This window comes from Berghia stephanieae, chromosome 4 (genome assembly GCF_034508935.2).
Source record: "Berghia stephanieae isolate SIO BIC M18660-M18661 chromosome 4, UCSD_Bste_1.3, whole genome shotgun sequence".
Lineage (NCBI taxonomy): Eukaryota > Metazoa > Mollusca > Gastropoda > Nudibranchia > Aeolidiidae > Berghia > Berghia stephanieae.
The window spans coordinates 20,526,658-20,584,157 of record NC_088363.1 but is presented as its reverse complement, the minus strand read 5'-3'; the positions used below and the strand labels follow the sequence as shown (position 1 = coordinate 20,584,157).

The following is a 57,500-nucleotide window of genomic DNA, read 5'->3' as shown; positions in this document are numbered from 1 at the left end:
ATCATGTATTCTATCATGATTATTATCATCATTATAATTATAATAATAGTAATAATTATTATTATAAGTATTACTATTATTATTATTATTATTATTATTATTATTATTATTATTATTATTATTATTATTATTATTATTATTATTATAATTTTAATTATTATTATTATTATTTTTATTATTATTATTATTATTATTATTATTATTATTATTATTATTATTACTATTATTATTATTATTATTATTATTATTATTATTATTATCATCATCATTGTTGTTATTATTATTATTATTATTATTATTATTATTATTATTATCATTATTATCGTCTTCATCATCATCATAATTATTGTTATTATTATTTACCTTTATAAGGTATTTAGGAATATCAAAAAGTTGATTCATTTTTCTAGGCAGTAAATATAGATCTCATCATTATAGGCGTTTGCTAAAAACTATCGTAAATTATTCTTCTTCCTCTTCATTTTTCCTCCCCCTCTTCCTCATCTTCTCCTTCTCTTCCTTCTATTCCTCATCACCCTTCTCCTCCTCCATCTTCTTTCCATAAGCACATAATTTATCTAGTCTCCACACCCTCACAGCCACCCCAACGCCCAACCCCCCCCCCCCCCCCCCCAACCCCTTTATCACTTTGAATTTTGAACTCAGTCCAGTCAATCAGAGTTCAATGTATTGGGCTGATGTTTGTCTAAATATAATTCATTCCGATTCCGTTTCCTAGTGGATCATTGGCAACAGAAATGTGTGACCGATCGTCTCAAAACGGGTATAAGGCTAGGGTGAATCAATCCGATGCCTAAAATTTATTCTTAAGCTTTGCTTATGTTAAAAGAAATACATTCATTGCCAATGGTGAGTTGTGTTTCTTCAACTTTAAAAACGTTCCGTTTTTTAAAAATATAAAAATAAAATAAAATTCACTTTATTCATCCCATAGGGGAATTTTTTTTTTCTTCTATTCCAAGGGAAGACTGGAATAACCCAGGCGTCAGCCGCAGTGCAGCACAGCAAATTGAGCTAGGACGATGTGACTTGCTCAAAGCCACTCGGCGCAGCGGCGGGTGATCGAACTCGGTACCTTCCGGGTACGAAGCAAAGATCGTACCGCTGAGCCACGCTGCCCCTTTATCTCATTATTTTGACCTAAAACCTAGTTGTTTTTTAAAATATCAAATTCATTCCGACAAAATGCCATTTTGACGTGATTGTACACATTATTCTGTAATAACAATTTTGTCTGCTTTATCTGGTAACAAACAGCATTTTACTTAACTTTTCAGATTTTTATTCTTTATGTTAGTACAGAGTACAGTGTAACTTTAGTATAGTGGACAAAGAACGCAATGCATTTTTAAAATCTTGCGAATATTGTGTTTTATGCAGTCATTACATAGACCAAAAGATAGTAGCCCTTATTTGCATATGTGTATTATAGTGTACTTGAATCCAGCGACAAGGAAAGTAATTAGGGCTAATTTACTGAAAGCAAAACACCCCCCCCCCCCCAATTAAAAAAAAAAAGAAATAAAGAAATGCTTTTATAGAAATGTGAGAGAGAAATAATACATAGCTTTATTTAACTCGTCTTTTTATTTTGTTTTGTCCTCTGCAGATTTTAAACGTCAGAAGCAACAGGATGTGGAATTGCCTTCAACTGAACAAATTTCACAAATCAATATAATCCCAATGTTTTTGTTCGCCTTTGTTCTCAAGAAAATCATTAATCTGAACTAAAAGAAGAGTATTTAAAACAAAAGAGTTTCCATCTGCCTTTAAGTGTTCTACAAAGGGACGAGAATACAAACACAAGAACCACTTATGTCGCCATCTCTCTCCGTCATGCCTTTCTCCACATCACAACAGTCGCCCTTGACCTTACGCCGGTGCACGACGATCAACAGACCCGATCACCGGCAAGGTATTGTCATCGAATACACATTAATCAATCCCCCTGGAACTGTGACTCCTCCTCCTTCCAACGAAAGACAGCAATCAACACCTTCCTCTTTGAGTTATTACGATACCAAATTACCGCCACTCAGAGGTATCGAATCACAAAATGGCACCAACGATACCTTAAATAGTAGCAGAAGACAGCGACCTTGGCTGGGTCTGCCTCATTCGTCAACTCCAACGACCCCAACAACATCCACCGACAAAAAAAGACGTCTAGAACGTATGAATCTTAGAAGTGAAAATCGATCATTTGGTCAGAACAACAGAGCTTCCATTTATTCCCATCGGACAAATTCATCGTGCAAGCGGTCCGATTCCGCTACAAATGACTCACAAAAATCAGTTCAAACTGGAAATTCTTTAGATGACCGATTGAGTGAGGATAGACTCAAACAAATTTCACAAAATTTCGATTTAATTGAAAAGGACGAAGAGCTTACCGAAGAAAAACTTGAACAGCGGAGAAATTTTGAAAAATGTATGAACTGGATAGAGGATCTGCCGACAAAGTTTTCGGGTATGCACATAGCACAGGAAAGAGCACCTGTGACAAATGATTGAAATTGAAATCACAAGTTCATAATGTGACATTACGCATGACAATATAAAACATTTACTTGATCTTATGAGTTGCCTAACCTATTTCTACTTGTTTGTATTATGCAAAGACGCCAGTTAAAAATGTGCCACTACCAGGGCACTCACACCGGGCAGATTCACCCGCTCGCCACAGCCGAGTGTGTAGGCCATTGCTTTGCACGGCCCACACGCAGCTACACATCAAATTTACAAGCATGGATCACCGTAATCCCGGCATTGTGCAACTGCATTAATTAATTATGGTCTGTGTGTTGGGGTTGGGGGGGGGGGTGGTCTATAAGAGAGTGTACAATGTCTTTGTATTTACTTTCGCAACGTATTATGTTAAGAATATCAAGTCTTCAAAGAGAAGTAAAGTAAAAGAGAGGTGAGGAATATAGATAGATGAAAGAGATCGAGGCAGACGTACAGACACGCACACACACACACACACACACACACACACACACACACACACGTGCGCACAGATAGATAGACAAAGAAAGAGAGAGAGAGAGATGATGATGATGTCGTGGTGGTTGTAGTAGTAGTGGTAATGATGATGATGTGGTGGTGGCGGTTGTAGTAGTAGTGGTAACGATGATGATGTGGTGGTTGTTGGTTGTAGTGGCAGTGGTAGTAATGATGATGTGGTGGTTGTAGTATTAGTAGTAGTTGTAATGATGATGACATGGTGGTGGTGTAGTTGTGGTAGTGATAATGATGTGGTGTTGGTGGTTGTAGTAGTAGTGGTAGTGATGAAGATGTGATGGTGGTGGTTATAGTAGTAGTGGTAACGATGATGATGTGGTGGTGGTTGTAGTAGTTGTGGTCATGATGATGATGTGGTGGTGGTGGTTGTAGTAGCAGTGGTAGTGATGATGATGTGGTGGTGATGGGTAGTAGTAGTGGTAGTGATGATGAGGTGATGATGGTGCTTGTAGTAGTAGTAGTGATGATGATGATGATGTGGTGGTGGTTGTAGTAGTGGTGGTAGTGATGATGATGTGGTGGCGATGATAGTAGTAGTAGTAGTAGTAGTAGTAGTAGTAGTAGTAGTAGTAGTAGTAGTAGTAGTAGTAGTAGTAGTAGTAGTAGTAGTAGCAGCAGTAGTAGTAGTAGTAGTAGTAGTAGTAGTAGTAGTAGTAGTAGTAGTAGTAGTAGTAGTAGTAATAGTAATAGTAGTCGCAGTAGAAGTGCTGGTATGATGTGGTGGTGGTTGTAGTTGTAGTAGTGATAGTGGTGATGATGTGGTGGTAGTGGCTGCAGTAGAAGTGGTAATGATGCTGTCGTGGTGGTGGTTGTATTAGTAGTGGTAGTAATGATGATGATGTGGAGGTTGTGGTGGCGCTTGTAGTTGTGGTGGTAGTGATGATGTGGTGGTTGTAGTAGTAGTGGTGACGATGATGTGGTGGTGGTGTTGGTGGTTGTAGTAGTAGTGTTGATGATGTAGTGGTGGTGGTTGTAGTAGTAGTAGTAGTAGTAGTAGTAGTAGTAGTAGTAGTAGTAGTAGTAGTAGTAGTAGTAGTAGTAGTAGTAGTTGTAGTGATGATAATATGGTGGTGGTGTAGTAGTTGTGGTAGTGATAATGATGTGGTGTTGGTGGTTGTAGTCGTAGTGGTAGTGATGAAGATGTGATGGTGGTGGCTATAGTAGTAGTGGTAACGATGATGATGTGGTGGTGGTGGTTGTAGAAGTTGTGGTCGTGATGATGATGTGAAGGTGGTTGTAGTAGTAGTGGTAGTGATGATGATGTACTGGCGGTGTTTGTAGAAGTTGTGATAATTATGATAATGTGGTGGTGGTGATTGTAGTAGCAGTGGTAGTGATGATGATGTGGTGGTGATGGGTAGTAGTAGTGGTAGTGATGATGAGGTGATGATGGTGCTTGTAGTAGTAGTAGCGATGGTGATGATGTGGTGGTGGTTGTAGTAGTGGTGGTAGTGATGATGATGTGGTGGCGATGGTAGTATTAGTAGTAGTAGTAGTAGTAGTAGTAGTAGTAGTAGTAGTAGTAGTAGTAGTAGTAGTAGTAGTAGTAGTAATGCTGGTATGATGTGGTGGTGGTTGTAGTTGTAGTAGTGATAGTGATGATGATGTGGTGGTAGTGGCTGCAGTAGAAGTGGTAATGATGATGTCGTGGTGGTGGTTGTATTAGTAGTGGTAGTAATGATGATGATGTGGAGGTTGTGGTGGCGCTTGTAGTAGTGGTGGTAGTGATGATGTAGTGGTTGTAGTAGTAGTGGTGACGATGATAAAGGTGGTGGTGTTCGTGGTTGTAGTAGTAGTGATGATGATGTAGTGGTGGTGGTTGTAGTATTAGTAGTAGTAGTAGTAGTAGTAGTAGTAGTAGTAGTAGTAGTAGTAGTAGTAGTAGTAGTAGTAGTAGTAGTAGTAGTAGTAGTGGTGGTGGTAGTTGTAGTGATGATGATATGGTGGTGGTGGTGTAGTTGTGGTAGTGATAATGATGTGGTGTTGGTGACTCTAGTAGTAGTGGTTGTGATGATGAGGTGGTGGTGGTTGTAGAAGTAGAGGTAGTGATGATGATGTGGTGGTAGTGGTTGCAGTAGTGGTGGTGGTTGTTGTAATAGTGGTGGTAGTGGTGGCTGTAGTAGTACTGGTAGTGATGATAATGCGGTGGTGGTGTAGTTGTAGTGGTAGTGATAATAATGTGGTTTTGGTGGTTGTAGTAGTAGAGGTAGTGATGATGATGTAGTGATGGTGGTTGTAGTAGTAGTGGCAGCGATGATGATGAGGTGGTCGGAAAGGAGGGGGGGGGGTATCCTTGGAACAAATTGACCTCACCGGAATTTGAGGGGGTTGCCCGTAACCCGGAATTTTTTGCTCCAGACCGAAGTTTTGGCAACACTGAATATGTCTAAGCATGCCACCCCCCCCCCCCCCCTTCTCTCTCTATCTCTCTTCCTCTCTCACCTTCCTTCTCTTCGTGTACTACTAGCTAAGTATAATCTGCGCTTGAATCCGGCACTCAGTACATTTCAATGAAAGAATGTATTAAACAATGATCCGCAAGCTGTTAAGATATTGTAATATCTTATACTATTATATTACTTCTATCACTAGATATCATCCCCAAGTCTGGATAAGGATATAGATGAGGATAAAGTAAAGAAATATATCTGAATAGCCATGACTTGAAAAGTAGATTTGTTATTATTAATTATTTTTAACTTTTTAAAAACAAATAATTCGATGTATGTCCAATAATTTATACGAGAGAACCAATTTAAAACTAAAACAAAGCAACACACTGGTCAATCAAATCTTGAACCGACACATAATCACAAGCACCACGCCATTACTGTTCATAAAGAATGCCTTGGCCTAGTGAAACAAGCAAACGAATCACAATGCCATTATTCCTGTTTACAATTAATAAATAAATCGAACAAAGTATTAATGTAGAAATAATCCGAAGTGGTTTGAAGACTTGTACTTGAACACAATATTATAATCCACATCTATGATGGTAATCCATGAATTAAACTTTAATTGTTTAAAACAAACAGACGCAACACGATAAGCATGGAACTGTTGAATGAATAGCATATTGAATCTCGCGCTACACACACACATACAGCCACGTAATGAACACGCAATACCGGATGGCCTATACCGCAGTCACAATACGCGAGGGAAGCTGCCTGAGTGTGTGGTAGCCTTGGCCACTACGCAAGACATTGAGGATAAGAATAAATCAATGTAAAAACGTGCATTGCATGCAACCATTCACATCTCGTTTTCAAATAATATACCAATAAAAACAAATTATATTGACACAGTGTTTTAAGTATATTAAATTAAAATCAATAAAAACCAATGCATAATATCATATCCAATCAATTAACCAGTTAACTGCCGTACTCTGTAAAGACAGGTATTAGAAAATTTGGCCAGGAAACTTGTCCTTGAAATATGGACCGATTTAAATTACCCTTATCTCGGGGGAAAAAACCCTCTTAAACCTGGGACTTCGCGAAGTCACAGGTTTGTTGGTTTTTTTTTTTTTTTTTGTTTTTTTTTGGACAGTTTTTGTAAAGATGAGGATCATTTAAATAGATCGATATTTGGAGAACGAGTTTTCTAGCCAAATTTTTCAATACGTCTTTCCAGAGTATGGCAGTGAATTGGTTAAGTATCAAATTCAACACATTTCGCAAGGTCAAAAATCTTGGAGCATTCTTAGATTCAGAACTGTCGATGGACCATCAAGTTAAGACAATTATCCCATCATTGATGTGTCATTTGAAAAAAAGTGGATCTATTCGACAGTTCCTTTCTGAGGATGTTACCAGGAAACTTGTCGTTTCTCTTTTATTTTCAAAGCTGGAGTACTGTAATGCTCTGTTGTTTGGTGTCTCGGAAAATAAGCTCAAGAGGTTGCAGACGGTCCAAAATAATGCTGCCAGATTGGTCTTTCGAAGGCGGAGGTTTGACTTTGCCACACCTCTCCTTCGAAGATTACACTGGCTGCCTGTTGAGAAAGGGGTCAAATTCAAAGCATGTGTCCTAGTTTATCGTTGTCTGGATAACATTGCCCCTCCCTACCTCACAGAGTTCCTAAAGACATATTCGACAACCCGACCTTTGCGTTCCTCCAATGACACCACCTGTAAGGATATCCCACGCATTCGTACAAGAAATCCTTGAAAACATTTCTTTTTTTATGTCGTGTACTTTAAATATTGTTTTTTGTTAGTTGATGTAACTTAAAGCGCCAAGCGCCTCGTTGTTGAGGATACCGTGCGATCTATAAGAGTCTATTATTATTATTATTATTATTATTATTATTATTATTATTATTATTATTATTATTATTATTATTATTATTATTATTATTATTATTATTATTAACAAACACCATAAGCCTTATCTCATATTGAGTATCGCACAATAGTGTATTAAATAGATGCATCCTTTGCGGCTATGTGTCTTGTGGTATGGCACTCGCCCTCAGATCAGAGGGTCCTGAGTTCGAGTCCCGCTCTGAGCGGCGCTTAGTAGTTGAGTCCTTGGATTGGAACGGCTATTTATTCACATTCTCTCAGATGTAAAATGAAAACAGCGTTGTCTCTGTCGGAAGAAAAAATGGGGATTTGCCTCACAGGCACGTCTTGTCTTAAATGTTAAATGTTGCTGTTGGCTATGACCCGTTGTAAAGCCCTTTGAGTACGCTTATTCGATATAAAGTGGCTATATAAAAGCTCGCGGTTTGTTTGTTTGTTGTTGTTTTTGTTTTTTGTTTTTTTTTTTGGTTTTTTTTTTTTTTTTTTTTTTTTTTTGTAGATTTTGTTTTGTTTTGTTTGTTAGTTTGTTGTTTTTGTTTTGGGGGATTTATTTTCGACGTGAACCAGCGTCACTAAGATAGAGCACGACATGCTATGGTCACAAAGCATTTCCTATATATATATTCTAAATAGATGATCAATGACGAACAGCACCTATGCCCTTAAACTACTCTAACGTCTCCCTTTTAATTTTAACCAATTTACTTTCGTACTCTTGAAATACACTTATTTATACATGTGACAAGAAAACTCGTCCTTAAATGTCCATGATTTAAATGATCCTCGTCTTCGCAAAAACTCTCAAACCTGGAACCTCGCAAGAACGAGTTTTCTGGCCAAAATTTTAAATACGTGACTTTCCAGAGTACGACAGTTGACAGGTTTACTGAGCATATCCCGTCCTAAGATTTTCCTCTCACCTGCATGCTCAAGTCGTGAAAGGATCAGTACAATGTTACACAATTAGCTGCGGGAATAAGAATAGTAAGAGGATTCTGAGTGGCCAAATCGATCGCATAGAGCGCAGACGAAGAGATCATTTTGTTGTCAAGTATGAATGAGATCCGATACATGAAATAACTTGGATATCTGGCTGTGTAGTACAGCGTCTGTCGCTCAATAGATGCTGAATATATTTGTTTGTTTAAAAAAAAATAAAGATAGGTAATCGTGTTACAAATCAAACTATTTTGAAAATAATTTTCTAAAGTTATATTTAAGAACCCCTCACTGTGTGGCTTCTTTGTGATGAATCACTTTTCACCAATAGCACAAAACCATGAAATAGCGGATAATAATTTCCTCCATATTTATTGATTCAAACGTGCAGGTGGTGGGAACGAGAAAAGAGTCGTAGATTGTAATTTTAAACTTTCTTTTCAACACGTCTTTGTCTAATAAGAGGTCAGAAAAAGAGAACGTAAAAAATTGTAAGTGACAAGTCAAATGTTTGTCAATTCCCCAAGGATCGATTAGATAGTGGGGTGCATATCATAGAGGACTAAATGTGAGATAAAAACAAAAATATTGAAGATGACACAGTTCAGTTCGTAACATCCAATACTACATAGCCATATGCTACGTCTCAAAATAAAAATATGGGGACGATTTTAAATGTTTTACTTTTTTTATGACCGTGACTGAAGTCTCTATTTCAATCATTATACTAAAATGCTTTCATACAATTAATCGTAGTTTAGCTAGACTCTAAGCAAGCTCACATGATGGCAGGAGTCAAAGAAACTCATGATCAAGTCTCGAGAATGGGGTGTCAGATACTTGTTGCCCAAAATAGTCATTCACTTTACCGGCCACAAACTGGTTCTAGAACATCTAGGCCAGTGTCTGGTCTGGAAACATTGTTTGTTGTTTTTTGTTAATGTTTTTTTTTAAGGGTTTTACGGATCTTGCAACACATTTAGGTCATATCAGTATCAGCGCCAGTAAAGTGGACGGAAATGAATGGGAGGATTGTAAAAAAAGTTATAGAAATACATTAAAGCACCAAAGAAAAAGTAAGACAAAGGGGAACCGGTTCAATAAGAGAACATGTATAGATTGGAAAAAGCAAAGTAATCTCATTCTAAAACAAAGACAGAAAGCATGTTGGAAAACAGATACAGGGGGATAGAAGACACAGTAAGTGACCCCCTGCCCATTATGGGAAGTCAAGAATCCAACACAGACAGTACATTTGACTGTCCCCCTCTCAGCTAAGGATCCCCGCCAGAAGCATGAGGGAAACCAAGCAATCTCAATCCAGAGCAATGGAAACAGATATAGGGGATGGAAGACACGGCAAATGACATATCTGCCCACCTTGGGAGGTCAGAAAACCCCACCCAGCGGCAGCCATCCGTTTCCCTCTCACTCCGTGTGAAACATGTTTTGTTTTTAAAGGTTTTACGGCGCTTGCTGCTTTGTCTTTTAAACGGCGCTTGAGACACTTTTAGGTCATTTCAGCGCACAGTCAATAAACTTGGTTTGAGATCGTTTTTGTCTTTTTTAAGAGCTACACGGCGCTCGCGACACAGTTTTTTTTTGTTTGTTTGTTTGACTTTTTTGTATTTAATGGTTTTACGGCGCTTGCAACACATTTAGGTTATATCAGTGCCAATAAAAAGGAATAAAATGGGATAGTAAAAAGTTCTAGAATTACAATTAAAGAACCCGAGAAAAGGTAAGACAAAGGGTAATTGGTTCAAATCGGGAACAGATGTAGATTCCAAGAGCACACTATCAAATTACTTAGTTTGAGATCACCTAAAAGTCTCATTCAGACACAAGCAAAGGTCCCCACTAAGAGGGATATACTCAAATGTTTACAAATCATAAAATATAATATGTAAACAAAAAATAATACAGTGCATAACAGAGATATGATTGAGGAAACAAATATCATCTCCACAAAACTGACTAGACATTTGACTATTTCCCTCTCAGCCAAGGTGTCAGGTCAGAGTCTGGACAAAACAAAGTAATCTCAATCCAAGACAAAGACAGACAGTCTCAGACAGCATGTTGGAAAACACATATATAGGGGGATAGAATACACAATAAGTGCCTCCCTGCCCACAATGGGGAGTCAGGAATCCCACCCAGTGCGACACATTTAGGTCATTTCATCGCCAGTAAAAAGGAAGAAAATAGGATAGTCAAAAAAATCATAGATTTACAATTGAAAGCACACGAGAAAAAGTAAAACAAAGAGGAAGGGTTCAAATAGGATACAGATTTAGATTCCAAAAGCAAACTATCAGTTTTCTTAGTTTGAGATCACTTAAAAGTCTCGTCTCGAAAAATGTAAAATAATTTGTTTACTAACAATAAAAACACCAAATAGTATCCATGCGTAACCCCGATCTGACATACATCAAAGCAACGTGCCATAAGCACGACGGGTGTCCCGATCTGTGGACTTAGAACTGTTTCTTGAATGGAAATCCCTAATTTGTATTAAATAAAGCTCATAACTTACTGGGATGGATTTAATATTCAATTTCTTATTTAATCATTTCAACCCAAACTTAAAAGCTTTTTGCTCATTTCGGTTGTCGCCTCGTTTCATGGTTTGAAATACAGTGTTCGAAATCATCAGTACACGCGTGAGTTTATATCAAATGCCTTTTAAAAACAAATCGGATCGGAAAGAAAGACGTTTTTACATAAAATATTAGAACTTTATATCTATAATAAATGACTTACCTTATTATTTTGAGGCCCAGTTATTTCAAAATCCTGTTTTTTACCTGTCCAAAAATGATGATGAATGTTTTAAATTTTAAAAAAAAAAAGTTAATTACACTGCTTGTGTGCTACACTCGTATTTTCAACGAAAATATGAAGATATTTTGGAATTGCAACAATTATGTTAGACTTTTGATGGAGGTTCCCATCGAGGAACGCGATTCTAAAAATAGATTTTTTTAAAAACCGTTCTAGAATTACATTTAAGGCAGAGGAAGGGAAGACAAAGGGGAATTGGTTCAAATAAGAAACATATAGATTCCAAGAACACACTATCAAAGTACTTAGTTTGAGATCACCTGAAAGTCTCATCCAGACACAAGCACAGGTCCCGACTTAGAGGAATACACTCAAATGTATACAAATCATATATAATACTAATACCTAAACAGAACATAATATAGTGCATAACAGAGAGATGATTTACAAGGGGGAAAAATATCATCTCCCAAAGTTAACTATACATTCGACTGTTTCCCTCCAATCCAAGGACAAAACCTAGTGTGTTTCTTTTGTTTGTTTTTAAGGGTTTTGCGGCGCTTGCAACACATTTAGGTCATATCAGCGCCAGTAATAATGAAGAAAATTGGATAGGAAAGACATTCTTGATGTACAATTAAAAGGTCTTGAAGAAAAAGTAAGACAAAGGGGAATCGGTTCAAATAGGGAATAGATTTAGATTCCAAGAGAACACTATCAGTGTACTTAGTATATATAACACCTGAACAAGCAGGTTTCAGGCCTGGACGTGACACAACTGAACAGGTACTAGCGCTCACATCATTTATCGAAAGCGGATATGAACGAAAAGTTAAAACTGGGGCAGTGTCCATCGACCTATGATACAGTTTGGCATGACGGTTTGATGTATAAACTAGCAAAACATATCAACTGCAAAAAAACATTAACACTCCTTATCAAAATGTCAGGAAAAAGAACATATCATGTTTGCCTAGGAGACAAGACCAGCAGGAAAAGAACAATAATAAATGGAGTACCTCAGGGCTCTGTTCTAGCACCAACTCTATTCAACGTCTACATAAGCGACATTCCCGAAACTAAAGCTTTCAAATTTGGTTATGCTGACGACATCGCAATTGCATGGCAATCAAACGACCTTAAACAAATTGAAAAAACGCTTACAGACGACACCAACATTCTGCCATCACTCTTCAATAAATGGTACCTTCGAATGAATACCACAAAAACTTCAGTACTCTGTTCCATCTAGATAACCATCAAGCTGACCAACAAATACATGTCACAACTAATAACTCTACGTTACCATACGACCAAAACCCAAAATATCTCGGCGTAATCCTGGACCGGTCCCTCACATATAGGAAACACCTAGAAAATACTGCACATAAACTCCAGAAAAGGAACGGTATCGTTAGAAAACTTGCTGGAAGTTCCTGGGGTGCCTCCACATCAGTCCTCAGAACATCCTCTATAGCACTCTGTTACAGTGTAGCAGAATACTGTGCCCCTGTCTGGGCAAGGTCCACTCACACCAAAATAGTAGACTCCGCTCTCAATAACACCATGAGTACAATTTCTGGCACATTGAAATCAACTCCCACCTCGTGGTTACCAATAATGAGCGCAATTGCCCCTCCCCATCTCGGAAGAGAAGAGGCGACACAAAAACAAGATCACCGACTGGAGAAAACAACATCAAATACTCCACTCAGAATAATCACCCAATCAGCCCCCCACAACATCACGCCTAAAATCTCGCAAACCGTTCTACAAATCCAAAAAAGAACATTTCGACCTCTCTGATAGCTGGAAAACTGAATGGGAGAAAAACAAACCAAAAAAAACAGTGATCTAATCGAAGACCCTACAGCAACACCACTCCCAGGTTTCTACACACTAAACAGAAAACAGTGGTCCTCCTGTAACAGACTACGATCTAAACACGGTTGAACAGCATCTAATCTCCACAAATGGGGCTATATAACAACACCAACATGCCAAGCCTGTAACGCTCCAAATCAGGACATGTGGTACTTCACTGTCCATCAACATCCATAGAGGGTGGCTATCCTGCTATCCACAAAGCTGATGACGACTACATCAAATGGCTGAATGAGTCGCACTTGGAGGTGTGAAGACCATACGACACTACTACTAGTGTACTTAGTTCGAGATCACCTAAAAGTCTCAACCAGACACCAGCACAGGTCCCCACTAATAGGAATACACTCAAAATGTTTACAAATCATATGTTTAAAAAAAAAACAAAAACAGTACAGTACATAACAGATAGATGATTTACAAGGAAAAAATTATCTCCCAAAACTTTAACTACAGATTTGACTGTTTCCCTCCCAGCCAAGGACAGGACAAAACCAAGTAATCTCATTCCAAGACAAATACAGAAAGCAATTGGAAAACAGACACAGGGGGGTAGAAGACACAGCAAGTACCTCCCTGCCCACTGTGGGAGAACAGGATCCCCACCCAGACAAAACCTAGTAACCTCATTCCAAGACAGAAAGCAAGTTGGAAAACATATACAGGGGGGATAGAAGAACCAGTATGTGTGTATCTCCCTTCCCACTATGTGTATTTAGTTTGAGATCACCTAAAAGTCTCATCTAGACACAAGCACAGGTCCCCACTAAGAGCAATACACTCAAATGTTTACAAATCATATATGTTTTGTTTGTTTTTAAGGGTTTTACGGCGCTTGCAACACATTAAGGTCATATCAGCGCCAGTAAAAAGGAAAAAAAATGGATAGTAAAAAGTTCTAGAATTACAATAAAGCCCCAAGAAAAGTAAGACATAGGGAACTGGGAACAAATAGGGATCAGATGTAGATTCCAAGAGCATACCACCAATGCACTTAGTTTGAGATCACCTATAAGTCTCATCCAGACACAAGCACAAAATCAACAAAGAGGAATACACTCAAATGCTTGCATTATACATTAAAAACAACAAAAAATAACATAAACAGGATGATTTACAGGAAAAAAATATCATCTCCCAAAACAATAACTATGATTTGACTGTTTCCTCCAGCAGGCAGGACAAAACCAAGTAATCTCATTCCAAGACAAAGACAGAAGCAGATATAGGGGATAGAAGACACAGTATGTACCTCCTGCCCCTATGAGTCAGATCCCACCCGACAATCAATATAATATGTAAACAAAATATACAGTACACAACAGAGAGATAATTTACAAGGAAAAAAATAGCATCTCCCAAAACTAACTATACATTTGACTGTTTCCCTCTCAGCCAGGGTATCCGGACAAAACCAAGAAATCTCATTCAAAGACAGGAAGCATGTTGGAAAACATACATAGGGGAATGTTTTTATGTTTTTATGTTTTTAAGGGTTTTACGGCGCTTGCAACACATTAAGGTCATATCAGCGCCAGTAAAAAGGAAGAAAATGGGATAGTAAAAAGTTCTAGAATTACAATAAAGCATCCAAAAAAGGAAACAAAAGGGAATGATTCAAATAAGAAACAGTGTAGATTCCAAAGCACTATCAAAGTACTTAGTTTGAGATCACTAAAAGTCTCATCCAGACACAAGCACAGGTCCCCGCTAAGAGGAACACACTCAAATGTTTTACAAATCATATAATATAAAGAAAGCATAATACAGTGCATAACAGAGAGATGATTTACAATGAAAAAAATATCATCTCTTAAAACTATACATTCGACTGTTTCCCTCTCAGCCAGGACCAGGACAAAACCAAGTAATCTCATTCCAAGACAAAGACAGAAAGCATGTTGGAAAACAGATATAAGGGGAGGTCAGGAACCCCACCCAGCACTGCATAACAGAGAGATTATTTACAAGACAAAAAAATATCATCTCCAAAAACTATACTATACCTTTGACTGATTCCCTCTCAGCTAGGGTTTCCGGCCAGGACCAGGACAAAACCAAGTAATCTCACTCCAAGACAAGGTTTTGGTTTTAAGGGTTTTACGGCGCTTGGAACACATTAAGGTCATATCAGCGCCAGTAAAAAGGAAGAAAATTGGAAAGTAAAAAGTTCTAGAATTACAATTAAAGCACCCAAGAAAAGGGTAAGACAAAGGGGAATTGGTTCAAATAGGAAACAGATGTAGATTCCAAGAGCACACATCAGTGTACTAAGTTTGAGATCACCTAAAAGTCTCACCCATACACAGAACAAGATCCCACTAAGAGGAATACACTCAAATGCTTACATTATACATTCAAAACAACAAACATAATAATACATAAGAGAGATGTTTGTTTGTTGCTTTAGGTCTCTTCCAACACAATTGAGGTTATATGAGAGACCGCTGAAACAAAAAAAACAAGCAATCTAACAAAATAGTACAAATGTAAATCAAAATCATAACCTAAGATATCATAAGCTAAATTAAATAACCAAGAACAAACAGGCAGAAGATTACAGAAAAAAAATACCCTGTCAAAATACAATCACAAACAAAGATGCAGATAGGCTAGTAAAGAGAAGAAGAAACGACATCACTATCGGATCGTACACCATGCGAACATCATAGTATATGATTCAGGTGATGCTCCATCCAACCACCCGCATAAGAGAGATGATTACAAGGAAAATATCTCCCAACAAGAACTATGCATTGCCGTTCCCTCCAGCCAAGCACTGTGGCCAGGGCAAAACAAAGTAACCTCATTCCAAGACAAAGACAGAAAGCAAGTTGGAAAACAGACATAGGGGGATAGAAGACACAGTATGTACCTCCCTGCCCACTATGGGAGGTCAGGAACCCCACCCAGTTGCAACACATTAAGGTCATATCAGGCCAGTAAAAAGGAAGAAAATGAGATTGTAAAAAGTTCTAGAATTACAATTAAAGCACCCAAGAAACTAAGACAAAGGGGAATGGGTTCAAATAGGAAACAGGAGGTCTCCACTTAGAGGAATACACTCAAATGTTTACAAATATATAATACGTAAACAAAACATAATACATGACATAACAGATAATTTACAAGGAAAAAATATCTCCCAAAACTAACTATACATTTGACTGTCTCCCTCCCAGCTAGAGTATCCGTCCAGGGCCTGGACAAAACCAATTAATCTCATTCCAAGACAAAGCCAGACAGCATGTTGGAAAACAGATATAGTATAGGGATAGAAGGGGATAGAAGACGGGGAAGTACCTCCTGGCTCACTATGGGAGTCATTAAAGGAACACAACATGGAAAAGTAAATCGAACATAGGGGGATAGAAGTCACAGCAAGCTGACCTTCATACCCACCATGGGAGGCTAAAGACTCCACCCCAAAATGGTGAATTCCATCCACACTATATTTTTAAACGGTAGAAATAATGCAATAGCATAACAAGACAATTTCTTGAAAGAACGCCTTTATTCTTTTCCTTTGCATACAACTGTAACATAAAGATAATTTTTTTTTAAAGAAATGGCCAATTATCTGGAAAAAAATATACAATATAATAAAATATGAATACTTGTGTATAGTACCCCACAAGAAGAAACCTATGCAGCTCTTGGTGGAAGAATAATGCTGGGTGGGATTTAGGCTATTCTTTAAAAATACCGCATGGAATGATGAACCTGCGAGCTAGTATAGGATTAATCATATTGAATCTATACTAAGCTTTTAATGTCATTCTTTAACATTATACATACCACGTTTTCTGCAAACAAAAATCAGCAAAAATCTCCGGAATAAAAATTAACACAAAATTCGTGGGGAAAAATCGTGAGAATAAGGGTGTTCCACCCAAGAAAAAAAGGAAACGACAAATAAATATCAAATTGAAAATATTCCAAGATACCGATAGATCAAAATAAATAACAAACGATAAAATCTCGTCAGGTCCAATCGTAACCCCAGCTAAAACTAGATAAATAGGCAGAGTACCTTGGTGGGAGAATTTCATTTTCTTGCTTTACTAATAATAACTACTTTTACATGCAACGATGTTAAATCAATTATTTTCAAATGGAAATGATTATCTTCAGTACACACTATCATACTATAAGACAAAAAATTAACAATGGTCAAAATGCAAAAATGCAGTTGGAGAAAAAAAAAATAAAAACAAAAACCATAAGTACTGTACATGTTAATAGTTTAAAAAATAATGTGTATATATGTATATATATATAAATTTCTTTTAAATCTAATTAAGGTTAAGGGAAGAAACTAGACAATAAAATTGAGCAAGTTTGTAAATATGAAAATATTGCATTCTAAGAAAGAACAAAACCAAAACTATAGACCACCGATCTGACTGACTCCCTGATAAAATTCCTAAAGGAATGAGGAGCATTATCACTGTGGTTACTTATTTTAAGCTGACCAAAACATTTGTTCATTTTTATTTTTTAAAAGAGGGTTGGGGGAGAAAAATGCTCAAAGTAAATTTATTCTATATACAACCTATCAGAGCCAAAAGAGGCTTGTCTTCAAATGAAAAAAATAACTATAATGTATATATCTTTTAAAGGGCTAAAAAAAAGATCTTCGGATTAAAACTTGAGTAAATCCCATTCATTTTATTCCAAACTCATATAATTTTAAGTTTGAAGTTATGAGATGGCGTTGTCATCTGGCAATTAAGGTTACATATCGATGGCGTTGTGCTCTAAGCTCTAACCGTAAATCTGTTTAAACGAATATTTTATTTCAGAAAACTTATTTCATGTAAAAAAACAAATAACCACTTTAGACCTTATCATTAAACAGTTTAAGAGAAAAAAATACATTTGACATTTAAAAATAAGGAAAAACCGCTGCTTTTATGTTTTGTCTCCTGAACAAAAAAAGGCCATAACAGCAGTAGCACGAATAAAGATTAAATCACGATATTGATATAGAGCACATCACCGTCAGTATGTTGACAAGACAGTTTTTTCACAACTGAAATCGTTGTTTCAAAATTATCTTCATGTTAAATGCAGACCAAAAAAAATTGCATATGAAAATGATAAACTGAACCAAATTTGTGAGATCTGCTACACGAGTAGTAGAGGCGAAGCCTCAACGTATCTATAATAATCATTCTTTAAAATAAAATAAAAAAATAAATATAACGAAAAGCACTCATATGTGGTGTCAACTTCTGAAATATCTATAAGTTAGTAAAGGAATACTTGTAATTTCAGAAAATAATAAATTTGGCAACACTTCCAGTAGTATTCCAACCACTAAACATTACGATGAATTTCCCTTTAAATCATTAGTAAGTGGGGGCCTTTTTATTCCATCATCATAAAAGCAATGGTTTTATGTAAAATATACTAATGAACAGCCACACAATATCTGCCTGTCTTGCCACTTTACCACTCTATTAGGATGTTATAAGCATATTCAACCTGACATAATGGGATTAATTGCACACACAAACGCATGTAAAACGTTCATACACATAAGCCCACACGCACACCCATACACACACAACGCTCACCCTATATTAATCATGAACAATCATTTGATTCATCAGATTCAGTAAAAATGACAAAATATTTCGATATGGAAAATTAACGTTAGAATAAAAGAAAATAAGGTTTAATTTAACAAACATCAGAAGTAGATCCATGAGTAAGATACTGTAGCCTGAAACCACCAGTTTCCCACTGCCATGCTAGGAGATCTCAGGGACGAACTCAAATATTAAAACAAGCATCATATCAAAGACCTAACATTGACACAACTAATAGGTAATGAACAGGTGATTTACATGGGGGGAAAATATCATCTCACATTTTTAAAAAAGATAAATTCCATTTACTGTTCTTACTCTCAGCAAATTACTCCAAACAGAAACCAAACGCGTCTCATTCTAGAACAATAACAAAAATCCACATGGAAAAGATATAGGGGGATAGAAGTTAAAGCAAGGCTATGGACCACTGTGAACTGAAAAATCAATCAGCGAGGCGGATAACAAACCCTTGAACTAAAGGACATTCTGCCTTCTGAAATTACTGGGGTGTTTTTATTCTTAAAATAATACACATGTAAACAGGAATATAGTGTGACCTTCAAAAATTATGTATAAGATATATAAATAGAGTCATCCATTTGGAAGAAAAAAAAGTTTTTTTTTTTGCTTTTTTTAATCACCACCCGGTCACACTTAAGACAATATTCTGATTGTATACTAAATCTACTTTTTTTTTTCCCCCATAAGAAACTGAATCCAATGTTTGTTTTGTTTTTAGGGGTTTTTACGGCGCTTGCAACACACTTAGGTCATATCAGCGCCAGTAAAAAGGGAGAAAATGGGATAGTAAAAAGTTCTAGAATTAAAATTAAAGTACACACAAGAAAAGGTAAGACAAAGGGGAATTGGTTGAAATAGGGAATAGGTGTTGATTCCAAAAGCATCTATCAAGGTACTTAGCTTGAGATCACCTAAAAGTCTCATCCAGACACAAGCACAGGTGTTAGTTCGACTGTTTCCCCCTTCCAGCAAGGGCCAGGACAAAATCAAGTAATCACACTCCAAAACAGACAAGAGAGCAAATCACAAAACAGGTAAAGGGGGATAGTAGACACCTCCCCACCATGGAAGGTCAAAATACTCCACCCATTTCCAAAGCCAGTCTTAATCAATTCTAACGAGTAAAAAATGGGAATTAAGGATTTGATCTTATGACAGCATTTTGGGACCCTTTTAAGCATAGGGAGAAGGAAGATGTCAGACAAGCAGCTAAGAAAAGGTAAGACAAAAAAGTTTATTTTTCTAGGGAATTTAGTTTTTGATACCACTTTAATAAAAAGAAAGCTGAGATAGCTGATATTCAACACTGGCAAATTATGATATAAAGAGATAGAAGAGGCTGTGGACTGGTGAAAAATTCACCAGATCAAGACATCCAATATTCCCCTTTCCTCAGGAAATTACTAGCGCAAAATAAAAAGAAAATTGGAAAGTAAAAACATTCTATATGTACAATTAAAAGGACTTCTTAAAAGGAAAAAGACAATGGAAAATGGTTCAAAACTGGAACCGATGTAGGTTCCAAGAGCACACTATCGGTGTACTTTGATATCACCTCAAAGTCTCAACCAGATACAAGTCCACACTAATACACTCAAATATTTATAAATCATATTTTGAGAACAGTATATAAGAGACATGATTTACAAGGAAAAAATATCTGTTTCCCTCCCTGCTAAGGACTCCAACCAGGATCAGGATAATACTAAGTAATCTCATTCCAAGACAAAGACGGAAAGCAATTGGAAAACAGGGGGATAGAAGACTCAGCAAGTACCTCCCTGCCACCTATGGGAGGCAGGAAACCCCACCCACCAACGGGGAGGGGGAGAGAGAGAGAGAGAGAGAGAGAGAGAGAAGAGAGAGAGAGAGAGAGAGAGAGAGAGAGAGAGAGAGAGAGAGAGAGAGAGAGAAATGTTTGTTTTGTTTGTTTTTAAGGGTTTTACGGCGCTTGCAACACATTTAGGTTATATCAGCGCCAGTAAAAAGGAAGAAAATGGGATAGTAAAAAGTTCTAGAATTACAATTAAAGCACCCAAGAAAAAGTAAGACAAAGGGGAACTGAGAACAAATAGGGATCAGATGTAGATTCCAAGAGCATACCACCAATGTACTTAGTTTGAGATCACCTATAAGTCTCATCCGGACACACGCACAAAATCCAACAAAGAGGAATACACTCAAATGCTTGCATTATACATTAAAAATAACAAACATAATAATACATAACAGAGAGATGATTTACAAGGAAAAAAATATCATCTCCCAAAACAATAACTATGCATTTGACTGTTTCCCTCCCAGTCAAGGACTCCGGCCAGGGTCGGGACAAAACCGAGCAATCTCACACCAAGACAAAGACAGAAAGCATGTTGGAAAACAGGTATACGGGGATAGAAGACACGGTAAGAGAGAGAGAGAGAAAGAGAGAGAGAAAGAGAGAGAGAGAGTGATAGATTTCAAAACCCTCTTACAATATGACGATTCCTAAAAGTACTTAATAATTTTGAAATATATGTGTATAAGATAAAATGTGTCGTATATACAAAAACAAAAAAAAAACCATTTCTTTCAGCATAAATTATTCATCCCACAAGTAAATCACTCTACAACATTCTTAAGCATTTTAACTCTTTGGTTGTTTTAAAAGGTGAATCAATGTTTTTATATATATCACTGAAACCATCAATTTAAACCCTCAGGACCAGGATTTGAGATTTGATTAATGAAACACAAATCAAGATAAAATGGCCCTGTACATTCATAAGCCAATAATAACTATAAATAAGACTAGTAGACTTAAAGAGAGGGATATTTCTTAATAAGCTTTCCAGAGGAGCCTTTTTTTAAAACTAAAAATGGCGATTGAAAAAATATAATTTGACTGAAAATAATGAGCATAACTCAGCACAGCAGCTAATGAACCTGGACATTATTTAAATGGATGGTTAAAGACATGTTACATGAATATACAAATTATTTTTTTTTCTCATTTTCAACACGCCAACAAACGGACGCATACATACACACACATACCCGCACACCTACACAAAAATACACATCACACATCGAAGCAGGATTATTCATGAAAAGATCAGAGATGGCAAGAAACCTTATAAGAATGTAATCTTTCATACTTCTTGGCAAGTCAAAATCACAACCAGCAATTGACATAATTGTAAAATTCCAAACTACAATAAAAACACATTACACAACACAAATTTATCATAATCCTGAATAAATATGGTATGGGTATCAAGTCATTAAATTCTCAGACGCAAATTCCTTTAAATTATAATATACTTCTTAACATGGATTCTGTGCTTAAATCTTTATCGGGTTTGAGTATTTTAGACCCCTAGCATGACAGCTAATCTTTCACTTATATAAGTGACCTTGAAAGATCATGTAAACCATGGCATTGTATAAAAGTCATGACTTGGAAAAGTTTTGATCCCCCAAAATTCCACTTTAGCATTTTCTATTTGAAGAAGTCCATTTTATTTTACAACAGATATTAAGTTCCTTATAGGCAAATCAGATGGTTTGTTTGAGTACAATTTACTAAGCAAGCCCTGAACCAGAGCTGCCAACCCATAATGCCAGTAACTTTTAAAATCTATGGTTATATTTTTTTTTAAATTAGAACTTTTCCTGAGGGACTTGCGAAATTGAACAATTGCAGTTGTGAAAACAAACAGGCCCTGCATCATTTCCTGTGGATCCAGTTGTCATAACTAGCAGGAAGTTTCCTGTAACTTGCAATAATTGCAACAGAGTATTAAAGATGAGTTTTAATTCTGAGCTCCATTGCGCACGTACACACAAAAATGTATGGTTATGATGACAGTTTGAGTTAAAGAAAAAGTGAAAGACCCTAAAAATGACAATATCCTAATGACAGAAATGCAGTTTTACAAACTAATGATAATATCAATTAATCATAAGCAAATGAACAATGTCCAAACCCAAGAATTAAACATTATGACAAAAGGTGTAAGTTTGATTGTTAGAGAAATACGGTGCTTACAAGACGTTATGCTCATAGTAGCACCAATAAAGACTTGGTTTGACTATATTAACAGGAAAAGATCCAGAGGCAATCATTCAAAAGTTCCATCAAGATCAGGACACAGAACCCCATTTGAGAAAACATACTATTACTATGTACCAATTTTCTAAAAAAAAAAAAAAAATTATATAACAGGAGATGAGTTGTAAGAAAACAAATACCTCCCTTATAAAAGGTAAATGATCTGAGCCAGGGTCAGTGTGTCATTCCAGGACAATGCATTTGTGGACACAAATCCAATTCGATCTGGCATCACTGTTCTACACAATCTCTCAACATTTGTGCTAAGAAAAGAAATTCCAATAAATATAATAGGTGATAGAGGACGGGATTAAAAGAGTAATCAGTTGAAAAACAATCAGCACCAATCTTCTATTACGTTAAAACTTAAAATCCCGGGAAAGCCAGATTGGTTATGAGAACAAGTTCAAGCATAAAATGTATCCATTTAACTGTAGTAAAAAAAAGTACAGCCAGTACGTTACAGAGTTAAAGATGCACTAAAAAGCACCAAAGAAAAAAGACAAGGCAACTAGTTATAATAGAAGTAGATCCTGTGGCCATCCATCTGTTTTTTTTTTTGTTTGTTTGTTGCTTTAGGTCTCTTCCAACACAATTGAGGTTATATGAGAGACCGCTGAAACAAAAAAACAAGCAATCCAACAAAAATAGTACAAATGTCAATTAAAATCATAACCTAAAGATATCATAAGCTAAATTATAAATAACCAAGAACAAACAGGCAGAGGATTTACAGGAAAAAAATATCCCTGTCAAAAATACAATCACAAACCAAAGAAGCAGGATAGGCTAGTAAAGAGAAGAAGAAACGACATCACTATCGGATCGTACACCCATGCGAACATCATAGGTATACGATTCAAGGGTGATGCTCCCATCCAACCACCCGCCATCCATCTGTGCATCGAAAGGCATAGAACCTAGTGGTATAACATGTATGGAAGGTTACCTCACCATGAAAAGCAGGCTAGTGTCAAAATAACTTTGTACAGAGTAAATAGTCTTAAAGATATCAATAAATCAATACCTATGAAATTAAATTAAATACTATCTGTGCTAGACTGTCATAATTTCAAACTTAATATTCCTCCATCCAGTTTTTGTAAGTTATCTTTGCTATTTCCCCAAATAGGTCCTGCTTGTGGAACAACCAACCTGCTGGCACCTTGTTTTTGAGAAATTCTGAAGATACACCAATACCACCAGGAAAGTGACATGGTTTTCCTTTGGATATGCAATATTGACAGTAATGCCCGGCTGAGTTGGGCTGAGTTGAGAATAACCTTTGCCAAAGAAGTAAAAAGTCAAAATGTACACAAAATATAAAAGCAGCACACAAGCAATGGTTTGAAAGGGAAAAACAAGACAAATCCATGTGATTTTTTTTAGGCAAAACAATCCAGGTGGGGGGGCCCAGACAAGACATAATGGTCTCATTCAAGAACAAAGACGTATAGGACAAATGAAACAGGGGAGTAAAAGACGAAAGCAAAATAGATCCCATCAATCCCCGAGGCAAATCATATGTTTTTGGTTTTTATAGGTTTTACAGTACAGTTCCAATAAGGAAGAAAGATTATGAATAATCAAAAAGATTTAATTTACTAATCAGCAACAATATTTTTTAAAGGGATTTAACAACATCTGCAGTTCCTTTAGGTCATTTCAGTATCAAAAAAAAAGATTTAAATAAAGCCAAAAAGCATCTAAGAAAAATAAAGATAACACAAAGAACTTAATGACAAATGTAAATGGAAGGATGATTCACAAGGTAAAAGATACAGTCTATTATTAATTCCACCTTTTCCTTCTCAGCAGATACCCAAGCAAAACTGGAACGATGACACAAAGCTGCATGAAAAGGGTAAATGATATTTGAGGGTGGGGAGGGGGCTAGAAAAGGTAGCAATATGGTGGATCTGTGAGGAATAGTTTGTTGTTTTGTTTAAGGGTTTTATGGTGCTTACAACACATTAAGGTCATATCATCGCCAATAAAAAGGAAGAAAATGAGTTGGTAAAATGTTCTAGAATTACAATTAAAGCACCGAAAGAAAAGGTAAGACAAAGGAGAATTGGTTCAAATAAGAAACAGATGTAGTTCCAAGAGCACACACTCAAAGCACTCAGTTTGAAATCACCTAAGTCTCATTCAGACACAAGCAAGATCCCCACTAAGAAGAAGACACTCAAATGTTTACAAATCATCAATAATATGGAAATAAGACATAATACAGTGCATTACAGAGAGGTGATTTACAATGAAAAATATATCTCCCAAACTAACTATACATTTGACTGTTTCCCTCCCAGGGAAAGACCACAGAGGTCAGGAGCCCCACCCAGGGCGTGGAATCCGCAAGAGAGGCTCAGTGAAGGAAAGAAGTTCAAAAGAGTTAAGTATATTCAAGAACATTAAATCCTTGTGTTTACTGCTATCAAATCTCTACCAAAATAGATACTTTGTTTTTAAGTGTTTTACAGTGTTGCAACACAATAAGGTCTTATCAGCACCAGTTAAAATGAAGAACATGGGATGGTAAAAGGTTCTAAAATTACAATTAAAGCACCCAAGAATAGGTAAGACAAAGGGGAATGGTTCAAATAGGGAACAGACATAGATTCCAAGAGCACAATATCAGAGTACTTAGTTTGAGATCACCAAAAAGTCTCACCGGACACCAGCACAAGATTCCACACTAAGAGGAATACACTCAAAGGTTTAAAAATCATATGTTAAAAATAACTACATAAGAGAGATGATTTACAAGGGAAAAAAATATCTCCCAAAACCATATCTATACATTCGAATGTTTCCCAACCAGCCAAGGACTCCGGCCAGGACAAAACTTAGTAATCTCATTCCAAGACAAAGACAGAAAGCAATTAGAAAACAGATACAGGGGGATAGAAGACACAGCAAGTACCTCCTTGCCCATTATGGGAGGTTGGGAACCCCACCCAGCAAAATAGATACACTCAAATGGTTAATAACTATCATATTAAAATACTATTGATCCAAGAAACTAGTTATCTAGTTGACAATTTTGATATAACCAAACTAACTGTTGATTGAACCATTCTGACATATTACTGAATTGTAGGGATGACATGAAAAATGAAAAGCATTTGCATTCCTCCCTATACTGTAGAAAATGTTGGTAATACTCCCAGGTCAATGGCTAAATGGCACCTTACATTAAGACAAAAGGAATAAATTTTGATTAAATTATTTTAGAATCTTTGCGGCCCAGACGACTCTCAATAGTTCATTTTAGATCCAGGAAAAGGGAAAATTATGAGATCGATAATAGATCTAACCAAGAAAAAGAACACACACACACACACACAGAGAGAGAGAGAGAGAGAGAGAGAGAGAGAGAGAGAGAGAGAGAGAGAGAGAGAGAGAGAGAGAGAGAGAGAGAGAGAGAGAGGAGAGAGAGAGAGAGAGAGAGAGAGAGAGAGAGAGAGAGGAGAGAGAGAGAGAGAGAGAGAGAGAGAGAGAGAGAGAGAGAGAGAAAAAGAGAGAGAGAGAGAGATCTTAGAACAGAAGCAAATACCAACAGTAGTCAATCAGTGTGCCTACATGGAGTCCAGCACACACAAAAAAAACCCTTAATTTGTGACCTTAAAGTAAAACCTACAGCCAGAGAATTTAAAAGGCAATTCCGATCCGTAAGAGTAAAGATGGAAAGACCACAGATATAGGGGAATATAAAGTGACAGCAAGAGTGACAATAGGATTCAATAGTCGTACCGTCCCTTCCTAATGACGCATGGTAACTTAGTAACACTGGCTCTAAACTATCGGAACAATGGCGGACGCCGTATGAAATATTTCTCCGGCGAGCTTAAAAGCGTATCCAGAGGGAAAAAAACCCATCAATTTGATCATGTTTTGACTTTTACACATTCTGATACAAGGCATATGAAAAGGGAATGAAAAGTTCTCGCCAGCATGAAGAATAAAAAGTAAGATTTTCTTTGTTTAGAACCAAGATGGCCGCCGTTGCCGGGTGCGTGACATAGACTACTGAATACAATTCCAACCCACCAGAACATGTCTTTTTGTCCATCATACAAGACTGACCTTTTGACTAAATAGATGGAAGGAAACAAATGGGAATGAAAGTGGCGATGGAAGGGAGGGAGGAAAAGATATGTTGGGGGAGGAGGAGGAGGAAAAGGCCAATGTATTGAGTAGAATTTCATCGGGTAAGGTAACAACCACAATTTTTTATTTAAAACAAAAATTATAATCAAATTAAATCAAATCAAATATTTTAAAATAAAATAAAAAATAAAAATAACAAATGGTCAATATCTAAAAATCTTATCTTCCCATAACTATCCCATTTGTGATTAATATAAAGGCCTGTGGATCTAGAAATCCTTTGAGGAATTCTTCCTCACATAACATTCAACAACCATCATTTGTACAGCTAGCACTCCTATATCATAAAATTGCTCATATCCAATGCCAGTCCTCAAAATGTAAACTCTTCGTTACAAATATTGTATGTTGAATATTTCACCTATTTCATGCCTAGACAATGAAGCAAAAGAGCAGTAATGGAATCTGAGCTTTCATTTTGAGAACTGACAACGGACACTATTATTAACTTAATTACTTTTCTAGGGGTTGTATGCATTAGTAAATATCTATACATATAAAAAAAAACATTTCAAATAAGTCGTTGTGATTTTTAAAGGGGCAAACACAGTTTTGTAAATGGCATGGTGGCTGGGTTCAATAATGATAATATGATAATAACAATAATATAGGATTAAGACAAGAAAAAAGTTTTGGGATTGTCTGGTGACAAAGGCAGACAATGGGAGACCATGTGCAAAAGGGGGAAATTGGGACTCAAAAGGAAGCCACATTTCCAACTTCTTATTTCCTTATAACTGATGATTCTAAACCATGAGGAGAAAAAAAAAAAAAAAGCTGGTAAATATATTTCTGGAATACTTGAAAGATGAAGTGAAGCGATATGAATAATCAACATGGCAGAAGGGGAGGGATGGCTGGATATACGTGTAAACTTTGCTATATATTTTTAAATTTTTTTTTCCTCACATTACTATAATAATAATAATAATAATAATAATAATAATAATAATAATAATAATAATAATAATAATAATAATAAAAATCATAAAGTAGTAGTAGTATTAGTGGTAGTAGTAGTAGTAGTAATAGTGGTAGTAGTAATGGTGGTAGTAGTAATAGTAGTAGTAGTAGTATTGATACTAGCAGTAGAAATTTAAAATAATAATAATGATGATGATAATAATAATAATAATAATAATAATAATAATAATAATAATAATAATAATAATTAATAATAATAATTAATAATAATAATAATTAATAATAATAATATTGATAACATTAACAAAAGCAACAACAACATTAATGACTAAAAATCAGTCAATGAATAAACATTGCCCTCCTTAAAAAAAGAAGGCTAAGTTGCAGAAAGATGATTTTGATTACCAAAACATGATTAACAATATTCTAAAATTAAAACAAATTGCCATTGCAATAAAAAAAAATCATGGAACAATGAAAGATTATTCTTTGCTGTCCAGGGTCAGATACAAATCTTGAAAAAAAAAAATTTGATCTTTTGTGGGCAGAATAGCGTTACTTCTCACCCAAAAAAGTAAGATAAAAAAAAACATACATTTTATCTTATTGAATTCACACAATTGTAAAAATGAAATACGGAATTGTTTTTAAACCAACATTATTTTTTTTTTTTTTTTAAATTTATGTAATATTATTTTATAACATTATATAATGGAAACAGAAAATTCTTGTTTCAATTTCAATACATTGAAAGAGTGTAAATATTATATGTTGTAAAGCTTTACACATCGAACACAATATATGACAAAACAAACGCAACTTAAAAAAAAATCTTTTAATAAGGCACAGCAAAATGAAAAAGTCATGTCCAGATATGAGTATATATGACTAGATTAGGTACATAACTTGCATAAGGATTACAGACCGACAGACTCTTTGATAAATCAAATATCTGTCCCTTCTATGTAGAAATCGAAACTGACAAAAATCTAGAAAATAAGCTCAAATGATGCTTATTTTCAATCTATAGTATATATATATATATATATATAATATATATATATAATATATATATATATATATATATATTATAATTTATATATATAAATTCATAACGAAGACAAAGTGAGATTTTATCAATATCTTCAAAATTTCAGAACATTACATGAATTTGGTACCTTACTTAAACTATCTCTGGCTTAAATATCAATACTATAGTAAAACAGGTCTCTTACCATTAGATTTAGTATACTTCAAAAATACAAAAGAGTCTTGTTTGGGAAGGCATAGTAAAATATATATGCTCATCTCTGCTTAACACCAACACGGTATGTAACCAGGAGCCCTTGAAGAGGAATACCGCCTCTAAAAAGGTCTGACTAATGATGTAAAAATAATGAAAGGATAAAGATTAATATAAATATTATATAAAGTATTGGCACATAATATAGGGAAATGTTTAACAGCTACACCAGAAGATCACTTCTCTCACCTAAAAATAGACTCGTAAATCATATAAATAAAAAATATGTGACGTGGATGAAGAGAAGGAAGGGGGAGGGAGAGAGAATAATCATAAAAAATCTTTAAATCTGTTTTAATTCTTTTTTATAATAGAAAAAAAGCCCTTCAAAATATAAATTTAATAAAATAAATTGAAAACTGTGCACCTTGATCTAGCCACTGATATGGTTCATTTCCAACTATATAAACGAGAAAGGCGGGGGTAAATTGATTGGTTTTTGTTTGGTTAGATAAAATGGGGGGGGCTACTAATTACTTTTGATAAGTTTTACAATATATGTAAACAGCCAAATCAATATTAATTCAAAACAATAGATGGACCGTTTATCTATATATTAAAATATATTCTTTATATTAAAAAAAAAAAACACCAAAAAAAAAAAAACAAAAAAAAAAAAAAAAGACAAAATATAAAAATAAAAAAAATTGTTATTTTAAAAGCGAACATTGAATAAGATTGTGTCTCAAAAAAAAATGTCTAATCACGACATGGAATGTTTCCCTGGTAGCCTCATCTTTGGTGTAAAATCATTCGATTTTCCTTGTACCGTTTCTATTATATATGCATAGATAAAAATTAAATGTATGAGACAAAAGAAGAAAAAAAAAGAAAAAAAAAAAAGAAAGAAATAATATCACTTGTTTAAAAACGTTCACAAAATGCCTTAAACGCTAAAACATTCATATAAATTTAAAACATGAAAGTTTCTTTTTAATATATATAAATATACATATATATATATATATACTTTTAAAGGTGAGAATAACATGGAAAATCATATCAGAATAGGTCAGCAATTACCCAAATTCTGTAAAGTTTCAAACAATAATACTGTGTGAGGATGATTAGGAGCTGTCTAAGGACATTTTAGCAATGTCCATTCAAAAAAAAAAAACTATATATTATGACCATACGAGAGAAAAAAAATTATTATTTTTATATAAATATAAATAATTATCTGAATACAAAATATGATTTAATGAATGGTACCGACAAATTATCCAACAGCGTTAGTGAATGAGACAAGAGTTCCAAAAGAATGAAACCCTGAAACAGGCAATAAAATGCTATTAGGTGCATTTCAATTGCACATGAAATAGGGAACAGAAATAGAATCCTAACAGCACACACAAAATAGATATTATAATATAATGAATTTGTCAATAAAATATAAATAAAACCCTATGTCGCATGTTCAGATAAATGAATTCCCATTCACAACAAAACAAATAACCAGACATGCATGTTGAAAACATCTCTACCCAAATGTGGATTTATACAAAGTAAAATAATTGTGTTAGAACGGGTAACATTAGGTCAAATTTACATGGAAATTATGAAACAAAATAACAATACAATTTTTCCATGAACCTTGCATCACCTTACCTAAGAAAAAGGCAAGAAGAATACAGGGATGGAAAAGGTAATTTTGTGTAAGTTGCACAATAATAATCATTGAAATAGTTTTATGGTATGTACAATGTATTAAGCACCAAAACATGATGATTATTCTTAGCCAGAGTGACAATATACCCTTCTGTAGTGAGTCTTAACCCACAGCAACGACTGACCTTCACGTATGGGCACTGGAACTCACCAACTAGTGAGCCATCTTTCTGAAAAACACCAACGTGGAAGCGGTTGCCATGACTGTCACCAACAAGCACATCTCCATCTCCACTGATATCAATCCCATTGGGATAATTAGTTATGCTTTCACATCCAATTCTGCGTAAAAATGATCCATCACTGCCATAAGCAACAACACAATGACCCTGTGAATTAAGTATAATAAAAAGAATTTTGTGAAAGTAAATTAAACTGAATATTTCTTGAGGTAAAATGATAAAAACCTACACCCGATGAAAGGACTTTTCGTATCCTCTGAAATATAGTATGACAAAAATGATTGTTAGATAACATCCAACTTTATTGCAGAAACATAAATCTACTACAAACTGCTTTAAAAACAAATAAAGTACAAAGGCAGGGAAGAAAAAAAGGATAGAAAATTGTTTTTGCTTTTTAAAAGTTTTATGGAACAAGTGACTATTATAAATCGTTTCAGCTCCAGTAAAAATGGTGTTACATTTAAAAATTGTGGATCTGTGCTAACATCCCACAAAAATTAAGGCAAAAATTGGGTATGGTTCAAATAGGCAGCAGAAGCAGATTCCATGAGCGATCACAATGGAAAGAACTTGTGCACAAATAATAGATTAAAAGACTGGCTCTTTTGAAATAATGTTTATCTTTGCCTATAACTAAATTGACCAAAAGATGCACAAGGGGTGATTGCCTCAGTGATTCTCAAAACAAAGTTTGCCCAGACCTACAGAGAGGGGTTAACACTTCTCCTCCTCCTCTCAGCCAAATTATTCTACAACTCTTCTTCATATTATTATCAATCGTCTTGTTCTTTTACCTCCTCCACTACTACTTCTTCAAATGCATTCCTATGCTAGTTACACGATTGCTTGTATGGCATATTTTTTCTCAATATCTAGGTGTCAGGCAGGCACTCATCAAATTTACACACCAGAACACAAACAGCGGATTCTACAGAACATAACGAAATAGCAAAAAGAAAATATTAAAACATTTTTCCAATGTGATATTTTTTTGTTTGTATTGTTACAAGGAATCTACATAAGCAAGAAAATGTGTTTTGCTATTTTTTTTTTGTACTTGCACAACCTACGTTGGTTCGAAATCAATCCTGGTTAAGTCATTTACTATTTCTATGTCACGATATTGAATGACCTGGGGAAAAAAAAAAGGAGTATCCTTGGAACAAAATGACCTCACCGGAATTTGACGGAAGTTGCCGGAGCCGGAATTTTTTCCGGTGAAACCGGAGTTTTGGCATCACTGCAGAAACAAATCTACTACAAACTGCTTTAAATACAAATAAAGTACAAAGGCAGGGAAGAAAAAAGGATAGAAAATTGTTTTTGCTTTTTAAAAGTTTTATGGAACAAGCAACTATCATAAATCGTTTCAGCTCCAGTAAAAATGGTGTTACATTTAAAAATTGTGGATCTCTAGTAACATCCCAAAAAATTAAGGCAAAAAATGGGTATGGTTCAAATAGGCAGCAGAATCAGATTCCATAAGCGATCACAATGGAAACGTGCACAAATAATAGATCAAAAGACTGGCTCTTTTGAAATAGTTAATGTTTATATTTGCCTATAACTAAATTGACCAAAAGATGCACAAGGGGTGATTGCCTCAGTGATTCTCAAAACAAAGTTTGCCCAGACCTACAGAGAGGGATTAACACTTCTCCTCTCTGCCAAATTCTTGCTACAACTCTTCTTCATATTATTATTATTCGTCTTCTTCTTTTACCTCCCCCAATACGACTTCTTCAAATGCATTCCTATGCTAGTTACACGATTGCTTGTATGGCATATTTTTTCTCAATATCTAGGTGTCAGGCAGGCACTCATCAAATTTACACACCAGAACACATACAGAGGATTCTACAGAACATAACGAAATAGCAAAAAAAAATATTAAAACATTTTTCCAATGTGATATTTTTTTGTTTGTATTGTTACAAGGAATCTACATAAGCAAGAAAATGTGTTTTGCTAAAAAAAATTTGTACTAGCACGACAATCTAAGTTGGTTCGAAATCAATCCTGGTTAAGTCATTTACTATTTCTATGTCACGATATTGAATGACCTGGGGAAAAAAAAAAGGCTATTTTGTGTTCCAAATCAGGATCCTTTCTGTAGAAAATGACTTAAAATGTGGTGTTTTTTTTTTTAAAAAAGAAAGAATCAATTATCATAATCAGTAGAGGAAAAAATAGATTTCTTCAAATTTCGTTGAAAAGGTTTAGCACAAAAACTTTTTTTTTTTGATATTTTAAACATTTATCGTTTTTTTTATCACGAGACTGACTGTCACGTGGCCTGATTACAAATGATTTCGAAAACGAAAAAAAAACAGGATTTTGAAATAACTGGGCCACAAAATAATAAGGTATAAAGTTCTAATATTTCATGTAAAAACGTCTTTTTTCTGATCTGATTTGTTTTTAAAAAGCATTTGATATGAACTCATGTGTGTCCTGATGATTTTGAACACTATTTCGAACCATGAAACAAGGCATCAACTGAAAAACAGCCGATAGCTGTTTTAAGGATGTAATGAGCAAAAAGTTTAATTTGTGTTGAAATGGCAAAACGAATAAATATCAATAAATTGGAGATTAAATCCATCATAGTAAGTTATGAGCTTCATTTAATACAAAATTGGGACTTTCATTCAAGAAACAGTTTGAAATTGAAATCCACAGATCGGGACACTCGTCGTGATTACACACACTGGGCAAGCAGCGAGTGGCAAAGTGTGTTACTCATGGCACGTTGATTCGAAGTATGTCAGGTAACTTTGGGCTTTAGCTTAAGATATTTATATATTCTGAAAGCGCTTAAAATTCTCTTTCAAATGATACCAAATATGATAATCATCATTTTAAAAATTTGGTCTGAAAAAGTAAATACTGAAATGTGCTCTGTAGAATCCGCCATACAAAAAGACTGTGTAGAAACAAGGAATTCATGCTAAAATGCACATCAGGAATAAGCAAGCTTCACTCTTTCTTCATGCTTAATTATAGCAATTAATTTTGACTTTATTACCTTGAAGTCACAGATATAGTAGTCTCCTTTGTCAATAACAATATCAGATGGTTCGCGCATGTAATCACTACAGTCAAACCATTTGATAAGCTCTCCAGCTTCTGTTAAGCGAAATACAGTAGGGGACACACTATCTACTGCAACAATATGACCTAAAAAGAGAAATAAAAATGACAAAGACAATGATTAGGAAGATAGCAAAAACAGTGGTTAATGCCCTAATACCCATCTATCAGGTGACTAGGTTATTGGGCAAACACTGATGCTGGTTTTCAAATGAAAATAAAAAAGGATTTGAATTAAGAATCTGGAGACAAGTACACCTTATGGGGTAGCCAGATGTTAGGGCTTTTCCAGTCTTCCCCTGAAATAGAATAGCAGACCTGCCATACTAATACTTCTAAAGGACCCATTTTGAACCATTTTGTTCCTAAAGCTGCCCAGTTGGTAATGGAACTCATACAAAATAATAAATCTTAAAAAAAGATCATTTAATTTTTAAAAACAAAATAGAGTAATTTTAGTAGTTATAAAGGGAAATAATCCATTTATGTTTAAGCTTATCAGCAATACAGTTTTTAATTGAAAGCTTCATTGCCAAAGATGTTTGAATTTAATTTTCACTTAAAATTTTCTGTTTAAGAAGTGGTAAAAGCTAAATGTGGCCTGAGGTCATTTAAAGTATAAAATAAGCTTAAATGCATAATTCTATGCAAATCCTCAAAAAGTTATGAGAAAAATATTGGTGAAAACCGGCAACATAACTAACTGAAATGGTAATAATAGTACTAACTGTGATGTATCATTCAGAAACATGGTCAACAATTGATGTATGACATGTCATTTTCAACATAATTAAGGATTGAGAAGGGAAAAAAATCAAAATATTACAACAAAAATCGTACTAAAGGAATCGTATCCACGATTAATCGTACCGGTTGGCAGGTCTGGAATAGAGACAAGTTTCCCCTTGGGGATAAATAAAGGGATTTTTTTTAAATAGTGAAAATTTGTATGTAGCCCTTCAGAGCAATAACCCATGGAGCAGAGTTTATCCCGGTTTCTATGGCTACAGAGGGATTAATTGTCTTTGTCTCGAAATATGAGATCTCATGGTAAAACATTGGGCCAAGAGTGAGGTTCGGGGTTCAACATAAAGGTCTTCTCGCTGACTTCGTTTTTTAATATTTAAAAAATATATATATTTTAAATTTTTAACCTCTTTTAAAAATCGGCATGGCAAGTAGTAAAATCTGTATATTGGTATATCAGTAAAAATCAGTGTGATACTGATAAATCGGTATGAACGGCAGGTCTCGAAATGCATCATATTATAGTGCTAAAGAGAAAAAGTAAAATCCAAATCTTTAAACCATTAACCTACCTTCTGGGGTGATATCCAAGCCTGCCACAATGTCTATGAAACGGATTGCTATTCTTCTTAGGAAATGCCCATTTCTGTTGAAAATTTGCATTCTAGATCTTTCATTGCCTCTGTCACAGATAATGATCTTTCCAGACTGACGAACAACAGCCACTTTACGTGGATACCAAAGCTGGCTTTCTTCACGGCCTGCATAATTGAAATATTCATGTTAAGATCCAATCTTATGTATACCAAGTAGTAGAGCGAAATGGGGACAGTTAAAACCAAACACAGATTAGCTTCATTTTTTAAGAGTAAAATAAAAAGACAAAAACAACAAATATATGTCCAATCAAATATACTGACACGCATCTATTATAAAATAAATAATCTTATTCAAGACTTCCAGGAAGTCTTGTCTCTTTTGTTACATCCCTCCCGTCACAAGAATAATCCCATAATTAAAGTACCTGGTATGCCAAACTGATATTTGAATTCTCCAGTTTTCATAAACACTTGAATGCGATGATTGTTGGTATCAGCAACAACAATATCCTCATCAACCCCAAGACAAAAGCCATGAGGGGAATTAAATTGGCCCTTGGATGGACCAAGAGATCCAAATTTACACCTGAAACAGATTAAAAAGTAAGCATATTATAATTCCAAATAATAGATAAAATTGAATGACAATGAGAATAAGCCGTCATAAAAATATTTCATGAAAAACAAATTTTCACCGACAACAAAAAGTTAATCTATACAATTTAATTCAATTCAACCCGTTCACTCTTTAGAAAAAGTGCCAACACCAGCAAAAATGTGTTAAAATTTTAATTTATAAAGTTATGTATATTACAGGGGAGGGTAGGTAAAAATCTAGTAACTCTCTCCTTACCAACTCTAGGAAAACCGTCACATTTGTTATGATTAAATAAGCATTTTTCTTATTCAGATTTGTTTCGCAAATACAAAATTCTAAAAAATGACTTTAATAGTTAATGTAGCAGTGTTCTTGATAATATTGGCAGTGTTGGGTGGTGGAAGTTGTAGTAATGGTGTTAATGATGATGTTGAGCTTCGCAGTCCTTTTCCCCCTTTCACTCCGAATATTTTTTTAAAATATTGTAGATTGCTTCTATTTCTATCCCATGGTCAAGACAGTTTTATTAATCTTCTTCAATAAAAGAAAATTGAGATGATAAATAATCATACAAAATATCTTTCCTTGATGTAAATTGCAATTTCAAATAATGACAACTCTCTAAAACTAAAAGCAAGACTTTGTTTTAATCATTTAAAAAAAAAATTGGATAATGATCTGAGTAGTTTGCCCCTTACCCGCACTACAAAAATGATTACCTCACCTGGATATCACTATGTAAATGTCATATTCATGAAAAATTCCTAGTAACAATCAATGACACTTAAAAATTATTATCACTTACAAACCAGAAATCAAAACTGAACCCAAATATATGATTTAAACCCATCAACACTATAAAGTGTACTTTACATTATACTGAATGCAAATATTAAAGATAGTCTAAAAATATAGATGACCTTAATATAAATATGTGATAACTGACATAAAAAGATAAGATGCTTCGCATGAAATTTTGAAAGTGGTAGTAGTGGTGATACAGTAGTAAATGATGTGGTAATGGTGGCAAATGCAGGTGAATTATCAACTCCCTCACCAGTAAAAATATCAATTAACCACCAAAAGTATCTTTTATTTTTGTTTCTAAGGTTTTTATGGCGCTTCAACAAATTAAGGTCATATCAGCGCCAGTAAAAAGAAGAAAATAGAATAGTCAACATATTTTAGATTCACAATCAAAACCACTGAAGAAAAAGTAAGACAAAGAGGAATTGGTTCAAATAGGGAACCGATGTTGATACCAAGAGCAATACCATCAATGTACTATGAGATCACCTCAAAGTCTCATCCAGACACAGCACAGGATCCCACTGAGAGGAAAACACTCAAAGGTTTACGGAACACATAACTAACAATACATAACAGAACAGAGTGATGATTTACAAGGAAAAAAATATCTCCCAAAACTAACTATACTTTTGACTGTTTCCCTTCCAGTTAAGGTATCCGGCCAGGGTCAGGATAAATCCAAGTAACCTCCTCATCCCAAGACAAAGACAGAATGCATGTTGGAAAACAGATATTGGAAGACGAAGTAAGAGTCTCCCTGCTCACTATGGGAGGTCAGGAACCTGACCCAGAGCAAAAGTATCAATCAACTGGCAAGACTGCCCTAGAAATTCTCATTCACCAGCATTTCTGGCATGTGGGGGCAAACATTGACCAATGAACGTAATGCCGTTTTGTAAAACTTGTCTCACTTTCATATATACTTATGCTGAGCTGTACGAAAAACTGTATTGGTTGAGTATGACATGTCTTGAAAACGGTCGGTAAGGAGAATTTAAGGCAGGCCCGCGGGGGGGGGGGGGGGGGGGGGGAATGTCAGATAATTTTGATATTTTTGTATAAAATAGGACAAAATTTATAAGAGTATAAAAACTCAATCTCTAACCATCCAGAGTCCAATGATGATAGATTACTGAATATATTTCAGATGTGGAATTCTCACCAATAATGATATGGAATGACCTATCAATTTTTCTTTAATTCTTTGCCTAATTAATCCTAAAATTATCAAGATTCATTGTCTTTATTTTAATCTCAGTAAAAATTTGTCACGATAAAAAAAATCCAGAACGTAAGATTCATTCACTCAAATAAGGTAGCATTCAACAATCCAAACAATGATAAAATCATTTTTGGGAGCAATGTGAAGATCAAAATTAACCTTAATACAAAATAAAACATCTAAGAGCTACGAACTCCCATTTTTATATTTTATATCCCAGAAACACCGCAACTTTAAAGGGTTGTTAAAGAATCCTTGATTCTATTCCTTACTATTCAACAATGATGAAACAGTTAAATGACAAACTAAATGGTTATTTTTATTGGATATTCTTGATGTCTCACTGATTCAAAGATATCCTATTAAGTCTAACCTTTGTTTTACTACGATATGGGTGGTATCTCAGAACAAACCCAATTAAATTTGTATTGATCAGGGATCTTCATAGAATTTTATGAGAACAATTCATCTACATACATATATAACATCTATTAAAAAATAATTTTATATATATATAAAGGTTTCTTAATAATTATTTGAAAAAAATATAGACCTCAAGGGAACTTCATATATTTTACTCCGTGTTGGCCCCCAGTGTCCAATCTCAGTATCCTCGAGCCCACCACCACCACTTCCTTGAAACCTGCTGGAAAAAAATGTTCAAATAACCAAACTGCAATAAATGCTAATAACAAAACTGCACTGGACGCAACAATCCAATTACTTTCATAATGCACAAAAACATAAGAATTCAAAAACAGAACATTGTCAAAGAAGGCAGATAATATTCTCAAAATTAAAACAAATAACCAAAAACATTGGTGCTCCACTGTCGAATAATTATTTTCAAATTAAAAAAAAAATCTTAAGTAATAAATTATAAACAAACAATAACTATGAACTCAAATTTTCAAACAACGAAACTTTAAACTTTGAAACTAACCTGATCTGCATGGGATGCATCTTAGATCTTGACAAAGGAGGGTATGGCTCACCTCCCAAACTGTCTGGGGATGAAATAGCTTGTTCGCCTACGAACAAAGAAAAAGACCACTCATTTATGCTCTTAATTAGCGATTTGCATCCTAAATTAACCCAATCTTTTCACCATTAGACATAGCTTCTGAATTTTGTGTGTACTTTGATTAAACTGCAGGCCTTCCCAAAGGCAATCATAAATAATTGTACTTTCCAGATATGAAATTCCTTAGAAATGTGTGATCAGTCCTTTCACTCCCGTCATTTCAAAAGGCATGTTATGTTGAAATTTGAAGTTCTGTTTCAGTTTCAATATAGTTACACATTACTACAAATACTACTGCAGTTGCTAGATGTTTATTGTATTGATAGATTGTTCCAACAATAAGGCTGTCCACGGAATCAGTTCATTGAAATGCCATTTAATCGGAAGGCTTTCCTTGAACACCACTGTTCCAATTAAGCAGCTTCCACAGTACTTTCTAGTCCACATATGAAACAACCTAGAAATAGTCTCAAGCTTTTATATTGACCTTTAAAGATGCACTACAGACTAGATAAGCAACACTTGCCTGAACTGAGAACATTCAAATTATATTCTATGCTTACATGCATAATTGTAAGCAAATCCTCAAACCAGTGGAAAAGAAAGTGAAAGATGGAAATTTTATAGCCATCTGGCTTTGAAATTGTTTAAAATAAACTATATGCCTGTGAGAGAACGCTAAACTTTTTTTTTTTTTAAATCGGGTACATGAAGAAAAATCAGGACATCGCCAAATTTTGATTAAAAATCAGACCTGCCAAATTAAATCAGTACAAATGGCAAATCTGCAAAGTATTTTGTTAACGGATTTTGCAATTAATATGAAATATTTACAAAAATAAGGAACCATTCATATGACTTCCCCCTCTGATAAGTTTATGGATAATAAATAAGACACCATTTAGCTTACCTTGAGGAAATGGATCTACAAAAGTTCCTGTAAAATTGTTGAAAACACCATTAAGTGGTGAAGGATTCAACAAATTAGCAAGCTCCTCAATGTTTGCATTCTGAACAGAGGTGGTCCTACAGCTGACATCACGGGGCAAGATTGCAGATTTACCATCCATAGGAGCTGACACAGAACTTGTGGGCGTATGCCCAGTAGCACCCATTCCTGACCCTAACAAAGGACCTACAATGGAGAAAAAGAAGTGATTTCAGAAATGGTCCAAAATTAAAATATAAAAACTAAAATAGAATTCATAAAGGCTAGAAACATTCTTACCTCTGCCAAAGGTAAACATATTTGGTTTATCTTTCTCAAAAACCAATAGAGATAAACTAGAAATAGGCACACATAGATAAATGATTGATGAAGCGTTAAATTCAGTCATTGACATGACCTGGGGACACAAGTAAATTGTGATAAAAAAAAAAGATAAGGTAGGGTGCCCGAATTTCGACACTGGTTGTAAAGTCGACACTCTTAGATAACCTGCTGCCAAACCTATTTTTCACCTAAATTTATGTTTTCGGACATAAAAACAGTGATGTCATATTAACCGCAGATAAATTTTCTTTCTGTTTCACCTACTGTCCGATTAAAATTGGATGCAAAATTTTGTTGGGTTTTTTTTTTCATGCATAAACTTACAGTTCACGAGATCTGCTTCAACAGCCGCGATTTCTAAAATTTTAAGAGGTGGTCCTAATTTCGACACCCTCCAGGAAAAAGCGGTGTTTATGAGATTTTGTTTTTGTATTTAAGGGTTTTAAGGTGCTTGCAACACATTTAGGTCATACCAGCGCCAGTAAAAAGGAAGAAAGTGGGATATTAAATAGTTCTAGAAATAAAATTAAAGCAGCCAAGAACAGGTAAGACAAAGGGGAATTAATTCAAATAGGGAACAGATGTAGTTTCAAAGAGCACACTATCAGTGTACTTAGCTTGAGATCACTAAATGCTATAGATGGGGTGTTCAAAGAATTTAGGATTTCGATTTATCAATACATATCTGTAAATGTGAACAACCGCCTCTCTTCAGTCTTATATGAAACAGCTTTCAAAGTTGAATTTAAAGGAAAAATTGACAACAGAAAAACAAAACATGGGCCTGAAGAAGTCCTTTAGGGCCGATCGGCCCATGGATCCAGAGTTTACCCTGGTTTATATAGTGTGAAACGGGCAATAGCAATGACTCGCTATCCATTGGATAGGATGCTAGTCTGTAGCAAAGTACTTTCCACCAGATTTAACAGATCCAGTTACCCAATCACTGCTGTATGGACAGGGGGATCCAAAAAAAAATCCCGAATACACCCAGGATCGATCACGGTCCCTTTGCATGTTGGCTATAAAAAATTTTTGAAAACTAAATCCATTCTCTCCATTGGTCCATTTCAATTCAAATCAAACTGTGATTTCAGCTTCAAAACCAATATATCACGCCAATATAACTATAACACTGCAATGAGACAGAGAGTCATTAATGTATCTGTTTACAGTAAAATCACTAAGAATCTGTATAAAATTATTGAGTATTGTGGCAATTCGTACGTATATAAAATGTTTATGGGTGTGTGGTGCGGGAGGGAGGGAGGGAGAGAGAAGAGAGAGAGAGAGAGAGAGAGAGGGGGGGGGGGGAGAGAGAGAGAGAGAGAGAGAGAGAGAGAGAGAGAGGGAGAGAGAGAGAGAGGAGAGAGAGAGAGGGAGAGAGAGAGGGAGGGGAGAGGGAGGGAGAGAGAGAGAGAGAGAGAGGGAGAGGGAGAGGGAGAGAGAGAGAGGGAGAGGGGGAGAGAGAGAGAGAGGGGAGAGAGAGAGAGAGGGAGAGGGGGAGAGAGAGAGAGGGAGGGGAGGAGAGAGAGAGAGAGAGAGAGGAGGGGAGAGGGAGGAGAGGGGGGGGGGGGGAAGAGAGAGAGAGAGAGGGGGGGAGAGAGAGAGAGAGAGGGGGGAGGGGAAGAGAGAGAGAGAGAGAGAAGAGAGAGAGAGAGAGAGGAGAGAAGAGAGAGAAGAAGAAGAGGAAGAAGAAGAAGAAGAGAGAGGAAAGAGGAAGAGGAAGAAAGAAGAAGGAAGAAGAAGGAAGAAGGAAGAAGAAGGAAGAAGGAAGAAGAAGAGGAAGTAAGAAGAAGAGAAGAAGAGGAAGAAGGAAGAAGAATAAGAAGGAAGAAGAATAAGAAGGAAGGAGAATAAGAAGAGATAAGGAAGAGGAGGAAGAAGAAGAAAGAAGAAGCATTAATTGCTAATGGGTTTGTTTTGCTTTGATTATTTTCCAAGGCAATGAGAAATAAAGCTCTTCTTTTATATTTGCTTTGTCTTTTGATGCGAAAAATTCACAGCAATAAATGATTATATTCAAGTTCATTCCTCTAAAATTCAAATTGTAAATGAAAATTATGACTCACTTTGATTATGCTGCATCTTTGCAGCAGTTGCAGCATTGAACATGGCTGTATTCCCTCCACTGCCGTGACTGATGTTATCAACAGAGATGCCACTGTCCGAGAGGGGGCTGTTATTGCCACTAGCATGGCCAGTTTGATTTTGAATATTCAAGGAGTGAAGGCCAGACAGTACATTGATTGGTAATCCAGAGCTGGTGGGGATGTTCTGTGATACTCCAATATTCACGGGCATTTCCCCCAGACCAAGGTTCATCAGCTCCATGCTATTTGGAGACTGAATAACAGCAGAGTCCATATTCTGCCCTGGAAATGAACCACTTCCCAAGATTGGCAGGCTTACAGAAAGTTGCTGCAAAATACAATTTTTTTCTAATGTTAGCAGAGTGAATATAAATGGGGGAGATGGTCAACTAAACAAAAAAGTTTTTTTGCAACACATTAAGGTCATATCAGCGCCAGTAAAAAGGAAGAAAATGGGATAGTAGTAAGTTCTAGAATTACAATAAAGCATCCAAGAATAGGTAAGACAAAGAGGAATTGGTTCAAATGGGAAACAGATGTAGATTCCAAGAGCACACTATCAAAGTACTTAGTTTGAGATTACCTTTAAAAAAGTCACGTCCAGACACAAGCACAGGTCCCCACTCAAATGCTTACAAATCATAAATAATATGTAAACAAAACACAATACAGTGCATAACAGAGATGATTTACAAGGAAAAAAATTCCCAAAACTACTATAAATTTGACTGTTTCACTCTCAGCCAAAAAAAGCAGAAAAAAAGCAGAAATAATGAACAAATTCTTCTGTGGTGTATTTACACATGAGGACACTAACCATGTGCCAGCATTGGAGACAAGACATTACAGCGAGGCACTTGTCAGTATAGTTATAAAGAAAGAAGACATACTGAAAAATATTATGAAGCTTAACCCAGGCAAATCAGCAGGACCTGATGGACTCCACCCTCGAGTGCTAAGGTAAATTGCGAATGAAATTGCCACACCGCTTCAAATCATATTCACAACGTCGTTACACAACGGGAACTTGCCACAACAATGGAAACTTAGGTTACTCCAATATTTAAAAAAGGTGATAGAAACACTCCTGGCAATTATCGACCTGTGAGTCTGACAGCAGTTCCGTGCAAAGTGATGGAGGCAATAATTAAGGAACATGTGATGGAGCATATGGTCACAAACAATCTGTTCTGTGATGAGCAGCATGGCTTCGTGCCTCGGAGATCATGCATAACACAACTAATTACCTGCATTGATGAATGGACAGACGCCCTGGATAGGGGAGAACCGATGGATGCGGTATACCTCGACTTTAAAAAGGCATTTGACACTGTACCCATGAAAGGCTCATTCAAAAACTACATAGCTATGGCATCAGAGGAAAGATAAACAAATGGATATCTAACTTCCTGCACGACAGAAAACAGAGAGTCTCACTGAACGGGCACACATCACAGTGGTCGGATGTCACCAGCGGCATTCCACAGGGGAGTGTTCTGGGTCCAGTATTATTCGTGGTATTCATCAATGATCTACCTGATGTTGTAAATAACGTGATCAGAATATTTGCTGACGATACAAAGTTGTTTGGACCTGTAAGAACAGAAAGTGACCGACATACTATACAAGATGATATCGACAAATTATCAGACTGGTCAGATTGTTTTTTGTTTTTAAGGATTTTACGGCGCTTGCAACACATTTAGGTTATATCAGCGCCAGTAAAAAGGAAGAAAATGGGTAGTAAAAAGTTCTAGAATTACAATTAAAACACCCAAGAAAAAGTAAGACAAAGGGGAACTAGGAAGAAATAGGGATCAGATGTAGATTCCAAGAGCATACCACCAATGTACTTAGTTTGAGATCACCTATAAAGTCTCATCCGGACACAAGCACATAATCCAACGAAGAGGAATACACTCAAATGCTTACACTATACATTAAAAATAACATATAATCATACATAACAGAGAGATGATTTACAAGGAAAAAAAAATATCATCTCCCAAAACAATAACTATGCATTTGACTGTTTCCCTCCCAGCCAGGACCCCAATCAGGGCCAGGACAAAACCACGTAACCTCATTCCAAGACAAAGACAGAAAGCAGGTTGGAAAACAGATATCCGGGGATAGAAGACACAGTATATACCTCCCTGCCCGCTATGGGAGGTCAGGATCCCCACCCAGAGACTGGTCAGACAAGTGGCTGTTAAGGTTTAATGCAAGCAAATGCAGCGTAATGCATCTTGGTTACAAAAATCCGAAGCACACATACAGAATGAGAGACGATAACGGAGTGTACCAGCAGCTAGGGGAAACAGAAGTAGAAAAGGATTTAGGAGTGCATGTAGACAACAGACTATCCTTCCACCATCATGTCAACTGTGCAATAAATAAAGCAAACAGAACTCTCGGAATTATTAAAAGGACATTCACCAGCAGAAATAATGATATTATTAGGCGGTTCTACACTGCTCTGGTACGACCATCACTTGAATATGGTAATGCACCGAGGATATCACAGCATGTCGGTGACATGGATAAAATTGAAAGGGTACAAAGGAGAGCAACGAAGCTTTGTTCAGATTTGAAGCATCTACCATATGAAGATAGACTGAGGCATCTCAAACTACCATCATTGTACTAAAGAAGACAAAGAGGAGACATGATACAAGTATATAAGATAATAAACGAGAAAGATAGAGTAGATAGAGAGCAAATACTACCAGAGAGCACATTTAATAGAACGAGAGGACATAGCGACAAATTAAAAAAAAGACAGGCCAGATTAAATGTAAGAAAATGCTCCTTTGGACTCAGAGTGACAGATAACTGGAACAGCCTTCCAGAAGATGTAATTAAAGCGAGGACAGTGAATGAGTTCAAAGACAAGTTAGACAAACACTGGCATTACAAGCGTTACCAGCTCCGCCCCAACCATGCAGGTGCGCGTAGATATATCAGAGATAGTGCAGAACGGGTATTACAGGCATAGCCTTCAACCCGAAGAAGAGGTATCAAGGTCAGGACAAAACCAAGTAATCTCATTCCAAGACAAAGACAGAAAGCAGTTGGAAAATAGATACAGGAGGATAGAAGACAGAACAAGTACCTCCCTGCCCATTATGGAGAGACGGTCGAACATAAAACCTGGAAAACCTTTTCCAAAAAATGCATGTCCATATGATGATATATATATAACATGAAATTCAACAGAATTATGTCATCAACAGTCCATTATAATAAGTATTAACATCATATATCATGGAAATTAATCAGGAGGAGAGACAGGATTTTATTTTAAACCCAAGGGAAAATTCCAGAGAAAAAGACTGTCAGCACAGGCCTTACACAAGCTACAAAATTTATCAACAAAGACCTGTTACAAGCTACAATAATAAGAAATTTTTTTTTTTTTAAGAAAACAAAATGTATGGTGTTTACCCATAGTTCTGTCACTTTAAAAGTACTTATGTCCCTCAGTTTGTACACACACAAAAAGAGTGAAACTCACTTTAAAAGTACTATGTCCCTCAGTTTGTACACACACAAAAAGAGTGAAACTTCTAAAAAAATTTCCTCTAGAATTTCGTTAAAATAACTGAATCAAGAGGGAAATAATCCAAATTGACCCAATATTGACCTTTAAAAAAATCTGTATATATAATTTAACACGTCTAACAGGCACAGCGGTGTTCTAGAAGCTCTGCTATTTTTGTGACTTTTAAATAATGTACACGCATTTTATCATTGGAATTCTATGTACTTTGTGATATCCTGGAGTAAATTGTAGATATTCATCAAATATTTTCAGAGTTATTAAGACATTTAAAACAAATTTTACACATCTTTGCTGTTTACATCTTTATGTGTCGAAGTGGAATCGTCATCCATAAATATCCATCAAAAATGTTATTAGACCAAGAGGAGGTAGGAGAAAACAGGATGATTGAAACTATCAAAAACAATAGGCCACAGAGAAAACTTCATGCACAGATCACCTTAAACACTGACAACCATTCCCAAAATATCTCTAACACTGAAACAAACAAGACAACAACTCACCTTGCAATCACACCACACAGTTACTCAACACACCTGTAACAATCAAAACATGAAACCCCACCTCCTACCCTACATAACACATGTGGTAAAAACCACTCAAAGAGTCCCAACTATTTACAAATATGATTTGTCAAGATAAAGCAGAGGAGGAAAAAGGACAATAACACTGGATTGATGTGCCAATGGGAGCGATCAATATTCATGTTTTGTCCAACCAAGTCATCAATCACATGATTTGTTGCTGTCCAACGATTGGATAATTCTTCAGAGATGTAAACCCGTTGCTTGTTTATGAAAGTTGTAAACATACCCATGTGTCAAGCTGAACGAAATGACCAGTCGTGATGTTAGATATTTCAAAAACTGTGAACATTTTTCACTATGTGGGTCACATTGAGCACATATTCCACTGTGACCAATGACCTCGAGCACATTGCTGACACTATAAAAAATTACATGACAAGACAGCTCACATAACTGAATCAACATATAGTAATAGTGGAGTTTTAAACCAGAACTTTCTATTAAAGCAATGGACACACATAATAAACAATCTCCTGGTTAGGTTATAACAATATAAAAAGTGTTCAAAATAAACAAAATGCTAAGAAAAATCTCAAATTAATGGACTTAAACTGCGAATCAATTAAAAATAAACATGGGCTATTTATTAACATTGTACGCAATAAGAAATTAGACATCATTGGCACTGAGTCATGATTGGATTATTGATATTCCGGATAACGAATATTTCCCATCAAAATTCAACATATATCGCAAATACCGCAACCTTAAGGGCCAGGGGTGTTTTTATTGCCATTAGCCAAGAGTATATAAGCTCATTAGTACCAGAACCGGAGCAAAGTGTGAAATGATATGAATCAAAATATCCAGGACACTTTACATGTGCTGCTTCTATGCGCCTAATGTGGGTGATGAAGAAAGCTTGGAGCTATTCAAGAATTGTATGATGAAATTAAACATCATCACCAATGGCATCTTCATAACAGGAGATTTTAACCTGTGACTGGAAATCTAAAACATTAAAGTAAATACCCTTTTTGCACAGCTACACAATGACTCTTTGAATATCTTAGAAGACAGTGCACTCACTCAGCTAATAGAGGAACCAATGAGAAATGAAATTACTGAAACAGCTAAAGAGCTTTTAAACATGCCAACACTTAGCACTGAAGAACTTTGGCAAAAATTCAAACATATTCTAGAGAAAGTAATCAGGAATAATATAACACATAAAACTTGTAGACTATACTAGCAATGATATAATTAATGAATAAGCTTACATTTTATAGATGATAAATGGTATCAACTTCCAGATCCATATATAATTCTGATTGGTCAAGAAACATTAAGTGTTTAAGGACACCAAAAAAGTATGACTGCTAAAAATGCTTAAATAATAGAAATTTAATTATGGGTACAATCTTCAGAAAAATGTCTACAATGAAAGAAAATGCGTAAAAACACGCATTTTTTACGTAAGGTTGGCACCACTGCCAGAATCATCACAGATTGGGACAATTTAACGCAGGAAGTTATATATGCACCCACTTAAGATTTATTTACAGAGCTTCTAGATCACTGCTGAATTTTCACCTCATGAGTGAAAGTGGACATTAAAGGAATATTCAAGAAGATACCAATTAAATCTTTTTCAAGTAGTAGGACTGTACATGAGAAGATGAAAAGAAAAAAAAAAAAAAAACCCAATTTACCTTCTCTTTAGAAAAGGATCCAAAGGTAAGATTAACAGCATTCTTGAAAGATGAAGTATCTGTTTTGAATTCCGTATTTGGGGGTACTTGAGGCATGTCAAAGCCCTTGAAGAGGGTGTCCAATTGAATAAATGTCATCTGCAGCAACTGGGCAATCTGACCAGCATGTCCATGGCCACATGTGCGTTCAATGAAAGCTTTAGCTTGGTTGAGTCTGCTCTCATAATTAGAGAGAGTGTGCATACCTTCCATTAATCCTATCTCCCGTTTCTCATGTAAGTCATCCAATTCTTTCAAACAAGCATCCTGAAAAGATCAAAGTTAATCGAGTGATAAACGACAACTAGACAATGTTTAACCGATAAGTCAAATAGTGTTATCCTCATAAACACAACCTTTGCCTGGGTTATGGATTAAGCAACTAAAATAAATACACATAAAAGGCTAAGAAATATTGTGGTAATGTAGGCACAGCATCGGTACAGTAAAGGCTGCAAAGAAGAAAAAAAAAAAATAATGTTTCCTTTTCTTCTTCTTTTAAAAAAATTATATAAATTTTGTTATCAGATTATCAATGTATGGCTTTTGCCAACAACATCACAATAACTTCTGTGGTTATTTTCATGTGAAAATAGGTGGATATATACTGTTTGGCATTGCAAACAGTTGATTTTCTCTCAGTCCACATTCATAAAAAAGATCGAGCATTATACACAAAACCTTTCCATGTTATAGCCACTCAATATCAGGAGTAATGAAAGAGTAAAAGCTTGGCAGTGGGTGGAACATGACTACAGGCTGCATTCATTATACATAGAAATAATAATATTAGAATAATTTTAGTTTTAGAGGTATGGCTAATTTGCTGACTTTTGAACTAGCTGTACACATTCAAAGAGCAAACAAAATAATTTGCTATTGTTACAATCAAGTTTTATAGAAATCTATCAGACAACTGAAATTGAAGAAAATTGTACACGCAGAGACGTTGAAAAGAGCTATAGCTGTGGTAGTAGTGGAAATGATAACAATAATGATGATGTTAATGATGATTATGCAGTGGCTGTCTTTGTAAAGGTAGTATTACTGCTATGGTGCCTGTAGTGATGATGTGGTCGTGGCTATATTCCCAATTTTCCTAGCTTGAAAATTCAAGACAAAACATTTTTTTTCAAGAAGTCTTTCAAACATGAATAATAAAAAAAATTCTAGACATTTTCCAAGCTTACAACCCTATTGAGAGATCATATAATTGAGATCATTCTCAACACTTACTCTTGCCTCCTCAAGGATTGCTTTGTAACTTTGAAATGTTTCATTGATGAGTCCTTTGGTACTATCTTTCTGCATCTCTAGCTCTTCAAAAGCTAAATTGAGGTTGGAATTCATCTTCTGACAATTTTCCAGCTTCTTTCCACATTCGTCAGCAAGTTTAATCAAAGTGTCCTTGTTTTTGCACACGGCATCTGTCACTTGACTTATGTAGTTTTCATGCTGTGCGTGTACTTTTGAGACACAATCACCACAAGCTGGTACCTGTAATACAAAATTAAAAAGCTTAGGACTTTGAGAAGCAGGGGGAACTATTGTAAAATATACAACAATAAATGGACAAGCAATAACAGCAATGTGATTGATGTATACTATATGAGTAACCTCAAGATACCAGACCTGTGTGATATGGAGAATTCAGGATCTTGCATTTGGACAAAAATTCCAAATTTTGGGACAAATAAATATTTAACTTAACTCACTGCGTTTTATAGAATTTGTAAGATCACTTAACTTTCAGAAATTTTTCAAAAATTTTAGCTTGAAGAAACATATCATTTATCATCAGACCATGAGCAACTTACCAAGCATTTTGAGCAAAAAAACTTTATGCTCTCAAGAGGATGCAAGGAACAAAAAATTGGCTTTCTAAGATGCTCAATACCTTCTCCACTTTTAATCATATCTTCAAAAGTCACAACCTGAGGAAGGGAAGGAACATGGACATTTATATTTGAACTGGCTAAGGGAACAATAATAGAATATAGATATACCATATATTAATGGGACTAAGATATATCTTAAAAATAAGGTACGGCTTCTCACTTTACTAAGCATTTAGATTCCTTTTTGAAAATTTTAAATAGCTGAAATGTTAAAATGAATCAAAATCTGTTACGATGCAGTCAACACTTTTGTCATTCAAATTTCTTTTTTACATCATATTTGAACAAAAATGTTTGCTATAGTTAAAGTATATTAACACTGTGTTGAAGTGCTCGTCTAGCAGAAAAATAAAATATGTATAGCAAGAACTAGCAGATTTTGTGTTTTGAGTGAGAGAAATCTATTTTTGTATAGGTTGGGTGTGAAATTTTGGGGAAAATCCGGAAAATGGTCGGGAAGGAGAGAGTTAAACACATGTTTAAAGATGCTTTCGACAATTTTAAGTCACTTCCACGCCAATAAAAAATAAGATGAGATGAAATTTTTAAAATCTACATTTACAACTTAAGCACTTGAGAAAAGGTAAGACTAATGGGACTGGTTCACACGGGAACATATGTTGGTTCCAATATGCTTTGAGATCATCTCAAGTTCCATCAGACAAGCACAGGATCCCAGCAAAAGGCATATACTCAAAAATTCACAAAACATGAAATTCAAAACAAAAAATATAACTGTACATAACAATAACAAGAGAGATGAATTACTAGGAAAAAAAATCTATCAAAACTAATACTACACATTTGACTGTTTCCCTCTCAGCCAAGGACTCCTACCAGGGCAAACCAAGTAATCTCATTCCAATATAAATACAGAGAGCAACTCAGAAAAGATAAGGTTGATAAGACATAAGTGACCTCCTGCTCACCATGAGAGGTCAGTTTCAACATATATAGAAGCAAATGCGAGTGTGAGGTGCACTAAGTGGGGTCGTGATAAATGACAATATTTTCAAATTTGTGCTCTGAATTATCTGTATACAAATATATATAAAATACATTTGATGCAAAAAGACTTGCTAAAAAAAAAAAAAAAAATATTTTATGCATTTCTCTGGTTTTTCAAATTCAAAAATTGACAGTCTAGCTGGCATCAAAGACAGAAAGTAACCTGGAAAAGGAGAACGGATATAAGGGGATAGTAGACAGTGAGAGGGACTTCCCTACCCATCGGCTCAAAATTTAACACTTCGGCACAACTATGTGGTATTGCTGTATGATCAGAGGCGTCAACTTAAAATTTGGTTCACAGGAATTTCAGACACCACTCAGAGGAATTCCCGCAAATAGACAAATTTGGATGGTATTTGGCATTGTGTTTATATATCCTATAATTCTAAATTGATAGCTGGTTAGAACTATATGATAAGTAAACACATTGCAAATACCATTCTATCCAAAGTCCCTTTATTTCAATTGAAGTAAAGTTCCAAAACCTAATGGTGGTGGTTGTTGTAGTGGTAGTGACAATGATTTATGGGCAGTGGTTGTCGTATCGGTAGTGATGATGTTGTTGTAGTAGTAATGATAGTGATGATGTGGTGGTGCTGGTTGTAGCAGTGGTAGTGATGATGATGGTGGTTGTAGTAGTGGTGGAAGTGATGATATGGTGGTAGTGATTGTAGTGATGATGTGGTGGTAATGGTTGTAGTAGTAGTACTAATGTGGTGGTGGTTGTTGTACTAGTACTGGTAGTGGTGATGATGATGTAGTGGTGGTTGTAGTAGTATTGATAGTGATGTGGTGGTAGTATTTGTAGTAGTATTGGTGGTAATGTAAATAATGAATGTATATAGCGCATAACATCCACGTTAATCGTGCTCTGCAGCACTTTACATAATTAAAAAATGTTTTAAAACAAAATTAAAAATCATGACACTACATAATAAGCATGAATACAAAAACAAAACCTAAGCAACAACTATTTAATGAAAAATAAGCCTCACGGAACAAATCAGTCTTCAGAAATTTCCTGAAAGATGATAAATTTTCACAGGACTTTCTCCTAGGACTAAGTACGTTCCATAGGCGTGGAGCTATGGATGAAAAGGCATTTTTTTTTACCGAAAAAGGATTTTGAGGTGGTAACCTTTAGAAGTTGGGACTGAGATGATCTTAAATTTCGAGTGGGTTCATGTTTTTCAATCAGTTCCTGCAAATATTCAGGTGCCAATCCATCCAGACATCTAAAAACATAGCACAATATCTTAAATTCTATCCTGAACTTCACAGGAAGCCAGTGCAATTGCTGGAGAACTGGTGATATATGATCTCTTTTTTTCGTTAATTTTATAAGTCTAGCCGCTTTATTTTGAATTTTTTGTAGTTGATGAATTAATCAATTAATTAAAATTGACAGCCAATGAGAAGGGCATTACAATAACCGAATCTGCTAGTAATAAAAGAATTAACAAGTATCTTTGTAATATCCTCATCAATATAATGTCTGATTCTTCCAATGTTTCTAATGTGATAGTTACAACATTGACATATTTTTTTAACATGATCTTCCATGGATAACCCTTGATCTAAATACACCCCAAGATATCTCACACAAGGTTTAATAGCATTTTCACCCACTAGTATCTCATTTGTAGATATTTTTGAGAGTTGATACCTATTTCCAAAAATTATCATTTCTGTCTTGTCATTAAATTTAAGTTTGTTTAGTTTCATCTAATTCTACTAGTAATGACGTGGTGGTGATGATTGTAGTAGTAGTAGTGATGGTGGTTATTGTAGTAGTAGTAGTGGTAGTGATGACGATGTAGTGGTGGTGGTTGTAGTAGACATTGTATTGATGACGACGTGGTGGTGGTTGTAGTAGCAGTGGTAGTGATGATGTGGTGACTGTAGCTGTAGTTGTAATGATGTGATGGTGGCTATAGTAGTCGTGGTAGAGGTGTTGGGGGGACCTTTGGAGCAATATGACCTCACCGGAATTTGACAGAAGTTGCCCGTAACCCAACTTTTTCTCAAGACCGGAATTTTTTTCTCCCGGATAATACCGGAGTTTTGGCATCACTGTGTGACACTCTTTCAGAACAGAGGGTCCTGGGTTTGAGCCTCACTCTGTACATTGATGAGTCCTTGGAAAAGGCTCTTTACTCACTCAAATGAGTCTCTGTCGAAAAAAAAAATTACTGCCTACAGACGCCATGACTCATTCTACATGTTATGTGTTGCTGTTGGTGATGTAGATGACCCTCTGTAAAGTGCTTTGAGTACATTTAGTGGATATTGCGCAAAAATATTTGGGGCTTTTTTTTTTTTTTTTTTTTTTCAGTTCTTGACTTGTGAAAGGCAGTCAGGACTTAAATTTGTAGCGATAGAAATTGAACAAACAAAAAATATAACTTGCCTGATGATCTTCGAAGCATCTCATGAACTGATGAGCAGTAACACAATTTGGACAAAGAAGATTTTCACAAGTCTTGCATCTTGCAACAGCCTTGTCCTCAGCTTTACAACTGGTACAGCCAATCTGCAGTAATAAATAAATATTGAGAGTGAGATGGAAGTGAAACAAGTTAATATCAAAGCTGTCACAACATGGAGAATCTGAATTTAAATGAAAAAAATATAGACAAGAAAACTTAAAATTCAACATCACTCTTTCCCTCCATAATAAAATTTTAATAACTAATATCCTCTACTTTTCATAATTAGATTTGCTGAATAATCAAAACACATACAAACCTGCTTTATTTCCTCAGAATCATTTTGAAGAATATCTTCCAAAACCAAATCAGACTGCAAACCAATTACTCCTTGAGATGGCAATTGAGTTTTCTGTTTGCAACTTGGGCAATTCAAGGAAGCACTACTGACACTGTCAACAGAATCCTCATTTTCCAATTGTTTATCCAGACATTCTTCACAAAACACATGAAGACATGATAAAAGTTTAGGTGTCTTCAACTTGTTTTCACAAATATGGCAAATATCTACAGCATAGTCATCTTCCAAAGCTCCACCGCTCCCAGAAAGATCTTCCTTAAGTTTCATCTCATCAGTTGCTGATGGAGCATATTCATTCTCTGATGCAGAAGCCATGCTATGATTGAAAGGGACAAAAATTTAAGATATTTCAGGATTAAGCTGTTTGTTTTCTTTTGTTTTTTTTTGTTTTTGTTTGTTTTTTTTTTTTTTTTGGGGGGGGGGGGGGGGGTGGGTGAATCATATCAGTGCATGTTTAGTACTTTTAATTGTGTGGATAAAATAGGGTTAGCTTTGGATATCAAACATTGGAAATTGGCAAAACTTCTTGATGCCGAATGTAATCTATAGACCTGTAAAATTTTTGATAAATCACAGACATGATTTTAAAAATAAATGAGTGCAGTATAATAAAGGAAAGAGATAGACAATGTGTTACTATTACTGGGTCCCTTGTGGAGGTAAAAGAAATGCCAAATAAGCAAGTCATTAATATGATGACTTTAAAGGTAATCCCAGCTATAGTATTATGATAGGCTTAGGCTTTCCAAACAAGTACTCCTAAAACCATACCACAACCTTATGTTCATACTTTAAACCTAACTTAACAGCAACTGTTTTTCCAGCAGCGACCAATTTAATTCATTCCTCACATCTTTATCGACACTCAACAGCTCAGAGCTTCGAGCCACAAACCACCCCAAAAATTGTTAAAGAATGTATCAAAGTTAATGTCAATAACTATGCAACAAACTAAAAATAAAAATGACACAAGATTTTGATTTTGATTTTTTTACATTATGAAGATGTACATGTTTTCATTGAAAAACATTTTTCAGCATAACGCCAGGAGCTTTCGGAAGGTCTCCCGAAAACTGGGTTAACATGGCCGCTGACATTTTGAGTTAGAATTTTTCTTGAATGAGTTCGGGGATGCCAGATAAAACTTTGCCGTGAAATTAATTTTACTAACGGCCCTTTTACTAAAAAGTTAAAATGTTTACCAAATTCTGATTATTTAATTTTCCAAAGCTAAATTATACCCTAATTTAATTTACCAACAATCAAAAGAGACACTAAATTGGCAGTGAGTTAATCAGCACCAAATGATAGGGTAATTCCTCCTAAACAAAATAAATCATTAAAATTAAAATCCATCCTTAAACAAAACATCTAAGGCCCAGCCACTGGCGGGCCATTAATTAGGCACTTAAATGAAGGGCTCCCATTCACCTGTGTGACCGTTAGTTATCGTTTGTGAGCTGCAGGCTAAAACCATGGCTTGGTTAAATTGAGATATCTCTGGTGTTTGTTTACAGAATTGGATAAATTAAATACCAAAATAAAGGGCATTGAACGCCCTATCATTTGATACAATTACCGTTTCCCTCCTTAAATTCATTTAGAAGATATTGTAATGAAAAGATAGCTTAATTTTAGTGGAAAAGCAAGCCGTTTATCATCATTCATGAAAAAATTCAATTAAAACATAAATAATCATAAAATTCAATCATTTTCCTTTCCAATGATACCATTTTCGACTTTCAAAACTGCTTCCAGGATACCCTTTGAGCATTCCATATAAAATCACACTCATTACAAAATCTACCAAAGTAACGCCATTTCAGCTTGGACTGCTGTGGTCAGCGTCGGTCATGGGCTCCTAGCCTTGTGACGTCACAGTGTTTCAGGGGAATCCCCTTTCGTTTTTTCAGTCAGCTAGTGCCCAATTTCAGGCTAATTCCTATTGTAATTTTTGGGTGTTTTTAAGGCATAAAAAATTGAATAACTCTGGCAGAGTCTCTGCTCTAATATAACCTAGAGACAAAATTCAAACGGTTTTATCATCGGGATAGTATACTGCATCATAGTAAACCAGATTTTATACTGTCATTTGAAAACTGAATTTTCATTTAAGTGCCTACATTAATCATCATGTCAGTTCACTGCACTGACTCTGACTGTTTGTGAGTGGCAAATGAAAGTTTACCACAAAGTACCAATAATAATTAATACAGGGTCCTTTGCCTTTGCATCTTACGACATTTTAAAAAAATGAAATTCAAATATGTGTCTGGGAACTGAGAATGAGAGAATGCTTGAGAATAATCACAGCGTTGATTTCAATTTTAGCTTTCAGTTTCAGTTTTGTTTTTCATTTCAGTTTCAGCGGCATGAGCATCGTCATGGCCATGCGGATCGGAGAACTGAAACAGATTCAGTTAAAGTTATAATATATGTAAGTGCCTAATTGTATTCCCTTAATGCATAACATAGATAAATAATCTATATTTGAAAAAAAAAAAAAATAATGTGGCTTTGATTTTGATGTGTCTGCTCATCACTTTCATATTTTATCCCTATCCGCCATCTTTGTTGAGTTGAAACGCGTTGGGCGGTCTTGACTTTGATACTTTTGAAACATGCCTAGTTGCATTGTCATATTTTTTTTTTGTTTTTTAAATAGCATATATCAGAGCAGCAAAATCAATATCGGAGATAGATGGAGACAAAAATCTGGAATTCCAATCTCATCGTTCACATGCAAGATTTGCTTGGGCAACCCCGACGACTGCGCAGTCTGGACTGACTGGGATGAGGAAGGTCATTAAAATATAGACAATCAGGAAATGTGGTGATTTCCACAACTAAATGTGCTTCGCAAAATCAAAATTTACCTTGTTCAAAAAAGTGTCACACCTGTTGTAGAAGGGAAAACTTGAATTTCAGTGAGTAAATCGTGAAAAAAATGATGGGGAGTTAGCAGCAACCGAGCATTCGCGCCATCTTGATTTTCTACTTCTCGATGCAGAAATAAACGGTTGGTCATGCGCAATCGGCCAACATCGAAACCTCTTTTTAATCACGTGCCTAAAATGTCTCGGTTCTCAGAAGCTTTCAACTGAGAAACAAATACAAATCAACAGGTGGCAGCACAAGTCTGACGGGATGATTATCTTGATCGATAACCTATGCTATCCGTTCTTTATTTATAATACACCCTTAGGATATTTTGTTATCTGTTTTCCGTTGTTGGTTTGTTGTTTTTTTTTTCTCTTGTCGTTTATTTTTAGTTATTCATAAGAAACTCACACGCTATCATTGTCTGGGTAATTTTAACGAGCAGTATATCAATCCGACAACAACCTTTAACCTAAGTGCACGTGTGCACGCAATGGTAATATTGTGCACGTCAAACAGCCAAACATTTTCCTAAGGATATTTAAATTTCAGGAACTTTCAAAACAGTATGAAATTAATTTGGACGCATTGGAATTTGTTTTTAACAACTTAGTACAATCCAAGGCAATACATAGGTTAAATAAGGAGTTAGTCTACTGGTAGAAATATAGGAAACTCAAC

The 57,500-nt window shown here is 35.4% G+C and overlaps 2 protein-coding genes across 4 annotated transcripts in view; one reads left to right on the top strand and one right to left on the bottom strand.

Moving 5' to 3' along the window:
• The window catches only part of LOC144970202 (uncharacterized), a 28,148-nt gene extending 21,799 nt beyond the window's left edge, over positions 1-6,349 (top strand). For all 3 annotated transcript variants that reach the window (XM_078909592.1, XM_078909593.1, XM_078909594.1), the window contains exon 2: positions 1,631-6,349. In XM_078909592.1, coding sequence (XP_078765718.1) covers positions 1,837-2,535 — 699 coding nt within the window. In that variant the 5' untranslated portion in view covers positions 1,631-1,836 and the 3' untranslated portion in view covers positions 2,536-6,349. The remainder of the gene's footprint in view (positions 1-1,630) is intronic.
• A 22,590-nt stretch (positions 6,350-28,939) lies between these two features.
• Positions 28,940-56,945, bottom strand: LOC144970201 (protein meiotic P26-like). The gene is made up of 14 exons (XM_078909591.1): positions 56,816-56,945; positions 53,898-54,255; positions 53,560-53,682; positions 50,058-50,174; positions 49,477-49,737; positions 48,202-48,507; positions 42,377-42,725; positions 39,942-40,166; positions 38,951-39,038; positions 38,561-38,653; positions 35,803-35,963; positions 35,351-35,539; positions 33,967-34,118; positions 28,940-31,082 (listed from the first exon to the last, which is right to left on the bottom strand). Exons 2-14 carry the CDS (start codon positions 54,252-54,254, stop codon positions 30,774-30,776), a joined length of 2,730 nt encoding a protein of 909 aa, XP_078765717.1. The 5' UTR covers position 54,255; positions 56,816-56,945; the 3' UTR covers positions 28,940-30,773.
• Positions 56,946-57,500: the final 555 nt, after the last annotated feature.

Bases quoted from the DNA above. Each gene is read 5' to 3' on its own strand.
- LOC144970201 (XM_078909591.1), bottom strand. From the start codon at position 54,254: ATGGCTTCTGCATCAGAGAATGAATATGCTCCATCAGCAACTGATGAG. The intron at 42,726-48,201 runs GTAAATTGGGTT...TGTATTTTGCAG, and splicing joins GATCCTTTTCTAAAGAGAAG to CAACTTTCTGTAAGCCTGCC. The intron at 40,167-42,376 runs GTGAGTCATAAT...TCTCCATTGTAG, and splicing joins AAAGATGCAGCATAATCAAA to GTCCTTTGTTAGGGTCAGGA.